This window comes from Nerophis ophidion, linkage group LG05, assembly GCF_033978795.1.
Source record: "Nerophis ophidion isolate RoL-2023_Sa linkage group LG05, RoL_Noph_v1.0, whole genome shotgun sequence".
NCBI classification, from domain to species: domain Eukaryota; kingdom Metazoa; phylum Chordata; class Actinopteri; order Syngnathiformes; family Syngnathidae; genus Nerophis; species Nerophis ophidion.
In genome coordinates this window covers 9,588,023-9,660,111 of record NC_084615.1, presented here as the reverse complement: position 1 = coordinate 9,660,111, position 72,089 = coordinate 9,588,023, and the positions used below count along the sequence as shown (strand labels likewise).

At 42.0% G+C, this 72,089-nt stretch overlaps 3 protein-coding genes across 6 annotated transcripts in view; 2 read left to right on the top strand and 1 right to left on the bottom strand.

Annotated features, from left to right (window-relative positions):
* Positions 1-474: 474 nt before the first annotated feature.
* Positions 475-13,302, bottom strand: slc25a51b (solute carrier family 25 member 51b). Of its 2 annotated transcripts, none has more exons than XM_061899906.1 (2): positions 13,145-13,302; positions 475-2,207 (listed from the first exon to the last, which is right to left on the bottom strand). In XM_061899906.1, exon 2 carries the CDS (start codon positions 2,127-2,129, stop codon positions 1,209-1,211), a length of 921 nt encoding a protein of 306 aa, XP_061755890.1. In that variant the 5' UTR covers positions 2,130-2,207; positions 13,145-13,302; the 3' UTR covers positions 475-1,208. The 2 variants fall into 2 exon arrangements, with proteins under 2 accessions (XP_061755890.1, XP_061755891.1); XM_061899907.1 differs by having other exon boundaries at positions 475-2,204; positions 13,145-13,297.
* A 15,858-nt stretch (positions 13,303-29,160) lies between these two features.
* ints10 (integrator complex subunit 10) lies at positions 29,161-63,952 on the top strand. Of its 3 annotated transcripts, none has more exons than XM_061899902.1 (18): positions 29,161-29,667; positions 34,883-34,950; positions 37,410-37,513; positions 37,590-37,729; positions 41,400-41,481; positions 41,560-41,700; positions 41,789-41,963; positions 49,066-49,235; positions 49,309-49,448; positions 52,911-53,064; positions 53,187-53,269; positions 54,671-54,826; positions 55,059-55,167; positions 56,570-56,649; positions 59,999-60,161; positions 61,021-61,114; positions 61,320-61,388; positions 61,734-63,952. In XM_061899902.1, exons 1-18 carry the CDS (start codon positions 29,539-29,541, stop codon positions 61,888-61,890), a joined length of 2,214 nt encoding a protein of 737 aa, XP_061755886.1. In that variant the 5' UTR covers positions 29,161-29,538; the 3' UTR covers positions 61,891-63,952. The 3 variants fall into 3 exon arrangements, with proteins under 3 accessions (XP_061755886.1, XP_061755888.1, XP_061755889.1); XM_061899905.1 differs by lacking the exon at positions 29,161-29,667 and adding an exon at positions 29,752-29,771; XM_061899904.1 differs by lacking the exon at positions 61,320-61,388.
* A 972-nt stretch (positions 63,953-64,924) lies between these two features.
* Positions 64,925-72,089, top strand: part of klb (klotho beta) — a 24,786-nt gene continuing 17,621 nt past the window's right edge. The window contains exons 1-2 of the mRNA XM_061899901.1: positions 64,925-65,745; positions 70,491-71,004. Of these exons, the coding sequence (XP_061755885.1) occupies positions 65,026-65,745; positions 70,491-71,004 (1,234 nt within the window). The 5' untranslated portion in view covers positions 64,925-65,025. The remainder of the gene's footprint in view (positions 65,746-70,490; positions 71,005-72,089) is intronic.

Sequence of the window (72,089 nt, the reverse complement as noted above, 5' to 3'; positions counted from 1 at the left end):
CATAATAGTGAGAGTCCAGTCCATAGTGGATCTAACATAATTGTAAGAGTTCAGTCCATAGTGGATCTAACATAATACTGAGAGTCCAGTCCATAGTGTTTTCATACCCAATCATGGCACCCACCTGTTCCCAATTAGCCTGCACACCTGTGGGATGTTTTAAATAAGTGTTTGATGAGGATTCCTCAACTTTATCAGTATTTATTGCCACATTTCCCAACTTTTTTGTCACGTCAAATTCTAAAGTTAATGTGTATTTGCAAAAAAAAATGTTTATGAGTTTGAACATCAAATATGTTGTCTTTGTAGCATATTCAACTGAATATGGGTTGCAAATCATTGTATTCTGTTTATATTTACATCTAACACAATTTCCCAACTCATATGGAAACGGGGCATATAACTGTGAGGATGTCGCAAGCAAGCACCTTGAAGGAAACGTCCACCTTCTTGAATATGTTATCCAACACAGGCAACCATTCAACGACCTTTTTATTTGGTTGTGCTTTAGGGTGGGGGGGAAGCATTTACTCTCACAGGGTATTTTCGCTCTTGTAAAAAAAAAAAAAAAAAATGGCAACACTTTACAAACTGTTGGAATGAAAAGAGCGGTGAAGAAGTAGGCCAAGTGGTGCATTTACATGGCAGCTTGAGCTTTTTGTGCCACTGAACATTTACCTCCGCCTTCCCTCCCTGCTCGTCCGGGGTGTGTGTGTGTGTGTGTGTGTGTGTGTGTGTGTCTACTCGCCCGTGAGATGTGAGCCCATTATGTCAACAGATGTTATGGACGGAGGAGGCATGAGGACGGAGTGGAGGGAGACCAAAATAAATGTCAGACAATTCCAGAAAAGCAAATAAAAAGGGCCTTTTTTTTTTTTTTTTTTACCTCATTATAAATACTGTCCCAGAAATAAATAGAGTAGTATTTAGTATGTTTGCAATCCTCATTCCTGTTAAGTGTGGCTGCAAAGTAGGAAACTCATATTTTATTCCTCTTTTCTTGACAATTCTTTGGGGAAATTCAGTGCGTCATAATGCTCAATTTTTTTTTTTTTCCTTGATACCGTAAAAAAGGCGCACGCACACGGAGCGAAAACCTTTCCTCGTCTGGACCCTGGCACAAGTTTAGTAGTTTCAATGTGGTTAGAGCGTGGTCAGCTCATGCCGACTGTGCAACGTCGGCGCCGACTGTGCAAGGTCCGAGTCTCTCACACGGTGTTCAGCAGCAGCTCGTAGGTGGCGTTGATGATGCCCCACGAGAGGAGCGAGCGGTGGTAGTTGAGGTGGGCGCCCCGGAAGAGCATGGCCACGCTCCCGCCGCGCTCCCGCCACACCGTGAGCAGCACGTGCCTGCACGGCTGGAAGGCGCCGCCCACCTGCGACTGCGCCCGCGACTTGACCACGTTCAAGGGGAAGAACATGATCCCCAGGGCCGCCCCCAGGACGCCGCCGCAGACGAAGTCGGCGACCAGGTGACCCGGTCTGCTTGTAGCTTCCGGGAGCTGCTCCTTTATGGGCCCGCGCAGGCCGAAGAAGAGCACGTTGCTGGGCCCGTTGCGGAGCAAGATGGGCACGAGGCCGCGGTAGCACTCCCTGACGCCGTACTCGCTCAGAAGTGTCCGGAAGGTGTGGGCCGTGTTGTTGAAGCGTCCGTGGTGCCGGTGGTCCTGCAGGAGTGTCTGCACACGCTCGAAGGGGGTCAGGAAGGCTTCGGCTGTTCCCGCCAGGGCGGCGGCGAAGCTCCGCGTGACCAGCTCCGGCACGCCGCTGCCTTCTGCCCGCTTCAGAAGGACTCTGGAGAAGTCCTCGTACAAGCCGAACATGATGGCCACCGTGGTGCTTTTCTGGAGCAGCGGGGGGAGCAGCCCCCGGTAGAGATTCCGCAGCCCGTCCCTCTGCAGCTGCTGCACGGCCTCCACGGCCAGCACGCCGTGCAACTGCTGGCGGAAGAGGACCTTCTGGATGGGGAAGGTCACCATGATGTTGGTGAACGCCGCAATGGAGCCGCAGACATAGTGCTTCCCTCGAGGCCCCAGTGCGGCGCTCAGCGGCCCGCTGGAAAGCAAGGGGTGACCCCCTTTGGCGAAAGAGGCCTGCGGTGGCGGGGTCTGAGCGGACGGAGAGTCCATGATTCCCACGGCCGAGAGAGGCTCAGTGCTCCGCAGGGGGCTCCTCAAGCATCACGTCGGCACAAGAAAACACACCTGCTTTGAAGGAGAAAGGAAGGAAATATTAGGGTGGCCCACCAGATCAGTCTGTTGGAGGGTTAGACCAGGAGTCAGTCCCTACAGGAAGTCACTATTGCGTAAGAGTGTAACGGTATGTGTATTTGTATTGAACCGTTTCGGTACCGGTTCAGAGGTCTACCGAACGAGTTTCCACACGAACATATGAAGTAGCCGCCTAATCTAAAGTCTTAACAAGCTGCTCTGCTCCGTTCTGCCTCTGAATCATTACTAATGTAGCAGTCTAGTTTTGAATAGCAGGGTCCCTGCTATCACATGTTGATAAAAATACAACATTTACATAATAAAAGTCAACTATAGGCTTCCCAAATGCTGTGATAAATTAAGCATGATGAGTTGGCATTAAACTTTTTATGTCGAAGAAAAGTTTTTTCATTTTATTTAATCAAAGCAACAACTTGAGGCAGTTTAATATGGATTAACGTGGGCAGAATTATGATAGTTTTCCCAATGTTAAAAGAATAAAGCCATTGTTTACAAATTTGGTAAATAAATAACCCCCAAAAAATTTATATTTTGTTGATGTCTTACTGTACCGAAAATGAACCGAACCGTGACCTCTAAACCGAGGTACGTACGAACCAAAATGTTTGTGTACCGTTACACTCCTAACGTTATATATTATTTTTATTGTTTATTGTGAGCGAACTGTGGTGCTGAATTTCCCCCAGGGATCAATAAAGTACTTTCTATTCGATTCTATTATTTTACCCTTTGCGTTCATATTTGGCTGTTTTGTTGCATTTCGCTTGATTATAAAATGTCGATGGAGAGGGGGTGTGAGGTTCATATGTTGTCAATATTCAGCGTTTTATCGGTCATAGTTAATATTGTAAATCCCACATTCTTTATTTTCATGTACATTCTGGGTGTCTCAGTAAAAACATTTAAAATTCGATTTCATTTTTAAGAGTCTGTCATAATGTTTTTAACATTCAATCGGACAATATTTTACTCTTCGGCTGTGTTGCATTTTGCTTGATTGTAAAATATGTCGATCAAGAGAGGGGGTGACGTTCATATGTAGAATAAAATAGAATAGACTTTATTGTCTTTATATTTGCATATAACGAGATTAAAGACTCCATGTTGTCAATATTCAGCGTTTTATCGTTCATAGTTAATATTGTAAATCCCACATTCTTTATTTTCATGTACATTCTGGGTGTCTCGTTCAGTAAAACATGAAAAAAATTCAATTTTGTTTTTAAGACTGTCATAACGATTTTAGCATTCTATCTGACATTATTTTTACCTTTCGCGTTCATATTTGGCTGTGTTGCATTTTGCTTGATAGTAAAATATGTCGATCAAGAGAAGGGGTGACGTTCATATGTAGAATAGACTTTATTGTCATTATAATTGCATATAAGGAGATTAAAGACTCCATGTTGTCAATATTCAGCGTTTTATCGGTCATAGTTAATATTGTAAATCCCACATTCTTTATTTTCATGTACATTCTGGGTGTCTCGTTCAGTATAACATGAAAAAAATTCAATTGTGTTTTTAAGACAGTCTGTCATAACGATTTTAGCATTCAATCTGACATTATTTTTACCCCTCGCGTTCAAATTTGGCTGTGTTGCATTTTGCTTGATTGCAAAATATGTCGATCAAGAGAAGGGGTGACGTTCATATGTAGAATAGACTTTATTGTCATTATAATTGCCTATAAGGAGATTAAAGACTCCATGTTGTCAATATTCAGCGTTTTATCGTTCATAGTTAATATTGTAAATCCCACATTCTTTATTTTCGTGTACATTCTGGGTGTCTCGTTCAGTAAAACATGAAAAAAATTCAATTTTGTTTTTAAGACTGTCATAACGATTTTAGCATTCAATCTGACATTATTTTTACCTTTCGCGTTCATATTTGGCTGTGTTGCATTTTGCTTGATTGTAAAATATGTCGATCAAGAGAAGGGGTGACGTTCATATGTAGAATAAAATAGAATAGACTTTATTGTTTTTATATTTGCATATAACGAGATTAAAGACTCCATGTTGTCAATATTCAGCGTTTTATCGGTCATAGTTAATATTGTAAATCCCACATTCTTTATTTTCATGTACATTCTGGGTGTCTCGTTCAGTATAACATGAAAAAAATTCAATTGTGTTTTTAAGACAGTCTGTCATAACGATTTTAGCATTCAATCTGACATTATTTTTACCCCTCGCATTCAAATTTGGCTGTGTTGCATTTTGCTTGATTGCAAAATATGTCGATCAAGAGAAGGGGTGACGTTCATATGTAGAATAGACTTTATTGTCATTATAATTGCCTATAAGGAGATTAAAGACTCCATGTTGTCAATATTCAGCGTTTTATCGTTCATAGTTAGTATTGTAAATCACACATTCTTTATTTTCATGTACATTCCGGGTGTCTCGTTCAGTAAAACATGAAAAAAATTCAATTTTGTTTTTAAGACAGTCTGTCATAACGATTTTAGCATTCAATCTGACATTATTTTTACCCCTCGCGTTCAAATTTGGCTGTTTGTAGCATTTTGCTTGATTTTAAAATATGTTGGTCGAGAGGGGGTGTGACGTCCATCCATCCATCCATTTTCTACCGCTTGTCCCTTTTTTGGGGTGGCAGGGGGTGCTTGAGCCTATCTCAGCTGCATTGTTGTCAATATTTAGTGTTTAATCGGTCATAGTTAATAGTGTAAATCCCACATTCTTTATTTTCATGTACAATCTGTGTGTCTCATTCAGTAAAACATGAAAAAAAAATCAATTTTGTTTTTAAGACAGTCTGTCATAACGATTTTAGCATTCAATCAGACATTATTTTTACCCCTCGCGTTCAAATTTGGCTGTTTGTTGCATTTTGCTCGATTTTAAAATATGTCGGTCGAGAGGGGGTGTGACGTCCATCCATCCATCCATCCATTTTCTACCGCTTGTCCCTTTTTTGGGGTGGCAGGGGTTGCTTGAGCCTATCTCAGCTACATTATGTTGTCAATATTTAGTGTTTAATCGGTCATAGTTAATATTGTAAATCCCACATTCTTTATTTTCATGTACATTCTGTGTTGGATCCGCTTTGGACTGGACTCTTGCAACTGTGTTGGATCCATTATGGATTGAACTTTCACAGTATCATGTTAGACCCGCTCGACATCCATTGCTTTCCTCCTCTCCAAGGTTTCTCATAGTCATCATTGTCACCGACGTCCCACTGGGTGTGAGTTTTCCTTGCCCTTATGTGGGCCTACCGAGGATGTCGTAGTGGTTTGTGCAGCCCTTTGAGACAATAGTGATTTAGGGCTATATAAGTAAACATTGATTGATTGATTGATTGATTGATAGCATTCAATCAGACACTATTGTGAGGTTTTGTGTTAGTTCTGTAAATTCCTCCTCCACCCCCCAGTCAAAAATTTGTGTCCAGGCCTGACTTACAGCAAATAAAGCAATGTTGACGTTTAGGAACTCTTCCACCATAAAGGGGCGGTATAGCTCGGTTGGTAGAACTTGAGGGTTCCAGGTTCGATCCCCGCTTCCGCCATCCTAGTCACTGCCGTTGTATCCTTGGGCAAGACACTTTACCCACCTGCTCCCAGTCCCACCCACACTGCTTTAAATGTAACTTAGATATTGGGTTTCACTATGTAAAAGCGCTTTGAGTCACTAGAGAAAAGCGCTATATAAATATAATTCACAGTAATGCCTTCGATCTAGGGCCACAATATGATATATAGCGGGTTTGTCTCTGTGCGATATAGAAAATGACTATATCGTAATATTCGAGGATACGTTCTCACGCAGTTTTGCTTTTAGCTACGGCCATTCAGGCTCTTCTCACTCTTTCCTGTCTCTCATTGGGGAGGGGGTACGGTCCGGTGGCCATGGATAAAGTACTGGCTGTCCAGAGTCGGGACCCAGGATGGACCGCTCGCCTGTGTATCGGTTAGGGACATTTCTGCGCTGCTGATCCGCCTCCGCTTGGTATGGTTTCTTGCTGGCTCCACTCTGGACGGGACTCTCGGTACTATATTGGATCCACTTTGGTCTGGACTCTAACGGCTATGTTAGATCCACCATGGATTGGACTTTCACAATATCATGTTAGATCCGCTCGACATCCATTGCTTTCGGTCCCCTGGGGGCGGGTGTTGCCCACATATGTGGTCCTCTCCAAGGTTTCTCATAGTCATCATTGTCGACGTCCCATTGGGGTGAGTTTTTCCTTGCCCATATGTGGGCTCTACCGAGGATGTCGTTGTGGTTTGTGCAGCCCTTTGAGACACTTGTGATTTAGGGCTATATAAATAAACATTGATTGATTGATTGATTCTCAGACAAGCAGGCGCACATTCTTACATACGTCGCATGCGTGTCCGCCCTCGCAGAGCAGAGAGGTAGCATACTAGGCTACGTTAGCTGCTAACGTAGCTGAATGAGAGAATGAAGGTGCGGATCTGGTAACAAATGAAGGGAGACTTAATTCCCAATAAAAACAGCAGGGTTTAGATCAGGGGCGCTCACACTTTTTCTGCAGGTGAGCTACTTTTCAATTGACCAAGTCGAGGAGATCTACCTCATTCCTATTTATAATTTATATTTATTTATTTATGAAAGAGACATTTTTGTTAACAAGTTAATGGTGTTTAATGATAATACAAGCATGTTTAACACACATAGATTCCTTTCTTTCATGAAGACAAGAATATAAGTTGGTGTATTACCTGATTCTGATGACTTGCATTGATTGGAATCAGACAGTGGTGCGGATAACGTCCGCATTTTCAAATGGAGGGAAAAAAAAGTCCTCCTTTCTGTCCAATACCACATGAAAGTGGTTGGATTTGGCATCTCATTTGTCCAACTTGCATACTCGTTTTTAAACACTTTGTTATGAGAGTAGCATATGTGTGTGTGGCCCTTTAATGTCTGGCAGCAGGTGAGTGACGTCAGTGACTGTGCGGGTGGGCAAGCAAGTGAGAAATACATTGGCATCAAACTCCGTAGCTTGCTAGCTTGTGCACGCTAGCTTTCTGAGACTCTTATTTTGTTAGCACAGGCAGGATGAAACAGGTCTTTTATGGTGAAGACAGGAACTGTGCAGTCAGTCTTTAGAGTTTTGACAGTAGGTACGGAGTCTCTAGAAATAAAATGTGTTTCTCTGCGTACGCCCTGTTAGTGATTTTTTTCTTAAATATGAGCTCGCAGCAGCCAGCGTCATCTCACAAGATCCTCGGGTGCCGAGAATGTCAAACAACTGACGAAAGTGAAGTCTTGGTATGATTGATGATTGTTCATTTTTATGTCTATTTTTTAATGCCTGGCTTGAGATCGACTGACACACCCTCCGAGATCGACCAGTCGATCGCGATCGACGTAATGGGCACCCCTGGTTTAGATCGTCTGGCGGTGGTTCGGCTTCAAGCGGGAATGTGTCGAACAGACAACCGTAATTTGTCAAGTGTGGGGGGGAAAAGCGTTGCTATAAAATGTAGCATTACTGCTAATATGTAGCATCATTTGAAAAGTCACTCGCTAGAGAATGAAGAGAATTTCATAACCTTAGTAACATACCACATAGTGAAGGACGAATACTATTTGATTTCCTGTTATGCAGCTCATTTTTATTTGACACTTAAAGGCCTACTGAAATGAGATTTTCTTATTCAAACGGGGATAGCAGGTCCATTCTATGTGTCATACTTGATCTTTTCGCGATATTGCCATATTTTTGCTGAAAGGATTTAGTAGAGAACATCCCCAATAAAGTTCGCAACTGTCGGTGCTAACAGAAAAGCCCTGACTGTACCGGAAGTCGCAGACGATGACGTCACATGTTGATGGCTCCTCACATATTCACATTGATTTTAATGGGAGCCTCCGACAAAAACAGCTATTCGGACCTAGAAAACGACAATTTCCCAATTAATTTGAGCGAGGATGAAAGATTTGTGTTTGAGAATATTGATAGCAGCGGACTAGGGAAAAAAAAAAAAATGCGATTGCATTGGGATGGATTCCGATGTTTTTAGACACATTTACTATGATAATTCTGGGAAATCCCTTATCTTTCTATTGTGTTGCTCGTGTTTTAGTGAGTTTAACAGTACCTGATAGTCGGAGGGGGTGTGTCCACGGGTGTGTTGACGCGCAGTGTCTCAGGGAAGTCGACGGCAGCTTTATGGGAGGCACAAGTTCAGCTGATATCCGGTAAGAAGCGACTTTTTACCACAATTTCCTCACCGAAACCATGTTCGCTGGGATCCATTGTAAGGTTTCACCTTCGTGAATTTTAAACAAGGAATCACCGTGTGTTTGTGTGGCTAAAGGCTAAAGCTTCCCAACTCCATCTTTCTGCTGTGACTTCTCCGTTATTAATTGAACAAATTGCAAAGGATTCAGCAACACAGATGACCAGAATACTGTGTAATTATGCGGCTAAAGCAGACGACTTTTAGCTGTGTGTGTGTGCAGCGCTCATATTTCCTAACAGCCCGTGACGTCAAGCGTACACGTCATCATTACGCGACGTTTTCAAGAAGAAACTCCCGGGAAATTTAAAATAGCAATTTAGTAAACTAAAAAGGCCGTATTGGCATGTGTTGCAATGTTAATATTTCATCATTGATATATAAACTATCAGACTGCGTGGTCGGTAGTAGTGGCTTTCAGTAGGACTTTAAAATGTCTCTGACAATCTTGCACTTTCTGTTTTGGAAATGACTTGAATGTTTGTGCCATTGCTTAATAACTTTGATAAATACACTTTTGGTTAATTGACTTAGTTGTGATTTCCCTCTCTGCTTGAAAGTTTAAAAGTAGCATATATTAATGCAGTATGAAGAAGAATGTTTTAATGTAGACACATAGAATCATCATACTGCTGTGATTATATCTATCAAGTGTTCATTCAAGGCCAAGGCAAAATATCGTAATATTTATCGTATATTGCAATATGGCCTAAAAATATTGCGATATTAACAAAAGCCAATATCGCCCAGCCCTAGTGCCATTGCTTAATAACTTTAATAAATACACTTTTGGTCAAACGACTTAGTTATGATTTCCCTCTCTGCATGAAAGTTTAAAAGTAGCATATATTAATGCAGTATGAAGAAGAATGTTTTAATGTAGACACATAGAATCACCATACTGCTGTGATTATATGTATCAAATTTTCATTCAAGGCCAAGGCAAAATATATCGTATATTGCAATATGGCATAAAATGATTGCGATACTAAAAAAAGGCAATATCGCCGTTCAAAACCGCTCTAAAACAACACCTCCAGGCAACTTCAACACTTTACTAATACCCTCCTCCATTCACATCCCATCTCTCCGGATTATAAACAACTCAAATGTACTTCTAATGTATATACTTGTTCTTATGCTATCTGAACTCACTATGTTCTCTGCTGGCTGTACATATCCTACTAAGACCTACACTGTTTCAATGTCCACATTTCTCTGTTGATGCAATTGTTGATGACTGAAGTACTGATATCAACCAAAGCTCCTCATTCCACCCCCCGGATTGTAAATAATTCAATGTACATACTATGCAGACGTGGGTAGTAACGCGCTACATTTACTTGAGTAACTTTTGGGATAAATTGTACTTCTACGAGTAGTTTTTATGCAACATACTTTTACTTTTACTTGAGTATATTTATAGAGAAGAAACGCTACTTTTACTCCGTTCCATTTATCTACATTCAGCTCGCTACTCGCTACTTTTTTTTAATCGATCTATTAATGTTTGTTTTGGTTAATGACAGAGCTTCAAAGTAGGAACTACGCATGCCTGCGTTTCACCAATCACATGCAGTCACTGGTGACGTTGGACCAATCAAACAGAGCCAGGCGGTCACATGACCCGACTTAAGCAAGTTAAAAAATGTATTCGGTTGTTACCATTTAGTGGTCAATTGTACGGATTATGTACTGTACTGTGCAATCTAATAATAAAAGTTTCAATCAATCAATCAAAAGTGTAAAGGAAAAAAGATACTTTTTATTTCAACCGTACTTCCCGTCAAAAGCCTAAAGACTGATCGCACAGTTCCTGTCTTCACAATAAAAGTGCCGCTCCATCGCGCCTGCGTTAACAAAATAAGAGTCTCCGAAAGCCAGCGCAAACAAGCTAGCAAGCTACGGAGTTTGCCGCCAATGTATTTCTTGTAAAGTGTATAAAAACGAATATAGAAGCTGGACAAATAAGATGCCAAAAACCAACGACTTTCATGTGGTATTAGACAGAAAAGAGAAACTTTTTTTCTCCTCCATTTGAAAACGTGAACGTCTGATTCCAATTAATGCAAGTCATCAGAATCAGGTAATACACCAACTTATATTCTTGTCTTCATGAAAGATGGGAATCTATATGTTAAACATGCATGTATATTCATTAAAACACCTTTAACATGTCAACAAAAACGGCAAAATAAATAAATTTAAATTATATACTGTATATATAAATGTATATATATATATATATATATGTAGGTGTGGGAAAAATCACAAGACTACTTCGCCTCTACAGAACTGTTTCATGAGGGGTTCCCTCAATCATCAGGAGATTTTCCTGAATCTCCTGATTTTCCTGAATCTCCTGATGATTGAGGGAACCCCTCATGAAACAGTTCTGTAGAGATGAAGTAGTCTTGTGATTTTTCCCACACCTACATATTGCGCTCTACCACGGTATTGAGCACTATTCTCTGGATAATCCAATCAAGACATATACATATATATATATGTATATATATATGATATGTGTGTGTATAAATGATTTGTGTGTGTATAAATGATATGTGTGTGTATGTATATGATGTGTGTGTATGTATATGTATATATGAGGTAGATCACCTCGACTTGGTCATTCACTAAGTAATTGATAAACGTTGAAAAACGTATTGGGGTGTTACCATTTAGTGGTCAATTGTACGGAATATTTACTGAACTGTGCAATCTACTAATACATGTTTTAATCAATCAATCAAATCAATGAATGCCTACTGAGGCTATGGTGCTGTTAAGTTATTGTGGCTCAATGTGCCATTTTTTTTCATTTTATTTGAATGTACTATTATTTAATATATATTATTGTTTTAGTTGCTCAAGAGATATTACTGGCTCTGAATTTGTTCATTGGTATTTTTATGTTTTTGTGCATTATTTTTTGCCGTAATCAGGTTACTCATCAGTTACTCAGTACTTGAGTAGTTTTTTCACAACACACTTTTTACTTTTACTCAAGTAAATATTTGGGTGACTACTCCTTACTTTTACTTGAGTAATAATTCCCTAAAGTAACAGTACTCTTACTTGAGTACAATTTCTGGCTACTCTACCCACCTCTGATACTATGATGATTAACTTGCGTGATGACTGTATTATGTTGATAGTATATATTTTTGTAACATGAATTGATAAACTCCGCCAAGGTTGCCCTTTGTCACCGATTCTGTTCATAACTTTTATGGACAGAATTTCTAGGCGCAGTCAAGGCATTGAGGGGTTCCGGTTTGGTGGCCACGGGATTAGGTCTCTGCTTTTTGCAGACGATGTGGTCCTGTTGGCTTCATCTGGCCGGGATCTTCAGCTCTCACTGGATCGGTTCGCAGCCGAGTGTGAAGCGGCCGGAATGAGAATCAGCACCTCCAAGTCCGAGTCCATGGTTCTCTCCCGGAAAAGGGTGGAGTGCCATCTCCGGGTTGGGGAGGAGACCCTGCCCCAAGTGGAGGAGTTCAAGTACCTAGGAGTCTTGTTCACGAGTGGGGGAAGAGTGGATCGTGAGATCGACAGGCGGATCGGTGCGGCGTCTTCAGTAATGCGGACGTTGTACCGATCTGTTGTGGTGAAGAAGGAGCTGAGCCGGAAGGCAAAGCTCTCAATTTACCGGTCGATCTACGTTCCCATCCTCACCTATGGTCATGAGCTTTGGGTCATGACCGAAAGGATAAGATCACGGGTACAAGCGGCCGAAATGAGTTTCCTCCGTCGTGTGGCGGGGCTCTCCCTTAGAGATAGGGTGAGAAGCTCTGCCATCCGGGAGGAACTCAAAGTAAAGCCGCTGCTCCTCCACATCGAGAGGAGCCAGATGAGGTGGTCAGGATGCCACCCGAACGCCTCCCGAGGGAGGTGTTTAGGGCACGTCCAACCGGTAGGAGGCCACGGGGAAGACCCAGGACACGTTCGGAAGACTATGTCTCCCGGCTGGCCTGGGAACGCCTCGGGATCCCCCGGGAAGAGCTAGACGAAGTGGCTGGGGAGAGGGAAGTCTGGGCTTCCCTGCTTAGGCTGCTGCCCCCGCGACCCAACCTCGGATAAGCGGAAGAAGATGGATGGAATTGATAAACGTGGACCCCGACTTAAACAAGTTGAAAAACTTATTGGGGTGTTACCATTTAGTGGTCAATTGTACGGAATATGTACTGTACTGTGCAATCTACTAATAAAAGTATCAATCAATCAAAAAACAAAACCCTACTTCGATCGATTTCAAACACGTCCTCTGCTTTCGTGAAGCTCGCCCCGTCTTCCCAGCACTTTTAAAAGACTTGTCCCCACACCCAACAGTCATATATCACGCCCGTGTTTTTACACATGAAGCCATTATGCGGCCACGGAGGTTAAAGTTCACACAAGCTAACATGCTAAACGCCCTCGCCCACACGCTACGGCCGGAGCTCGGACGACCGACGACGTGCGTTTATGTCAGCCACGAATAAACACGCGCACTTTAATAATATTTATAGGAAAGTAGACTATTATGCGAGCTACAACGCAGAGTTAGCATGCTAGCCTGTCAGTCAAAATGGAGAAGGCGCTGCTGCAGGTCGGGGGGATTGCATGGCGGGAAGCACACATCACAACATTACGCTCAAAGACAGTCTTAAGAAGGTGTATTTACCTGTGAGGCACACTAGTTGCCGTGACAGGCGGAGTGCAGCCGTCCATGCAGAGACTAAAAGGCCAGTTATTCTCTAGGTCGTGTCTGCAGCCATAGACATCTTCTAAGTAGACGCAGCATAGAGCGCGGCTGCCTACTGGCGCCGACGAGACGCGGGGCCGCCATCTTGGAGTGGTGATCTGCTCCACTCAGTGCTGTTCATTTGGCAGGAGCAATGTGACTGTCAGCGCAGTTAACATCTTCCATCCATCCATCTTCTACCGCTTATTCCCTTTTGGGGTCGCGGGGGGCGCTGGCGCCTATCTCTGCTACAATCGGGCGGAAGGCGGGGTACACCCTGGACAAGTCGCCATCTTAACTCACTCAATACCACTGATTTTCAAGTGCCATCCATCCATCCATTTTCTACCGCTTATTCCCTTTTGGGGTCGCGGGGGGCGCTGGCGCCTATCTCAGCTACAATCGGGCGGAAGGCGGGGTACACCCTGGACAAGTCGCTATCTTAACTCACTAAATACCACGGGTTTTCAAGTGCCATCCATCCATCCATTTTCTACCGCTTATTCCCTTTCGGGGTCGCGGGGGGCGCTGGCGCCTATCTCAGCTACAATCGGGCGGAAGGCGGGGTACACCCTGGACAAGTCGCTATCTTAACTCACTCAATACCACGGATTTTCAAGTGTTTTTTTTTTTGCCATACGTGTAGCTATGATGAAGGAAACATGTTTTGGTGTAATAGAGCAGTGGTTCTCTAATGGGGGTACTTGAAAGTATGCAAAGGGGTACGTGAGATTAAAAAAAAAATATTGTTAAAATAGCGACAATTAAAAACTAATTTACAAATATATTTATTGAATAATACGTCAACAAAATATAAATGTAAGTTCATAGTTTTTTTGTTTGTTTTTGTTTTGTTTTTTTATTTTATCCATCCATCCATCCATCCATCCATCCATCCATCATCTTCTGCTCATCTTAGGTCGGGTCGCGGGGGCAACAGCCTAAGCAGGGAAACCCAGACTTCCCTCTCCCCAGCCACTTCGTCTAGCTCTTCCCGGGGGATCCCGAGGCGTTCCCAGGCCAGCCGGGAGACATAGTCTTCCCAACGTGTCCTGGGTCTTCCCCGTGGCCTCCTACCGGTTGGACGTGCCCTAAACACCTCCCTAGGGAGGCGTTCGGGTGGCATCCTGACCAGATGCCCGAACCACCTCATCTGGCTCCTCTCGGTGTGGAGGAGCAGCGGCTTTACTTTGAGTTCCTCCCGGATGGCAGAGCTTCTCACCCTATCTCTAAGGGAGAGCCCCGCCACACGGCGGAGGAAACTCATTTCGGCCGCTTGTACCCGTGATCTTATCCTTTCGGTCATGACCCAAAGCTCATGACCATAGGTGAGGATGGGAACGTAGATCGACCGGTAAATTGAGAGCTTTGCCTTCCGGCTCAGCTCCTTCTTCACTACAACGGATCGGTACAACGTCCGCATTACTGAAGACGCTGCACCGATCCGCCTGTCGATCTCACGATCCACTCTTCCCCCACTCGTGAACAAGACTCCTAGGTACTTGAACTCCTCCACTTGGGGCAGGGTCTCCTCCCCAACCCGGAGATGGCACTCCACCCTTTTCCGGGCGAGAACCATGGACTCGGACATGGAGGTGCTGATTCTCATTCCGGTCGCTTCCCACTCGGCTGCGAACCGATCCAGCGAGAGCTGAAGATCCCGGTCAGATGAAGCCATCAGGACTACATCATCTGCCAAAAGCAGAGACCTAATCCTGCGGTCACCAAACCGGAACCCCTCAACGCCTTGACTGCGCCTAGAAATTCTGTCCATAAAAGTTATGAACAGAATCAGTGAAAAAGGACAGCCTTGGCGGAGTCCAACCCTCACTGGAAATGTGTTCGACTTACTGCCGGCAATGCGGACCAAGCTCTGGCACTGATCGTACAGGGAACGGACCGCCACAATAAGACATTAAGATTTTTTTTTTTTATTTTTTTTTCTCCCATTCCCCCCCACTTGTTTACCTGTATAAATGATAAATGGGTTGTACTTGTATAGCGCTTTTCTACCTTCAAGGTACTCAAAGCGCTTTGACACTACTTCCACATTTACCCATTCACACACACATTCACACACTGACGGAGGGAGCTGCCATGCAAGGCGCCAACCAGCACCCATCAGGAGCAAGGGTGAAGTGTCTTGCTCAGGACACAACGGACGTGACGAGGTTGGTACTAGGCGGGGATTTGAACCAGGGACCCTCGGGTTGCGCATGGCCACTCTTCCACTGCGCCACGCCGTATCCCACCTTTTTTGTAAGGGGAAGCCGGAAGTTGGCAGACCCGTCGGCGATCCTGTTCTGTCTCTGTACGGGAGCCTGTAAGGACTGTATTTTTTACCTTAGGGCATGGGTGTCAAACTCTGGCCCGCCGTGTAATTTCACTTGGCCCTTGAGGCAATATCAAATTAACAGTAGAGCTGTAACACCGCATTCACCGCTAACACTCTTACTTGCCAACCCTCTCGATTTTCCCGGGAGACTCCCGAAGCTCAGTGCCCCTCCCGAATTTCATCCTGGACAACAATATTTGCGGTGGGCTTTAAAGGCACCGCCTTTGGCGTTCTCTACAACCTGTCCCCACGTCCGCTTTTCATCCATACAAACAGCGTGTCGGCCCAGTCACATAATATATGCGGCTTATACACACACACACACAAGTGAATGCAATGCATACTTGGTCAACAGCCATACAGGTCACTTTGAGGGTGGCCGTATGAATAACTTTAACACTGTTACAAATATGCGCCACACTGTGAACCCACACCAAACAAGAATGACACATTTCGGGAGAACATCCGCACCGTAACACAACATAAACACAACAGGACAAATACCCAGAACTCCTTGCAGCACTAACTCTTCCGGGACGCTACAATACACACACCCCCTCTATCACCAAACCCTGTCCACCTCAACCCCACCGCTGAAAAGAGGCATTCAATTTTTATTTAAATTTTATTGGATATGCCATTGATATTTTTTAATTATTATTATTATTTGAAACTCGATTTTGCATGTCACTATAAAGTTATATAAGCCTTGCTTGTTCAATATTCAATGCAAAACTTGTTTGGGTCCCTATTAAAAGGTGACTTTGTTCAACCTCGGCCCGCGGCTTTGTTTGGTTTTAAATTTTGGCCCACTCTGTGTTTGAGTGTGACACCCCTGCCCTGGTGTGATGACTCAAATTATTCACTATTTATGCAAGAAGCTAATCTTAAAGGCCTACTGAGATGAGATTTTCTTATTTAAACGGGGATAGCAGGTCCATTCTATGTGTCATACTTGATCATTTCGCGATATTGCCATATTTTGGCTGAAAGGATTTAGTAGAGAACATCCCCGATAAAGTTCGCAACAAAGCCCTGCCTCTACCGGAAGTCGCAGACGATGACATCACATGTTGATGGCTCCTCACATATTGATTTTAATGGGAGCCTCCAACAAAAAAGGACAGAGAAAAACGACAATTTCCCCATTAATTTGAACGAGGATGAAAGATTCGTGTTTGAGGATATTGATAGCGACGGACTAGGAAAAAAAAAAAAAAAAGTTAGAGGTAGCCACTTGTCCCGGGTGTAAACTGCCTTCCGCCCGGTTGTAGCTGAGATAGGGGCCAGCGCCCCCCGCGACCCCAAAAGGGAATAAGCGGTAGGAAAGGGATGGATGGAAGTTAAAAGAGACGGGTTCCGATGTTTTTAGACACATTTACTAGGATAATTCTGCCCACATATGCGGTCCTCTCCAAGGTTTCTCATAGTCATCATTGTCACTGTAACCGACGTCCCACTGAAGTGATTTTTTTTCCCTTGCCCTTATGTGGGCTCTGCCAACGATTTCGTTGTGGTTTGTGCAGCCCTTTGAGACACTGGTGATTTAGGGCTATATAAATAAACATTGATTGACTGATGATGATTTTAGAGTGTAATAGGTCTCTTAATCTTTTTAATAACCCTGTTATTCTGAAGATAACCAATAATAAATAACATACTTCTTACCATTAATGCGACATCTTGAACAGGTGCGGTAGAAACCGGATGGATGGATTAAAATGCATGAGAATGTTTTATATTTTGAACGTTATTTTTAACACTGTGATTACCAGCGGAATTATTCATTACTTACCGTGTTTGGCAATGTCAGCTAAGATTTATCTGAGAGCCAGGTGCAGTTATCAAAAGAGCTACATCTGGCTCTAGAGCCATAGGTTCCCTACCCCTGCTATAAAAACTGGGAGTATAATCCCAAAGAAGCGGGGAAAAAAACAGTCAGCTATTTTTAAATTGAAGAAACAATATGATTAGGTTATATATACATGCGTATATCCTCGGTTGGGGACATCTCTGCGCTGCTGACCCATCTCTGCTCGGGATGGTCTCCTGCTGGCCCCACCATGGACTGGACTCTCACTATTATGTTAGATCCACTATGGACTGGACTCTCACTATTATGTTAGATCACTATGGACTGGACTCTCACTATTATGTTAGATCCACTATGGACTGGACTCTCACTATTATGTTGGATCCACTATGGACTGGACTCTCACTATTATGTTAGATTCACTATGGACTGGACTCTCACTATTATGTTAGATCCACTATGGACTGGACTCTCACTGATCCACTATGGACTGAACTCTCACTATTATGTTAGATCCACTATGGACTGGACTCTCACTATTATGTTACATCCACTATGGACTGGACTCTCACTATTATGTTAGATCCACTATGGACTGGACTCTCACTATTATGTTACATCCACTATGGACTGGACTCTCACTATTATGTTAGATCCACTATGGACTGGACTCTCACTATTATGTTAGATCCACTATGGACTGGTCTCTCACTATTATGTTGGATCCACTATGGACTGGACTCTCACTATTATGTTAGATCCATTATGGACTGGACTTTCACTATTATGTTAGATCCACTATGGACTGGACTCTAACTATTATGTTAGATCCACTATGGACTGGACTCTCACTATTATGTTGGATCCACTATGGACTGGACTCTCACTATTATGTTAGATCCACTATGGACTGAACTCTCACTATTATGTTAGATCCACTATGGACTGGACTCTCACTATTATGTTAGATCCACTATGGACTGGACTCTCACTATTATGTTAGATCCACTATGGACTGGACTCTCACTGATCCACTATGGACTGAACTCTCACTATTATGTTAGATCCACTATGGACTGGACTCTCACTATTATGTTAGATCCACTATGGACTGGACTCTCACTATTATGTTAGATCACTATGGACTGGACTCTCACTATTATGTTAGATCCACTATGGACTGGACTCTCACTATTATGTTGGATCCACTATGGACTGGACTCTCACTATTATGTTAGATTCACTATGGACTGGACTCTCACTATTATGTTAGATCCACTATGGACTGGACTCTCACTGATCCACTATGGACTGAACTCTCACTATTATGTTAGATCCACTATGGACTGGACTCTCACTATTATGTTACATCCACTATGGACTGGACTCTCACTATTATGTTAGATCCACTATGGACTGGACTCTCACTATTATGTTACATCCACTATGGACTGGACTCTCACTATTATGTTAGATCCACTATGGACTGGACTCTCACTATTATGTTAGATCCACTATGGACTGGTCTCTCACTATTATGTTGGATCCACTATGGACTGGACTCTCACTATTATGTTAGATCCATTATGGACTGGACTTTCACTATTATGTTAGATCCACTATGGACTGGACTCTAACTATTATGTTAGATCCACTATGGACTGGACTCTCACTATTATGTTGGATCCACTATGGACTGGACTCTCACTATTATGTTAGATCCACTATGGACTGAACTCTCACTATTATGTTAGATCCACTATGGACTGGACTCTCACTATTATGTTAGATCCACTATGGACTGGACTCTCACTATTATGTTAGATCCACTATGGACTGGACTCTCACTGATCCACTATGGACTGAACTCTCACTATTATGTTAGATCCACTATGGACTGGACTCTCACTATTATGTTAGATCCACTATGGACTGGACTCTCACTATTATGTTAGATCCACTATGGACTGGACTCTCACTATTATGTTACATCCACTATGGACTGGACTCTCACTATTATGTTAGATCCACTATGGACTGGACTCTCACTATTATGTTAGATCCACTATGGACTGGTCTCTCACTATTATGTTGGATCCACTATGGACTGGACTCTCACTATTATGTTAGATCCATTATGGACTGGACTTTCACTATTATGTTAGATCCACTATGGACTGGACTCTAACTATTATGTTAGATCCACTATGGACTGGACTCTCACTATTATGTTGGATCCACTATGGACTGGACTCTCACTATTATGTTAGATCCACTATGGACTGAACTCTCACTATTATGTTAGATCCACTATGGACTGGACTCTCACTATTATGTTAGATCCACTATGGACTGGACTCTCACTATTATGTTAGATCCACTATGGACTGGACTCTCACTATTATGTTGGATCCACTATGGACTAGACTCTCACTATTATGTTAGATCCACTATGGACTGGACTCTCACTGATCCACTATGGACTGGACTCTCACTATTATGTTGGATCCACTATGGACTGGACTCTCACTATTATGTTGGATCCACTATGGACTGGACTCTCACTATTATGTTAGATCCACAATGGACTGGACTCTCACTATTATGTTAGATCCACTATGGACTGGACGCTCACAATATTATGCTAGACCCACTCAACGTCCATTGCATCCAGTGTCCCATCCAGTCCTCTCCAAGGTTTCTCATGGTCATTCATATTGACATCCCACTGGGTTGTGAGTTTTTCCTTGCCCTTTTGTGGGCTCTGAACCGATGATGTCGTTGGGGCTCGTGCAGCCCTTTGAGACACTTGTGATTTAGGGCTATATAAATAAACATTGATTGATTGATTGATATGAATATGTTAGATATCTATATATCTTCTGGACATTAAGACAGTATCAATTTTGCTGCAGCAGCAGAGAGTTTTCTCTATCTTGACTATTTGTATCGATATTTTGTATTACATTCTTCCCTTAAAATGATAATGTTTACAAAGATTTTTTTAATTTTACAAAATTGGGTTGGAAAGCTAGACTAAATTTAGACTTTTATAATACTGTATAGCAGTGGTCCCCAACCACCGGGCCGCGGCTCGATTGGTACCGGGCCGCAGAAGAATTTTTTATTATTTTTTTAATTCATTTATTTTTTTATTTTTTATTTTATTTTTTTATTAAATCAACATAAAAAACACAAGATACACTTACACCAACCCCAAAAAACTCATTTTTTCATTAAAAAAAAAATTAAAAATAGAAATAAAAAATAATCTCCCCTCAACCCTCGCCGGGCCATGGGACAAATTTTCAAGCGTTGACCGGTCCGCAGCTACAAAAAGGTTGGGGACCACTGCTGTATAGCCACTGTCCATCTTGATTGTGTAGTTAGCCAACATATATTGCCCTCAGGCTCCTCATCACCACTTCAAGATGGCGGCCCAATTTCTCGCGTCACAGCAGCCAATGTTGTGTCTACTTGTAAGATGTCTATGGTCTGCTGCCCCAGCAACGTCTTCTTCTTCTTCTTCTCTATGCCGTTGACATAGAAAGCATGTCCGCCACCCTATGGACAGGAGTGGAATTCTACAAGTATTCAAAGATTAAAACATTCTTCACTTCACTTAATTCTTTTATCATGAAAAAATAGTGTCCAATAGTACTTAAGTATAAAATGTTAATTATAAATCTCGTCTTTATACCGAGGTGCATTTCCCAAAGAGGAAGTGCAACCTGCAATGATATATTTCTCCACTAGATGTCCTCTGCGCAACGTGATTTGAATCGTAAGTGTTCCTTTATCTTCTTTCGCTCTTATTTGGTTGTCCGTATAGGAATTAATGACTTAATTGTTAAACTGAAATATTTCACTAGCATAACAGTTAACACTACAATGATATTTTTTTGCAATTGTACCCTTTTAGGCAAGCCCGTCTACGTGGTGTGACTTTGTTAGACCTGATTCACGGCTATTTGACCAATCATTGGACGCCCTGCATATGACGTCACAAATACGGCACCAAACTCTTTCCGGGTTTGTGATGTTTTGTTCCATGGACGTAAACAAGGCACTTTTTAAATGTACTGTGCAGCATGCATATATTTTGAAGAGTGTTTTCTTTATCCATAGTCATTTTTAAAGCAGCTAATATTTTCCCATGTGTACTCTTTATGCTTGTATCTTATGTCCGCAAGTAAACTCTGTGCTTCACCATGCAGGCATTGGAATGTGGGACTATGACATACTTCTTTTTTACTTTATCAGTATCAGAACCAAGAGGTTGTATTCCTTTTTAGGCAGGTTGGAGGCTGTTTCCGTATTCAATGAGTTGTCTCTTTCCGTTTGGCTTTCAGACCGCTTCTGGATGTTGGTTTTAGCACATTGTAAGGGTGGTCTCCTAAAGCTTTAGTAAAACTTGAGGATATTCCTATTCCGTCTTGGTGGTCCTTCTTACTCAACATATATGTCATCTGAAAGAATTTGGGATTGACCAGTGACTTTTATTCCCTGAGAGGAAGACTGGTCAGACGCAACAATTTGGGGGCTCGTCCGGGATTCTAATTTATGTTCCCCACAATACCAAAATAAGTCAGCCTGTCCCCAAGGGCCAATTTTTCTGCCATCTAACAGTACCTATCCATCCATCCATCCATCCATCCATTTTCTACCGCTTAGTCCCTTTGGGGTCGCTGGTGCCTATCTCAGCTACAATCGGGCGGAAGGCGGTGTACACCCTGGACAAGTCGCCACCTTATCGCAGCAGTACCTATCCATTGTTCCTAAAGGTAAAGAAATACAATTCGCGATCAAACGCTTGTTGGTAGTGGTCACGAGCTTCCTAATTCCTTGACCCACCACCACCAATTTTAGAATGCGAGCATGCTAAAGTTAGCAAGGTAACAGTTAACATGTGTGAAATACTAGGTTATCTGATAAATAAAAGTTAGCAAATAACCAGTACCAAGTTATATGATTCTGAAGTGAACTTCTGTAAGAGTGGCTAGACAAGTTAGCATTTAACTCCCATCTTAAAACTCATTTGTAGTCTCTAGCATTTAAATAGACCCCCCTTTTAGACCAGTTGATCTGCCATATATTTTCTGCTCTGCCCCCTCTGCTGCGCGGAGAGGTTATTAAGGTGACAAAGTCGGGACTCGGAGTGGACCACTCATCTGTGCATCAGTTGGGGACGTCTCTGCACTGCTGACCTGTGTCCACTCAGGATGATCCCCTGCTGGCTCCACTATGGACTGGACTCTCACTATTATGTAAGATCCACTATGGACTGGACTCTCACTATTATGTTAGATCCACTATGGACTGGACTCTCACTATTATGTAAGATCCACTATGGACTGGACTCTCTCACTATTATGTTAGATCCACTATGGATTGGACTTTCACTATTATGTTAGATCCACTATGGACTGGACTCTCACTATTATGTAAGATCCACTATGGACTGGACTCTCTCACTATTATGTTAGATCCACTATGGACTGGACTCTTACTATTATGTTAGATCCGCTATGGACTGGACTCTTTCACTATTATGTTAGATCCACTATGGACTGGACTCTCACTATTATGTTAGATCCACTATGGACTGAACTCTCACTATTATGTTAGGTCCACTATGGACTGAACTCTCACTATTATGTTAGATCCACTATGGACTGGAATTTCAGTAATATGTTAGATCCACTATGGACCGGACTCTCAGTATTATGTTGGATCCACTATGGACTGGACTGTCACTATTATGTTAGATCCACTATGGACTGGACTCTCAGTATTATGTTAGATCCACTATGGACTGGACTCTCAGTATTACCTTAGATCCACTATGGACTGGACTCTCACTATTATGTTAGATCCACTATGGACTGGACTCTCACTATTATGTTAGATCCACTATGGACTGGACTCTCACTATTATGTTAGATCCACTATGGACTGGACTCTCACTATTATGTAAGATCCACTATGGACTGGACTCTCTCACTATTATGTTAGATCCACTATGGATTGGACTTTCACTATTATGTTAGATCCACTATGGACTGGACTCTCACTATTATGTAAGATCCACTATGGACTGGACTCTCTCACTATTATGTTAGATCCACTATGGACTGGACTCTTACTATTATGTTAGATCCGCTATGGACTGGACTCTTTCACTATTATGTTAGATCCACTGTGGACTGGACTCTCACTATTATGTTAGATCCACTATGGACTGAACTCTCACTATTATGTTAGGTCCACTATGGACTGAACTCTCACTATTATGTTAGATCCACTATGGACTGGAATTTCAGTAATATGTTAGATCCACTATGGACCGGACTCTCAGTATTATGTTAGATCCACTATGGACTGGACTGTCACTATTATGTTAGATCCACTATGGACTGGACTCTCAGTATTATGTTAGATCCACTATGGACTGGACTCTCAGTATTACCTTAGATCCACTATGGACTGGACTCTCACTATTATGTTAGATCCACTATGGACTGGACTCTCACTATTATGTTAGATCCACTATGGACTGGACTCTCACTATTATGTTAGATCCACTATGGACTGGACTCTCACTATTATCTTAGATCCACTATGGACTGGACTCTCACTATTATGTTAGATCCACTATGGACTGGACTCTCACTATTATGTTAGATCCGCTATGGACTGGACTCTTTCACTATTATGTTAGATCCACTATGGACTGGACTCTCACTATCATGTTAGATCCACTATGGACTGGACTCTCACTATTATGTTAGGTCCACTATGGACTGGACTCTCACTATTATGTTAGATCCACTATGGACTGGACTTTCAGTATTATGTTAGATCCACTATGGACTGGACTCTCAGTATTATGTTAGACCCACTATGGACTGGACTCTCACTATTATGTTAGATCCACTATGGACTGGACTTTCACTATTATGTTAGATCCACCATGGACTGGACTCTGACTGTTATGTTAGATCCACTATGGACTGGACTTTCAGTATAATGTTAGATCCACTATGGACTGGACTCTCAGTATTATGTTAGGTCCACTATGGACTGGACTCTCACTATTATGTTAGATCCACTATGGCCTGGACTCTCACTATTATGTTAGATCCGCTATGGACTGGACTCTTTCACTATTATGTTAGATCCACTATGGACTGGACTCTCACTATTATGTTAGATCCACTATGGACTGGACTCTCACTATTATGTTAGGTCCACTATGGACTGGACTCTCACTATTATGTTAAGATCCACTATGGACTGGACTTTCAGTATTATGTTAGATCCACTATGGACTGGACTCTCAGTATTATGTTAGATCCACTATGGACTGGACTTTCACACTATTAAGTAGATCCGGGCTGTATACCTCGGTTGTTAGAGTGGCCGTGCCAGCAACTAGAGGGTTCCAGGTTCGATCCCAGCTTCTGCCATCCTAGTAACTGCCGTTGTGTCCTTGGGCAAGACACTTTACCCACCTGCTCCCAGTGCCACCCACACTGGTTTAAATATAACTTAGATATTGGGTTTCACAATGTAAAGCGATTTGAGTCACTAGAGAAAAGCGCTATATAAATATAATTCACTTCACTTCACTCGACGTCCATTGCACCGTTCACCCAGTGGGGGTCCCCACATCTACGGTCCCCTCCAAGGTTTCTCATTGTATCCCATTGCGTTGAGTTTTTCCTTGCCCTGATGTGGGTTCTGAGGCGAGGATGTCATTGCGGCTCGTGCAGCCCTTTGAGACACTTGTGATTTAGGGCTATATAAATGAACTCTGATTGATTTTTTGATTGAGCATGCTATTGTTAGCGTGTTAGCATGTTCAAGTTAGCATTCTAACAGTTAGCATGTGTCAGGTACCACGTTATATGAATTTGAGGTGCCAAAGTTTAACAATAATGTTCAAGACAAAAATATTTTGGTATCAATGAAGTTACATTTTGCTCCCGAAAAAGGGTAGTGTTTTATTTTATTATACATTTTTTTTTTTTGTTTTTTTTGTTTGTATTGTCACATATTCTAATTAACATATTTTGTTTGTACAAAGATGTTGATTGGTCAACCTAATGTTTGAAATATTGTAAATATATAAGAAGGGCCTTAATTTGTCTGTATATTTTGTGTGTTGAGTTAAAAAAAATTAAAAAAGGTACGTTTAAATGCAACCAATAAATTACAAAACCTAAGTAGAGATAAATAATCTGCAACATTAGTCGTACACCTTATTTGTAACGTTGAAAGTGTATAATAATTGACAAATTGATGAGATGAATGAATACAAATAAAAAGAGATGATTACTTCCAAGCGTGTCGCTGTATTTCTTTTTATACCACGTGACCTGAGCCACTGCTATGATTACAGTTGCCATAGCAACAGGTCGCCCTTTACCCAATACGCATGCTCGATGTGAACGCATGCGCACTAATGCAAACGTGTAAAACTACACACTTTTGTCTTTACTGTCAATCTATTTTATAACTCTTCAAATTGCGGCACTTATATTTTTTTTTCGAAGGTGTATGTTGTGAACTAAATCTGACCGTTCGGGCATTGTTTTGTTGTTATTAATTAATTTATTTATGTATTTATTTATTTATCTATTTCATTTTATAAACTTTTATTTATGAACTTCAACATTTACAAACATCCATCCATCCATCCATTTTTCTACCACCTATTCCCTTCGGGGTCGCGGGGGGCGCTGGTGCCTATCTCAGCTGCAATTGGGCGGAAGGCGGTGTACACCCTGGACAAGTCATCTCCTCAGTTGAGAAATAATAATTAAACTAAGTACAAAGACAGTACAAAAACTTTACAAAACAGCGCCAGGGGGTTGTAAATTCAAAGTAACTAAAATAGAATGTAATGTATATATATGGCCCTGTGATGAGGTGGAAACTTGTCATATATATTTATACAAAAACAACATATATATATATATATATATATATATATAGCCCGTGTACCCTGCCTTCCGCCCCATTGTAGTTGAAATAGGTGCCAGCGCCCCCCGCGACCCCAAAAGGGAAGGAAATGGATGGATATGATGGCGTGGCGCAGTGGGGAGAGTGGCTGTGCGCAACCCGAGCGTCCCTGGTTCAATTCCCACCTAGTACCAACCTCGTCACGTCAGTTGTGTCCTGAGCAAGACACTTCACCCTTGCTCCTGATGGGTGCTGGTTGGCGCCTTGCATGGCAGCTCCTTCCATCAGTGTGTGAATGTGTGTGTGAATGGGTAAATGTGGAAGTAGTGTCAAAGCGCTTTGAGTACCTTGAAGGTAGAAAAGCGCTATACAAGTACAACCCGTTTATTTATTTTATATATATATATATATATATATATATATATCCATCCATCCATTTCCTGCCGCTTATTCCCGTTCGGGGTCGCGGGGGAGCTGGCGCCTATCTCAGCTACAATCGGGCGGAAGGCGGGGTACACCCTGGACAAGTCGCCACCTCATCGCAGGGCCAACACAGATAGACAGACAATATATAAATTTATATATATACATATATGTATATATATATATATATATATATATATATATATACACACACACATATATATATATATATATATATATATATATATACACATATATATGATATATATATATACACACACATATATATATATATACATGGAGCCTACTTCAGCTGCGTTTCGGGCGGAAGGCAGGGTACACCCTGGACAAGTCGCCACCTCATCACAGGGTCATATATATATATATATATATATATATATATATATATATCCATCCATCCATTTCCTACCACTTGTCCCTTTCGGGGTCGTGGGGGCATTTCGGGCAGAAATATAGTATACACCCTGGACAAGTCACCACCTCATATAAATACACATATATATACATATATATATATGTATGAATATATATATGTATATATATATACACACACACACACACATATATATATATATATATATGAATCCGAGGATAGTCGAACCTCGGATTCAGGAGGAACAGTGTGGTTTTCGTCCTGGTCGTGGAACTGTGGACCAGCTCTATACTCTCGGCAGGGTTCTTGAGGGTGCATGGGAGTTTGCCCAACCAGTCTACATGTGCTTTGTGGACTTGGAGAAGGCATTCGACCGTGTCCCTCGGGAAGTCCTGTGGGGAGTGCTCAGAGAGTATGGGGTATCGGAATGTTTTATTGTGGCAGTCCGCTCCCTGTATGATCAGTGTCAGAGCTTGGTCCGCATTGCTGGCAGTAAGTCGGACACGTTTCCAGTGAAGGTTGGACTCCGCCAAGGCTGTCCTTTGTCACCGATTCTGTTCATAACTTTTATGGACAGAATTTCTAGGCGCAGTCAAGGCGTTGAGGGGTTCCGGTTTGGTGGCCACGGGATTAGGTCTCTGCTTTTTGCAGATGATGTAGTCCTGATGGCTTCATCTGGCCGGGATCTTCAGCTCTCACTGGATCGGTTCGCAGCCGAGTGTGAAGCGACCGGAATGAGAATCAGCACCTCCAAGTCCGAGTCCATGGTTCTCGCCCGGAAAAGGGTGGAGTGCCATCTCCGGGTTGGGGAGGAGACCCTGCCCCAAGTGGAGGAGTTCAAGTACCTAGGAGTCTTGTTCACGAGTGGGGGAAGAGTGGATCGTGAGATCGACAGGCGGATCGGTGCGGCGTCTTCAGTAATGCGGACGTTGTATCGATCCGTTGTGGTGAAGAAGGAGCTGAGCCGGAAGGCAAAGCTCTCAATTTACCGGTCGATCTACGTTCCCATCCTCACCTATGGTCATGAGCTTTGGGTCATGACCGAAAGGATAAGATCACGGGTACAAGCGGCCGAAATGAGTTTCCTCCGCCGGGTGGCGGGGCTCTCCCTTAGAGATAGGGTGAGAAGCTCTGCCATCCGGGAGAAGCTCAACGTAAAGCCGCTGCTCCTCAACATCGAGAGGAGCCAGATGAGGTGGTTCGGGCATCTAGTCAGGATGCCACCCGAACGCCTCCCCAGGGATGTGTTTAGGGCACGTCCAGCTGGTAGGAGGCCATGGGGAAGACCCAGGACACGTTGGAAAGACTATGTCTCCCGGCTGGCCTGGGAACGCCTCGGGATCCCCCGGGAAGAGCTAGACGAAGTGGCTGGAGATAGGGAAGTCTGGGCTTCCCTGCTTAGGCTGCTGCCCCCGCGACCCGACCTCGGATAAGCGGAAGATGATGGATGGATGGATGGATATATATATATATATATATATATATATATATATATTTAAATATATATATATATATATATATATATATATATATATATATATACACACACACACACACACATATATATATATTTATATATATATATATACATATATAAATATATATATATATATATATATATATATATATATATATATATATATATATATATATATATATATATATATTTATATATGTATATATATAACAGAGTAACCCAAATACCAATAGTTCGGTTGTATGTCATGAATGCAGTTAAAATGAGGGTTAAATATCTAATAACAGTTTGTGGGAATAAAGCCAAAACCCAAAATAATTATTGTAGCAATTATGAACTCCTTAAATATGAGGTAGGTCCATTTATTAGAAAATATTGCAGTAATCTAGCTAAGAATACGCGTTCTGAGGAAATGAATGTGATTTCGATCATTACTGCATTATCCTCTATATGTCCAGATAATATGTCAGCAGAAGAAAAAGAAAGTGTCTTAGAAAGCCAAAATGTTTTGTAGTTATTTTGCTTTTTCTGCGTCGGCACTATTGGTCGTAAAGTCAAGCATTTTGCGACAGTTGATGACGTCATCATCAAGGTCCTGTGTCAATGGACATACACGCGATATTAGGATATATTTTATAGTTGTAATAATTTCTTCCACTGTTTTTGTAATACCTTTTTCATAACTGATGTATCGTGGACACATCCGTTTGATATATGCTGGTTTTAAAACGGGAAGACTAATGAAACATCCAAAGCTAACCCCAACTAGCTGGGTGATGCTAGCGTTATTATTCTTGTTTTAGTTCCTAACATCCTTTGATGATCTGCTGACGTCATCTGCAAGTTGGGCGTTTTATTGTTCTGTGTGCCGTTGGGAATATTTTGTTTTTGTCGCCCTCGACGTAGATAACGCGATTGATTACAAATGTCCGCACAAAAGGACTGCGAGTTTTTGGTGAAAAGAGCTCGGGAGCTGGTTCCTGATGACCCTTGTGCCGCTAAAGCCTGGCTCATTACCGCCAGGACCCTCTACCCTGCCGACTTTAACATCCAGGTAATGTCTGACACACATTCCATGCATTTACCCTGCCGACTTTAACATCCAGGTAATGTCTGACACACATTCCATACATTTACCCTGCCGACTTTAACATCCAGGTAATGTCTGACACACATTCCATCCATCCTTTTTCTACCGCTTGTCCCTTTCGGGCTCGCGGGGGGTCGCTGAAGCCTATCTCAGCTGCATTCGGGCGGAAGTCGGTGTACACCCTGGACAAGTCGCCACCTCATCGCAGGGCCAACACAGATAGACAGACAACATTCACTCTCACATTCACACACTAGGGCCATGCCAATCAACCCAACTCACCATCCATCCAACCATCCATTTTCTACCGCTTGTCCCTTTCGGGGTTGTGGGAACCTATCTCAGCTGCATTCGGGTGGAAGGTGGTGTACACCCTGGACAAGTTGCAACCTCATTGCAGGGCCAACACAGATAGACGGACAACATTCACACGCTAGGGGCATGCCAATTAACCTACCTCACCATCCATCCATCAATTTTCTACCGCTTGTCCCTTACGGGGTCGTAGAGGGTGCTGAAGCCTATCCCAGCTGCATTCGGGCGGAAGGCGGCGTACACCCTGGACAAGTCGCCCCCTCATCGCATGGCCAACATAGATAGACAGACAACATTCACACTCACATTCACATACTAGGGCCATGCCAATCAACCTAACTAACCATCCAGCCATCCATTTTCCTACCGCTTGTCCCTTTTGGGGTCGCGGGGGGTTGCTGGAGCCTATCTCAGCTGCATTCGGGCGGAAGGCGGTGTACACCCTGGACAAGTCACAACCTCATCGCAGGACCAACACAGATAGACAAGACAACATTCACACTCTAGAGCCATGCCAATCAACTTAACTAACCATCCATCCATTTCCCACTGCATGTCCCTTTCGGGGTCGCAGGGGATGCTGAAGCCTATCTCAGCTGCATTCGGGCGGAAGGCGGGAACACCCTGGACAAGTCGCCACCTCATTGCAGGGCCAACACAGATAGACAAGACAACTTTTACACACTAGGGCCATGCCAATCAACCTAACCATCCATCCATCCATCCATTTCCTACCGCTTGTCCCTTTCGGGGTCGCGGGGGGTTGCTGGAGCCTATCTCAGCTGCATTCGGGCGGAAGGCGGTGTACACCCTGGACAAGTCGCCACCTCATCGCAGGGCCAACACAGATAGACAAGACAACTTTCACACACTAGGGCCACGCCAATCAACCTAAGTAACCATCCATCCATTTTTCTACCGCTTGTCCCTTTCGGGCTCGTGGGGGGTCGCTGAAGCCTATGTCAGCTGCATTCGGGCGGAAGGCGGTGTACACCCTGGACAAGTCGCCTCCTCATCGCAGGACCAACACAGATAGACAAGACAACATTTACACACTAGGGCCATGCCAATCAACCTAACTAACCATCCATCCATTTTCCACTGCTTGTCCCTTTCGGGGTCGTGGGGGTTGCTGAAGCCTATCCCAGCTGCATTCGGGCGGAAGGCGGTGTACACCCTGGACAAGTCGCCTCCTCATCGCAGGGCCAACACAGATAGACAGACAACATTCACACTCACATTCACACACTAGGGCCATGCCAATCAACCCAACTCACCATCCATCCAACCATCCATTTTCTACCGCTTGTCCCTTTCGTGGTTGTGGAAGCCTATCTCACCTGCATTCGGGCGGAAGGCGGTGTACACCCTGGACAAGTTGCCGACTCTTCGCATGGCCAACACAGATAGACAAGACAACATTTACATACTAGGGCCATGCCAATCAACCTAACCATCCATCCATCCATTTTCTACCGCTTGTCCCTTTTGGGGTCGTGGAGGGTGCTGAAGCCTATCCCAGCTGCATTCGGGCGGAAGGCGGCATACACCCTGGACAAGTCGCCGACTCTTCGCATGGCCAACACAGATAGACAAGACAACATTTACATACTAGGGCCATGCCAATCAACCTAACCATCCATCCATCCATTTTCTACCTCTTGTCCCTTTTGGGGTCGCGGGGGTCGCTGAAACCTATCTCAGCTGCATTTGGGCGGAAGGCACCGTACACCCTGGACAAGTCGCCACCTCATCACAGGGCCAACACAGATAGACAAGACAACTTTCACACACTAGGGCCACGCCAATCAACCTAACTAACCATCCATCCATCCATTTTCTACCGCTTGTCCCTTTCGGGGTCGTGGAGGGTCACTGGAGCCTATCTCAGCTGCATTCGGGCGGGAGGCGCCGTACACCCTGGACAAGTCGCCTTCTCATCACAGGGCCAACAAAGATAGACAGACAACATTCACATTCACATTCACACACTAGGGCCATGCCAATCAACCTAACTAACCATCCATCCATCCATCCCTTTCCTACCGCTTGTCCTTTCGGTGTCGCGGGGGTCGCTGAAGCCTATCTCAGCTGCATTCGGGTGGAAGGCGGGGTACACACTGGACAAGTCGCCATCCATCGCAGGGCCAACACAGATAGACAAGACTACATTTACACACTAGGGCCATGCCAATCAACCTAACTAACCATCCATCCATTTTCCACTGCTTGTCCCTTTCGGGGTCGTGGGGGTTGCTGAAGCCTATCTCAGCTGCATTCGGGTGGAAGGCTGTGTACACCCTGGACAAGTCGCCCTCATCGTAGGGCCAACACAGATAGACAAGACAACATTTACACACTTGAGCCATGCTAATCAACTTAACTAACCATCCATCCATTTCCCACCGCTTGTCCCTTTCGGGGTCGCAGGGGGTGCTGAAGCCTATCTCAGCTCCATTCGGGCGGAAGGCGGGTTACACCCTGGACAAGTCGCTCTCATCGCAGGGCCAACACAGATAGACAGACAACATTCACACTCTCATTCACACACTAGGGCCATGCCAATCAACCTAACTAACCATCCATCCATCCATTTTCTACCGCTTGTCCCTTTCGGGGTCACGGGGGGTCGCTGGAGCCTATCTCAGCTGCATTTGGGCAGAAGGCGGCGTACACCCTGGACAAGTCTCCACCTCATCGCAGGGCCAACATAGATAGACAAGACAACATTCACACACTAGGGCCACGCCAATCAACCTAACTAACCATCCATCCATCCATTTCTACCGCTTGTCCCTTTCGGGTTTGTGGAGGGTCACTGGAGCCTATCTCATCTGCGTTCGGGCGGAAGGCGGGGCATACCCTGGACAAGTCACCACCTCATCGCAGGGCCAACACAGATAGACAAGACAACATTTACACACTAGGGCCATGCCAATCAACCTAACTAACCATCCATCCATTTTCCACTGCTTGTCCCTTTCAGGTTGCTGAAGCCTATCTCAGCTGCATTCGGGCGGAAGGCGGTATACACTCTGGACAAGTCGGCCCTCATCGCAGGGCCAACACAGATAGACAAGACAACATTTACACTCACATTCACACACTAGGGGCCATGCCAATCAACCTAACTAACCACCCATCCATCCATTTTCTACCACTTGTTCATTTTGGGGTCGCTGGTGCCTGTCTCAGCTGCATTCGGGCGGAAGGTGGCGTACACCCTGGACAAGTCGCCCTCATTGCAGGGCCAACACAGATAGACAGACAACATTCACACACCAGGGCCAATTTAGTGTTGCCAATCAACCTATCCCCAGGTGCATGTTTTTGGCGGTGCGAGGAAGCCGGAGTACCCGTAGAGACCCACACAACCCAGGACAACTCAGGACTTTAGTATTGTGAGGCACATGCACTAACTCCTGTCCCACCGTGCTGCACCTTATCTAACCAATAAAAGCTATTTATGTCAAATTATTAAATGCATTTTTTTTATTAAATGCAAGAAAAGGGCAACTTATATGGGTGTTGTGATGACACTTTCAGCTTGTTTAGTTTACAATTGTTCAAAATATGACAACAGGTACAAAATATAGGGCAGTATAAATTAACCTAGATGCCAAAAAACAGCAGTTTCAGGATTTAGAAAAAAATGTGGACTAAAAAAAAAGACAGATTTTTTTGTTTTTTAGTTACATTGTTTTAGTAGCCATTTTGTAGAAAATTACAATTTGTGGCTTGAACACTGACAACGATTGACACGAAGAGCGAAAGTACTGTAAGTCAGTTACGTTGATCACGAGCTACCGGTCAATCGCAGAGTGTGTCAGCCCAGCGCCAGCCAGGCATGAAAAAAATAGGCCTAAAAATTGCAATCATCGTTTTCCTATATCTCCCCTTTTTTGAAAGGGGCACTGGAAGTTAACAGACCCGTCAGCGATCCTGTTCTGTCTCCCCGTAATGTTTGATCCTGTTCTGTCTCCCTGTAATGTTTGATCCTGTTCTGTCTCCCTGTAATGTTTGATCCTGCTCTGTCTCCCTGTAATGTTTGACCCTGTTCTGTCTCCCTGTAATGTTTGATCCTGTTCTGTCTCCCTGTAATGTTTGATCCTGTTCTGTCTCCCTGTAATGTTTGATCCTGTTCTGTCTCCCTGTAATGTTTGATCCTGTTCTGTCTTCCTGTAATGTTTGACTCTGTTCTGTCTCCCTGTAATGTTTGACCCTGTTCTGTCTCCCTGTAATGTTTGATCCTGTTCTTTCTCCCTTTAATGTTTGATCCTGTTCTGTCTCCCTGTAATGTTTGATCCTGTTCTGTCTTCCTGCAATGTTTGATCCTGTTCTGTCTTCCTGTAATGTTTGATCCGGTTCTGTCTTCCTGTAATGTTTGACCCTGTTCTTTCTCCCTGTAATGTTTGATCCTGTTCTGTTTCCCTGTAATGTTTGACCCTGTTCTGTCTCCCTGTAATGTTTGATCCTGTTCTGTCTCCCTGTAATGTTTGATCCTGTTCTGTCTCGCTGTAATGTTTGTCTGATCTTGAATGGGATTGTGCTGAACATTTTAATTTCCCATCTGGGTTCAATAAACTATTTCCGATTCTGATTCTGATCAGCTACTGCTTCTACACATAACACATCTATGAAAGGTTTTGTTTACAAACTGTGGTGGCTCTACCATGAATTGATTAACATGGAACCCGACATAAACAAATTGAAAAACTTATTGGGGTGTTACCATTTAGTGGTCAATTGTGCGGAATATGTACTGTACTGTGCAATCTAGGCAATTTTCAATCAATCTGTGGTGCAAAACTTTTAAGTGATGTGTTTAATATATGCCAATTATTGTTTTTTTTTCTCTTTACAGTATGAAATGTACATCATTGAACGCAATGCAGAAAAGACATCTTGTGCAGGGAGACTGCTTTACGACATGTAAGTTTTAGTCCACCTTGTTATTAGTAGTTGTTATGCAGGTAGGGCTGGGCAATATGGCCTTTTTTTAGTATCTCGATATTTTTAGGCCATATCACGATACACGATATACAGTATATCTGGATATTTTGCCTTAGCCTTGAATGAACACTTAATGAATATAATCACAGCAGTATGATGATTCTATGTGTCTACATTAAAACATTTTTGTTCTTTGGGTGTACCCCGCCTTCCGCCCCATTGTAGCTGAGATAGGCACCAGCGACCCCAAAGGGAAAAAGCGGTAGAAAATGGATGGATCGATGGATGTTCATACTGCATTAATATATGCTCATTTTAAACTTTCATGCAGAGAGGGAAATCACAACTAAGTCAATCGACCAAAACTGTATTTACTAAACCGTTATTAAGCAGTGGCACAAACATTCATGTCATTTCAAAAAAGAAAGTGCAAGATTGTCAGGGACATTTTAAAATAAGATGTTAGTGCACTTTTGTGCATGATGTCACTAAGATGACATATCAAAACAATACTAAATTAAAGTGCACTTTTTGTACAGAACGCCACTACAATAGTTTAAAACCAATTTTAAAAAGGTGCACTTTTGTGCATGATGTCACACAAAATATTTCAACAACTGTTAAATAAAAATAAGCTGCATAATAGGAAATCAAATCACTATGTGGTAGGTTACTGCAGACGTTATCTCCTTATGTTGTTGACTATTTTTTTCATACGGTGTTGATGTGGAAATGGTTGCCTCTGCATTTTGTTTGTGTGGCATCGAATGGAGATGTTGACATGCGGAGTAAGCACTCTTCATTCTCTAGCAGGTGACTTTTCAAATGATGCTACATATTAGCAGTAATGCCACTTTTTGTAGCAACGCTTTTGCCCCACACTTGACACATTACGGTTGCCTGTTGGACAGCTTCCCACTTGAAGCCAAACCACCGCCAGACGATGGACCCCCTGCTGTTTTTCTTTGGGAATTAATTCTTCCTTCATTTGTTACCAGATTCGCACCTTCTTTCTCTCGTATTACCACTCGCACCAAAGCTAACCATACCCATGGTACTATCCCTCTGCTTCGCGAGGGCGTATACGTATGTGACGCATGTAAGAAGGTGCGCTTGCCGTCTGTAAAAAACAGAGGCAAGAAAGAGTGGAAAGAGCCTGTAGTGTAATGCCAGCAGCTAAAAGCAACTGCGTGAGAACGTATACGCGAATATCACAATATAGTCATTTTCTATAACGCACAGAGAAAAACCCACGATCGAGTATATCGATATATCGCCCAGCCCTATGTGCAGGTAACACAAACACATGTTGATTTCTCATATGATAAACTTGTGTGATGACTGAAATATGCTGATAGCAACCTAACCTAACCCCGTCCTCATCCTCAATGAATATACTCCGATGATTAACTTGTATGACGACTGTATTATGCTGATAGTATATATTTGTACCATGAATTAATTAACGCTTGAGATGGTTTCCTGTGGACGGGACTCTCGCTGCTGTCTTGGATTCGCTTGAACTGAACTCTCGCGGCTGTGTTGGAGCCACTATGGATTGAACTTTTACAGTATCATGTTAGACCCGCTCGACATCCATTGCTTTCGGTCCCCTAGGGGGGGGGTTGCCCACATCTGAGGTCCTCTCCAAGGTTTCTCATAGTCAGCATTGTCACTGGCGTCCCACTGGATGTGAATTCTCCCTGCCCACTGGGTGTGAGTTTTCCTTGCCCTTTTGTTGGTTCTTCCGAGGATGTTGTAGTCGTAATGATTTGTGCAGTCCTTTGAGACATTTGTGATTTGGGGCTATATAAATAAACATTGATTGATTGATAACGTGGACCCCGACTTAAACAAGTTGAAAAACTTATTCGGGTGTTGCCATTTAGTTATACTTTAAGAACAATGTCTTGGAAAAATATATCACTCTTGAATCAACACAGTTAGTTACAAACTAAATCTGGGAAATAAATATTAATGGAAGTATGTTTGTTTGTATATAGTATATAATTGGTACAAAGTTTTAACACATGTACAAGGATATTTCACATGCCTTCACTGTGTATATAATTGAACAGTGTTTATGTTGTGTACACGGTGTATTTATAATACATATAATGCAAAAGAAATTTCATAATTTTTGGAAACTCATCTGGTATTTGACATTGTGTATAGGGTTAGGTGCAATAAGTGTTCAACTTCAGCCTAAACCCTTTCGGTCTGCAACATTTTCAATTCATGAATGTACAACTGTTTATGTAAAACTATTTGTTTTTTTATTTTGTTGACCACTGATCAAAGAAATAATCAACTAAATGAAACTAAACTAGTGGTCAATTGTATGGAATATGTACTGTACTGTGTAGTCTACTAATAAACGTTTCAATCAATCAATCAATCAATCAATCATTTAATCAATATACTGTCTGTCCTTTTAGGTTCTTAAATTTTCCAGATCAGCCCATTGTGTGGCGCGAGATCAGTGTCATCACAGCTGCACTGCGGAGTGACTCCCAAGACAAACATTCACAGTTTCTTCGAGGTAAGAGAAACATTTGATATATTACTCCCCTTTTGGGTTCAACGAGCATTTCAGAAGCCAGGTTTGTTTCTACCAGGTCTTTTTGAAACACTGCCTGGTCGTATACAATGTGAGATGTTGCTGAAAGCCACCGAGCAGTGCTTCAACACTTTGGAGAAGGCGGAGATGCTGTTGCTGTTATTAAAGCGCTTTCCAGAGTCCGTTGTCCAACATGGGGTAAGTCACGGTAACAGTAACAGGATGTACACACTAGGGCAGTGCGATATGGCTGAAAATTGTATCATGATATAGATTTTATACTGGTTGATATCAATAATAATTGATATGCTTTATGACAAAGTATGGACCAAGAGAAAAATATATGAAATCTTATACAATTTAATTTAAAATGTAGCCTTCCTCTGATTATTATCCTCTCAGCTATCAAGGCAGAAAGAAAAGGAAATGCCAACACAACCATGGAAAACACTCATGCAATCAATTTAAACAACATTCTAAAATCACAAAAGCACTTAACAATAACTTCTTAAGGTGGGGGAGTATATAATAAATGCTTAATAAAGTGTAGCAAAATAGTACAACATGTGAAAATGTAAACATAGAGAAACTTGAGACAAACAATTTCTGCGAATTTACTGCCGGGGGCTGCAAGGTCTGTGTAACATTTATTTAGTCTGTTATTTTTATTCAAGCATTGAAATTCAATCACTCAATCAATCAATGATTATTTATATAGCCCTAAATCACTAGTGTCTCAAAGGGCTGCACAAACCACAACACAAACCACAACGACATCCTCGGTAGAGCCCACATAAGGGCAAGGAAAACTCACACCCAGTGGGACGTCGGTGACAATGATGACTTTGAGAAACCTTGGAGAGGACCGCATATGTGGGAACCCCCCCCCCTCTAGGGGAGTTTTTACACACTAATTTATATTATGCGAGCGCTTTTGTTTATGCATCCAACCATGCTCCTTCTCAACAAAAAATATACAGTTACATATAGCAAACATTTTATTATGGCATTTTTAATTGGTATCGATTAGGCGTGTATCACGATATAGGTTATATACTGGTTGATATCAATATTAATCGATTATTTTTTTTATGACATATAGAAATATGGACCAAGAGAAAAATATATGAAATATTAACATTTTTATTCTGATTATAATCCCCTGCGATGAGGTGGCGACTTGTCCAGGGTGTACCGCGCCTTCCGCCCGATTGTAGCTGAGATAGGCACCAGCGCCCCCCGCGAGCCCAAAGGGAATAAGCGGTAGGAAATGGATGGATGGATGAATGGGATTATAATCCCCTCAACTATCAAGATAGAAAGGAAACTAATTATCAACACATGGAAAACAATCAATGTAGACAAAATTCAAAAATCACAAAAACACTTAACAATAACCTCTTTAAATTAAGGTGTAAACAAAAGGAGTATATAAGAAATGCTTAATAAAGTGTAGTAAAATAAGTTCAAAGTGCTAAAATGTAAGCGTAGAGGAACCTGAGAAGAACACATTTTTTTGCAGGTTTACTGCCACGGAGTTACGTCGTCTTTGTAACATTTATTTGGTCTGTTATTATTATTTAAGTATGAAAATTAACCTACAGCACAGGCCAAAAGTTTGGACACATCTTCTCATTCAATGCATTTTCTTTATTTTCATGACTATTTACATTGTAGATTGTAACTGAAGGCATCAAAACTATGAATGAACACATTTGGAATTATGTACTTTAAAAAAAAGGTGAAATAACTGAAAACATGTTTTTTATTGTAGTTTTTTCAAAATAGCCACCCCCTTTGCTCTGATTACTGCTTTGCACACTCTTGGCATTCTCTCGAAGAGCTTCAAGAGGTAGTCACCTAATTGGGTTTTCACTTGTCATAATTTTGATTAGGGGTGTAACGGTACACAAAAATTTCAGTTCGGTACGTACTTCGGTTCAGAGGTCACGTTTCGGTTCATTTTCGGTACAGTAAGAAAACAACAAAATATACATTTTTGGGGTATTTATTTAACAAATTTGCTAAATCTTCCACCAAAAATATTTTTCTTAGTGGAATATATATGTGAAGTAATCGGAAACTTGAATAGGTCAATAATTCATAATAACATTGATTTTGATTCAGTATTATGTTTTGAGCAAAAGAAAAAAAAACAGCTTTGTTTTGTTAGTCAACGTTGCAACTTTTTCTAAATTACATTTAGCCTTTAAGCTTTTGTATTTCACTTTTATTTGTTTTTGTTTATTTTAATAGTATTTGTAGAATGTGTTATGGGCCTTTAAAACATTAGCTGTGGGCCGCAAATGGCCTCCGGGGCACACTTTTGACACCCCTGCTTTAGATAATAAAAAATTAAATCTGAAATCTTTGCTTAAAAAGCAGAGCCTGGCGACGCATCCGCATTTATCATAACTCTCTCGCTCTCTCTCTCTCCCCCTCCCTCATGAATGTTGCCAGCGCACACATTTATTATCATTTTTTAACCCCTTCTTAACCCTGAACGTACTTTGAAAATACACGCAATCCTAACTTAAAATGTCGGACATTTGAGGCATTTAAGAAACTCCACCTGTACAGCCCCGCAAAAGCGGACATGTCTGGTGAAAAGAGGAGGTGTGGTCAGTCTATCGTAGCCCGCGGTCCCTGTTAGCATGCCATGTGTTGTTTTTTTTAATTTTTTTGATTGATTGAAACTTTTATTAATAGATTGCACAGTGCAGTACATATTCCGTACAGTTGACCACTAAATGGTAACACCCGAATAAGATTTTCAACTTGTTTATAAGTCGGGGTCCACGTTATTCAATTCATGGTGCCTCGGTGTGCATTGTTTACAAAACGTGTGGTGCGCTACTTAATATGTCCGTGTGGAACTCGTCCGATACACCTCCGAACCGAACCAAAGCCCCCGTACCGAAACGGTTCAATACAAATACACGTACCGTTACACCCCTAGTTTTGATGCCTTCAATGACAATCTACATAGTCATTTTCATAGTTATGAAAATACAGAAAACGCATTGAAATGAAAAGGTGTGTCCAAACTTTTGGCCTATACTGTATGTTATTCGAACGTTTTTGTTTATGCAACCAACCATGTTTTTTCTCCAAGTGGGGTGGGAGGTCGCAGCTTACTGCGAGGTTTGTTCTCCCGGGATGCAAACGGACTATTCCGGACCAGGCGTGAAGGTAGGAACATATTAATTAATCCAACTCAAGAAATCTTGGCAGAGCATGAGGTAAACATTACGGCGTGGAACAAACAGAAAACATGTGGCATGAAACAAACAGCATAAACTGGCGTGGAACAAACAAAACTTACTGAGACACAGCATGAAGCGAACAACATGAACTATGGTATCGCGTGAAAACATGCAATGACGCCAGGCCGACTGACTGGCAAAGACAGGCTTAAATAAGGGTCTTTTGATTAGAGCAGGTGCGTGTCTCGAACACCAGAGGCAGGTGAAACTAATAGGTCGGCATGGTAACCAAACAAAACAAGGGAGTGCAAACAGGAAGTAAAAGAGTCCAAAATCTCACAAAAAATAACAATAACATAATCCAGACCACAGTGCCTTATTGCAGTGAAACTTGCCAAGCGACATGTAAGTAAATATTAACGTTGCTGTATGTATACTTTTGACCCAGCAGATTTGCTCACATTTTCAGTAGACCCATAACAAATTCATAAAAGAACCAAACATAATGAATGTTTTTTGTGACCAACAAGTATGTGCTCCAATTACTCTATCCCAAAAAAATAAGAGTTGTAGGAATGATTGGAAACTCAAGACAGCCATGACATTATGTTCTTTACAAGTGTACAGTATTAACTTTTGTTAACTTTTGATCTTGACTGTAGGTGAGTCTTGGCGAGACACTGTTGGAGGCAGAAGCATCTGAGAAAGTGGAGTCGCCTGTCAACTGCTTCAGAAAACTTTTCGGTGAGTGAAACGCGTGCGCGGATGTTGGTTGACTTCCAATTTATTGTACCTCACGTAGTTTCTCTCTTGGTGTTACAGTGTGTGACGTCCTCCCTCTGCTGATAAACAACATGGATATGCGTCTGCCCGCCAGCCTGATGCAGAAATACATTCTCAAAGCTGCTGAATTCTACATCGGCTATGTCGCCCGAGGACCTTCACCGGATGGACCGATGAATGGTAACCCAGAGCTCCCTCGTTATGTTTACATTTATCCTACAAGAAATAATCTTGGATGTTTTTTTATTTCCTCCCCTCTTTCTCTCAGTCTCTCAAGAAGGGGGTCCACTGAAGTCTCCCTCTGTCTCGCGGGGCTCTCAACGCTATGTGATTGACGGCTTGTCGGAGAAGTCATCGGTGGTAGCTGAACCTTGGGAGAGGCTGTTGGACCTTCTTGCTGTTGTCGGAGCTCGATGTGAATGGCAGGGAGACAAAGGACAGAGGTAGGCAAGCTACTGATGTTTACCTTTCTTGAAAACAAACAACACACAAAATATGCATTACTTTAAAGCTAAGTTATATTCTTTAACTAAAACCCCCCCCCAAAAAATCATATTAGCATCATTACGTATATCGGAACAGAAAGTATTCCTAAAGGAAATCGTACGTCTGCATGCTGTCTGTGAAGTGAAGTGAATTATATTTATATAGCGCTTTTCTCTAGTGACTCAAAGCGCTTTACATAGTGAAACCCAATATCTAAGTTACATTTAAACCAGTGTGGGTGGCACTGGGAGCAGGTGGGTAAAGTGTCTTGCCCAAGGACACAACGGCAGTGACTAGGATGGCGGAAGCGGGAATCGAGCCTGCAACCCTTTGAGTTGCTGGCACGGCCACTCTACCAACCGAGCTGTGCCTTATAATTACCATATTTTCCGGACCATATGGCGCACCGGATTATAATAATAAATGTTACTTATAAGGCGCCTTTCTGGGCACTCAAAGACACTGTACAGAATCAAAACAATAAAATCAATTGGATCGGCGGCGTCTTCAGTAATGCGGACGTTGTATCGATCCGTTGTGGTGAAGAAGGAGCTGAGCCGGAAGGCAAAGCTCTCAATTTACTGGTCGTTCTACATTCCCATCCTCACCTATGGTCATGAGCTTTGGGTCATGACCGAAAGGATAAGATCACGGGTACAAGCGGCCGAAATGAGTTTCCTCCGCCGGGTGGAGGGGCTCTCCCTTAGAGATAGGGTGAGAAGCTCTGCCATCCGGGAGGAACTCAAAGTAAAGCCGCTGCTCCTCCACATCGAAAGGAGCCAGATGAGGTGGTTCAGGCATCTGGTCAGGATGCCACCCGAACGCCTCCCTAGGGAGGTGTTTAGGGCACGTCCAACCGGTAGGAGGCCACGGGGAAGACCCAGGACACGTTGGGAAGACTATGTCTCCCGGCTGGCCTGGGAACGCCTCGGGATCCCCCGGGAGGAGCTAGACGAAATGGCTGGGGAGAGGGAAGTCTGGGCTTCCCTGCTTAGGCTGCTGCCCCCGCGACCCGACCTCGAATAAGCGGAAGATGATGGATGGATGGATGGCAATTGGATAAAAACAACAACCACAGAGATCAATAAGATTTACAGTGAATAAGCAGTTAAGAATAGGTGTTTTTTGAGTCTTGATTTGAAGAGGGATATTGAGTCTAAGTTACAGAAGTCTGGTGGTAATGAGTTCCAAAGATGAGGGGCAGTGCGGATGAAAGCTCGGGCACCAATGGTGGACAGTTTAAATAAGGGGACAGTGAGATGGATGGATGAAGAAGATCTTAGGGAACGTGAGGGTGTGGCGACATGGAGCAGGTCAGAGAGATATGACGGAGAGGTTATGGATAGTTTTGAAAGTGAGGAGAATTATTTGAAAGTGGATACAGTATTTGATGGGTAACCAGTGGAGTTGCTGCAGAACAGGGGAGATGTGTTGGATTGAAGGGGTTCTGGTGATTAGCCGGACTGCAGAGTTCTGGAGAAGCGGAAGTTTGTGAAGTGATTTGGGAGGGAGACCAAACAGGAGAGAGTTGCAATAGTCCAGGCAAGAGGTGACAAGGCTTTGGACTAGTATGGCAGCAGTATGTGGGGTAAGCCAAGGGATGGGCGAAGTCGATTAATGTTTTGTAGATGAAAGTAAGCAGACCGGGTAATGCTGTTTATGTGGGTTTGAAAGGAAAGTGTGCTGTCGAGGATGACACCCAGACTCTTGACTTGGGAGGAGGGGGAGACAAAAGAATTGCCGAGAGTAACGAACAAGCTGTTGGCTTTGGCGCAGTGTTAATTTTGACATCAAAATTTGATTTAGTTTTAGTCATAGTCTTTTGACTAAAATGTAATTTAGTTATTTAAATTGTTTTAGTTTTAGTCTAGTTTTAGTTGACGAAATATCGTAAGATTATAGTCGACGAAAACTACAGTAGATTTAGTCGACTAAAGGGTAATATGTAAACTTTCCCTTCAATTTCTGAAAGTCAAAGCAAAAAAGCGGAAAAATCACTGATGCAAGTCGTATTTTGATAAATAAATAAATAAATGGGTTGTACTTGTATAGCGCTTTTCTACCTTCAAGGTACTCAAAGCGCTTTGACACTACTTCCACATTTAACCATTCACACACACATTCACACACTGATGGAGGGAGCTGCCCTGCAAGGCGCCAACCAGCACCCATCAGGAGCAAGGGTGAAGTGTCTTGCTCAGGACACAACGGACGTGACGAGGTTGGTACTAGGTGGGATTTGAACCAGGGACCCTCGGGTTGCGCACGGCGACTCTCCCAATGCGCCACGCCACGCAAAATTATGTCTCAAATGTAGTATTTCACAAGTAAGCCGTGTAATAAAGAGGATAACGTCGAGTGAGTTGAATGTTGTGGAAAATGCTTACCTGTGTGTGGATTTCGGGGTGATTCGACTGTAAATGTCGCTTCAAGTTTGTTGTGTTTTTCCCCGTAATCCTCGCGCTGCATTTCTTACACGGCGTCTTGTTATCTTTGACGTCAAATATAAAATTTCCCCATATGTCCTCTCTCCTCTTCCTCCCCGGCGTTGACATGTTGTCTTCTGCAGCGCATTCCCGGGTCAGTCTCAAACGCAAACTATGTTTATGTAACTTCCTTCCCACGTCGCTCTGATTGGTTCTCTTCCCAACTCCTCCCGCCTCTTCCTAACGAAATGAGTTCCAATTGGATCTCGTCTCTGGCAGACATTTTCGTCTCGTTTTTATTCGTTGACGAATATGTCTATACACCTCGTCATCGTCTTAGTCCTTGTAAATTATTTTTTATTTAGTTATTGTCTCGTTTTAGTCAGAAAAAAAAGGTCGTTGACGATAACTATGACGAAAATTTTTCGTCAACAAAATTAACACTGCTTTGGCGAGAATGTTTTTTGTACCTACAAGTAAGATTTCGGTTTTATTACGATTGAGTTGAAGGAAGTTGGATGAGAACCACTGCTTGAGTTCACTGATGCAGTCTGTAAGGGAGGAAGGAGGAAGAGAAGCAGTTGGTTTGGTTGAGATGTACAGCTGGGTGTCATCCGCATAACAGTGAAATTGTATTTTTAATTTACGGAAAATATTGCCAAGGGGAATAATGTAAATGATAAAAACCAGGGGATCAAGAACAGAGCCCTGGGAGACACCAGAGGAAATGGGAGACAGAGGGGATTTGAATGAACGGAGTTGAAGAAATTGAGTGTGGACAGAGAGATATGATCTAAACCAGTAAAGGGGTGTGCTTGTGAATTGATGTTTGAAATGAACTTTTCTTCTATGCTCTTCATTCTCAGAAGTGATGACAAACATTTTTTGTAAATTTGCTGGTAATGTTTTACTTTTAGCGTTAAACATAACACATAATGTCTGTAACTTTACTAGCTCCTGTAGTTTCAATAAAGCAGAATTGATAAATAATATGTTGGTGTGTTCTAAATAATCTGCTTTATGAATAATCCTTATAGCTCTTTTCTGTAGTTGATACTACAGAAAAAGAGCTACGATCAACTACATTTTCTGTAGTTGATGGTACTCTTGTATGTGTTCCCTCACACTCCCACACAGGAGCTGATATATGGCACTATAAGTGCACAATACGATATATGCATTGCCCGATAATCTAAAACATATTTGACCTTATTTAATATAAAAATGCTTTTAGACATCTTTTTCCAAAAGTACATGCGCAATATGAGATTTCCATGTCATCCAGTATCACTCCTAAAAATCCAAGTTCAACCCTTACAATATCAATTCCATCTATCGACAGTTTGATAGTTACCTCCCTTTTCCTCTTACAAAAAATTATAAACTTTGTTTTTTTACATTTATTGATCATTTATTGACATTAAAGTATTTCTTAAGTTTAATCATTTCCTGTTCAATAATGTTAGATAACGCTTTTAAGTCATTTACCGAACTATAAAACTTGGTGTCGTCCACTAATACAAAATTAAATAACTTTGATACCTCACATATATCGTCCATCCATCCATTTTCTACCGCTTGTCCTTTCTGTGGTCGCGGGGGGTCGCTGGAGCCTATCTCAGCTGCATTCGGGCGGAAGGCGGGCTACACCCTGGAAAAGTCGCCGCCTCATCGCAGGGCCAACACAGTGTTGCCAATCAACCTATCCCCATTAATATATAAAATAAACAATTTTGGTCGCAAAACCGAACCTTGTTGAATCCCACATTCAATCCTCTTTTGCTCAGATGTATTACCCACAAAATCCACAAACTCTTGTCTATTATCTGAAAAACTTCTTAGCCAGTCTAAAACTACTCCTCTCACACCAAATGAATGCAACTTCGACAAAAATATAGAATGATCTATAGCAGTGGTTCTCAACGTTTTTTCAGTGATGTACCCCCTGTGAACATTTTTTTAATTCAAGTACTGTATTTTTTGGAGTATAAGTCGCACCTACCGAAAATGCATAACAAAGAAGGAAAAAAACATATATAAGTCGCACTGGAGTATAAGTCGCATTTTTTGGGGAAATTTATTTGATAAAACCCAAAACCAAGAATAGACATTTGAAAGGCAATTTAAAATAAATAAAGAATAGTAAACAACAGGCTGAATGAGTGAATGTTATATCAGGCATAAATAACCAACGTGCCTGGTATGTTTACCTAACATATTATGGTAAGAGTCATTCAAATAACTATAACATATAGAACATGCTATACCTTTACCAAACAATCTGTCGCTCCAAATTGCTAAATCCGATGAAATCTTAGACGTCTAGTCTCCTACGTGAATGAGCTAAATAATAATATTTGATATTTTACGGTAATGTGTTAATAATTTCACATATAAGTCGCTTCTGAGTATAAGTCACACCTCTGGCCAAACTATGAAAAAAAACTGCGACTTATAGTCCGAAAAATACAGTACCCCCTAATCAGACAAAGCATTTTTGTTTGAAAAAAAGAGATAAAGAAGTAAAATACAGCACTATGTCATCAGTTTCTGATTTATTCCATTGTATAACAGTGCACAATATTGCTCATTTGTTGTGGTCTTTGTTGAACTATTTTGAAAAAAAGATATAAAAATAACTAAAAACTTGTTGAAAAATAAACAAGTGATTCAATTATAAATAAAGATTTCCACTCATAGAAGTAATCATCAACTTAAATTGCCCTCTTTGGGGATTATAATAGAGATCCATCAGGATTCATGATTCTTTATGGAACATGTCCACAAAAAAATGTAGCTGTCAACACTGAATATTGCATTGTTATGTTAAAGTACCAATGATTGTCACACACATACTAGATGTGGTGAAATTATTCTTTGCATTTGACCCATTACCCTTGATCACCCCCCTGGGAGGTGAGGGGAGCAGTGAGCAGCAGCGGTGCCGCGCCCGGGAATCATTTATGGTGATTTAACCCCCAATTCCAACCTTTAATGCTGAGTGCCAAGCAGGGAGGTAATGGGTCCCATTTTTATAGTCTTTGGTATGGTTTGAAATCACAACCTACCGATCTCAGGGCGGACATTCTAACCACCACTGAGTAGGTGTGTTGCATTTATTTTCACAGTGTATGAACTTACATTCATATTTTGTTGAAGTATTATTCAATAAATATAGTTATAAAGGATTTTTGAATTGTTGCTATTTTTAGAATATTTAAAAAAAAATCTCACGTACCCCTTGGCAAACCTTCAAGTACCCCCAGGGGTACGCGTACCCCCATTTGAGAACCACTGATCTATAGTGTCAAATGCTTTTTTTAAGATCGAGAAACACCCCTATAGTGTATTTCTTATTATCAGTTGCTGTTGCTATATCCTCCATTATATTCATTACAGCTGAAGCAGTGGAGCTATTGGTCATTTTTCATGTCTACATTTTGATTTGATTTGATTTAGATTTAGATTTATTGGTCCCCTTTGGGGAAATTCCTTTTCACTGCCGTACATTACACATCACAAACAAAAATAACAAAAAGACATCGTACATGACCAACACATTTACAGGCTTGTCAGACAGGTCGGCCAGGGCCTGCTGTTTAGGGCGGCTATAGCTGCAGGGATAAGGTTTTTTCCGAGGCGGGCCCTCCGGAATTTGTTAGTTCTGTACCTGCGCCCTGATGGTAGTGGGATGATGTATAGGTGTAGTGGGTGAGTCATATCCTGGACTATTGTGTTTGCCATTCGAATGATGGACCTTTGGTTTGGATCTGAATTGTTGGGAGTGGGTTGGCCGATGATTTTAGCTGCTATGTTTGTACATTGTTTTCTTGTGGAAAAATGGCGTAGTGAGTAGAGCGGCCGTGCCAGAAACCTGAGGGTTGCAGGTTCGCTTCCCACCTATTGACATCCAAATCGCTGCCGTTGTGTCCTTGGGCAGGACACTTCACCCTTTGCCCCCGGTGCCGCTCACACTGGTGAATGAATGATGAATGAATGATTGGTGGTGGTCGGAGGCGCCGTAGGCGCAAACTGGCAGCCACGCTTCCGTCAGTCTACCCCAGGGCGGCTGTGGCTACAGATGTAGCTTACCACCACCAGGTGTAAATTAATGATGGGTTCCCACTTCTCTGTGAGCGCTTTGAGTATCTAACAATAGAAAAGCGTGACATAAATCTAATCCATTATTATTATTATTATGTTCTTTGATAGGCCTACTCAGTGGCCTAGTGGTTAATGTTCGCCCTGGGATCGGTAGGTTGTGAGTTAAAAACTCGGCCGAGTCATACCAAAGACTATAAAAATAGGAACCATTACCTCCCTGCTTGGCACTCAGCATCAAGGGTTAGAATTGGGGGTTAAATCACCAAAAATGATTCCCGGGCACGGCACCGCTGCTGCCCACTGCTCCCCTCACCTCCCACGGGGTGAACAAGGGGATGGGTCAAATGCAGAAGACAAATTTCACCACACCTAGTGTGTGTGTGACAATCATTGGTACATTAACATGTACAAACATTTTTATATAAGTTTGCAAATCAAGGTTCCACTGTTAGAATTTGTGGCTGAAATGAATGATCTTGTGTGAGTCAGTGGTAATGTGAGGTTTATGAAAGTGTATTTATTTTTGCAGGAGCTACACGGACTTGCTTCAGAGAGTAAAGGAGCTGTGTCGCTACTTACCCGGCCTTGAGGGGGACACCAGAGCCCGCTGCTGCAGTCAGGTGGTCATCTGCGCCGCCCTGGTCCTCTTCCGCAACGCCTTCCTCTACGTCTCGGCCGTACAGCCAGCGCTGTTCCAGGGTCAGCCTCTATCTTTGCTTCCAAGTCTTGTGTTCCCAACTGTGTTTAAACCGAATGAATCTTTTCTCGGCAGGTGTGAATACTCTAAACACGGGGCCGTGGATTTTAGTGGAGGATTTGAGCTCCGTGTACCATGATGTGGATTTGGAGAGAGGAACCGTCAAACACGCGCATAAGAAACGCAAAATGGCAGATGGCAGAGAGAAGACAATGGTGAGGATGAGGCAAGGGTGTCCAAATATTGTATTGACGAGCAGCACTTTTTAAAAATACAATTGGAAAAAGGGATAAAAAGGCAAAATGCGCGCTTAAAATCCGTTTTTTCCCCTCAAAGCTCGGCAGTGCGCCTTATAACCCGGTGCTCCTAATGTACGGAATAATTCTGCTTGTGCTTACCGACCTCAAAGCAATTTTATTTGGTACATGGTGTAATGATAAGTGTGACTAGTAGATGGCAGTCAAACATAAGAGATACGTGTAGACCAGGTGTCACCAACCTTTTTGAAACCAAGAGCTACTTCTTGGGTACTGATTAATGCGAAGGGCTACCAGTTTGATACACACTTCAATAAATTGCCAGAAATAGCCAATTTGCTCAATTTACCTTTAACTCTATGTTATTATTAATAAAACTAGCTAATTCGAATCTTTTTGAAAAAAATAATTAATGGAGCATCATTAGTATTTTTTCCTGATTAAGATTAATTTTAGAATTTTGATGACATGTTTTAAATAGTTTAATATCCAATCTGCACTTTGTTAGAATATATAACAAATAGGACCAAGCTATATTGCATATATACAAAGACAAATCATTATTTCTTCTAGATTTTCTAGAACAAAATTTTTTAAAGAAATTCAAAAGACTTTGAAATAAGATTTAAATTTGATTCTACAGATTTTGTAGATTTGCCAGAATAATTTTTTGGGAATTTTAATCATAGTAAGTTTGAAGAAATATTTCACAAATATTCATCGTCGAAAAAACAGAAGCTAAAATGAAGAATTGAATAAAAATGTATTTATTATTCTTTACAATAAAAAAATTAATTTACTTGTACATTGATTTAAATTGTCAGGAAAGAAGGGGAAGGAATTTAAAAGGTAAAAAGGTAAATGTGTGTAAAAATCCTAAAAATCATTTTTAAGGTTGTATTTTTTCTCTAAAATTGTCTTTCTGAAACTTATAAGAAGCAGAAGTAAAAAAAATAAGTTTAAGAAGCTTAAAATGTATTTTAACAAGTGAAGACCAAGTCTTTAAGATATTTTCTTGGATTTTCAAATTCTATTTGAGTTTTGTCTCTCTAAGAAATAAAAATGTTGAGCAAAGCGAGACTAGCTTGCTGGTAAATAAATACAATTCAAAAAATAGAGGCAGCTCTTTGGTAAGTGCTGCTATTTGAGCTATTTTTAGAACAGGCCAGCAAGCGACTCATCGGGTCCTTACGGGCGACGTGTTGCCCGCGAGCACAGATTTGATGACCCCTCCATTGAGAATATGTATTTCATTTCTGTAGGCAGACTCATCCCTCCCAGGAATGAGTACCACTACTGTGGTGTCATCTGCAAATTTAATAGTGGTATTGCTGGCATGAGTAGGGGTGTTTTCATGTCGTCCTCCCCATTCCCAGGTCTAAATTGGCTGTCAAAGTTGAAAAACTTGTCAGAATACGTCCCGTCATCCTTCTCCTATCCAGGTTAGAGGAATGATTTATGATCTACAATAAACTTCCACAAGAAAGGAAGCAGCTTAACACTTGATGATACCAATATCTATCTTATCTTATCTTATTATCTATCTTGTCTTTTAACAAAGAAACAAAAAAATCACGATCTTTGTCAATAAATGTTCTGCAATGTGTCGTCCACAAAGTAAAAACTGAACTGAGCAAGAACGCACTTAGGTTTTCACCACCGGAGGATTAGAATAACCTACAATCGAATCTTCAACTTTAAACCCTTGTTACTATGAATGAGTTTAAAGCTTCTGTGAAAGGTATAGCTCGGGTGGTAGAGTGGCCGTGCCAGCAACTTGAGGGTTGCAGGTTCGATTCCCGCTTCCGCCATCCTAGTCACTGCCGTTGTGTCCTTGGGCAAGACACTTTACCCACCTGCTCCCAGTGCCACCCACACTGGTTTAAATGTAACTTAGATATTGGGTTTCACTATGAGTCACTAGAGAAAAGCGCTATATAAATATAATTCACAAAGGATTGCCGTCTACCTTGTCTGTATGCACGTGTTATGTGAGCAAGTTTTAATGTGGTTAATTTGATGTTTTATGTGTTTTAACGTTTTTTAATGTAACCTCGCTGCTGCCGTCTTGGCCAGGTCTCCCTTGGAAACGTGATCTTTGATCTCAATGGAATTTTAACTGGTTAAATAAAGGCTAAATAAATAAATATAGGCACACAAGCTTGTGATCACAGCGCCGCTATAAATAGTCTGTCTGCGTTAGCGCTTATAATAACAATATCATTAATACTTGGTTAATAATCATGTCATGAAATGTAAATGGAGTATTTTTGGCAGTTTTTGGATGGTTATTTATTGTGTTTTATGGACGGAATAGAGGACCTCCCATCGGCTCCACTGTAAGTTGACTTTTATTTACGTTTATTTACGAGTTAAAATGCGTTAAAAATGCATCTGTTGTCATGTCTTTCATGATGATGTGAATGATAGGCAAAACTCCAAAACAAGTGCAGCTCCCCTTTGAGTTAAAACTGGGCTTTGAATGCTGAAACCACAGGTGTTTGTTTTCCTGCAAAAACTTGGTCAACAGTCATGGCTGCGATCATTAGCTTTGTTGTTACTTCTTAGCATTCTGTCTTGTTAGCATTTGTGGAGTATGTATTTTTATAGGGTTTGTCACTACAGTTAGTGTTAAGTTCCACTCTTCTACTCCGAAAGGACCCATGGACAACTCATGATTTCCAATTGATCAACTTTTTATTTTCCAACTTGAAGCATTGTTGGTTTCATTTCAGTTGATCTTCAATTTGGGGCGGTATAGCTCGGTTGGTAGAGCGGCCGTGCCAGCAACTTGAGGGTTCCGGGTTCGATCCCCGCTTCCGCCATCCTAGTCACTGCTGTTGTGTCCTTGGGCAAGACACTTTACCCACCTGCTCCCAGTGCCACCCACACTGGTTTAAATGTAACTTATATATTGGGTCTCACTGTATAAAAGCGCTTTGAGTCACTAGAGAAAACCACTATAGAAATATAATTCACTTCAATTAATCATCAGGTTGTAAACCTTCAAACCATAGAAACAGAGATGTTAACAATTTTATTACACAGGTATTTTCAAACAAAGTTCTACAAATGCTTTTAAACCTCTGAATAATGTTTTAAACTTTCTACATAATGTTTGAACTTTTTGCAAGAGTTAAACATGAATTAATCTTTTAACTCTGCATTAATCTTTTGCACTTTTAACTTTAAACATTAATCCATAAGCTTTGACTTTAAACCTTTTAACTTTAACCATTTGCCATTTTAACATAAGCCTAAACCATTTAAAAGTTATACTTAAGCTTTAAACTTTTATGTGTGCTTTAAACAACTTGCTTTTAACTGGTCAAACACAGTATATAATCAGTGGTCAAAGTGAAATGCAATAATGGAGTGGTTCAACTTGAACCCTGTGTGTGTTGTGTGTGTGTTTTCTAGAGCTCCGATGATGAGGAAGGCCTCGGGAAGATGCGTGGTCGACACATCCTGGTGAACAAAACCGAGATGCCCAGCTGGTCAGAGACTCTGGAGAGCTTTTACACAGCGAGAGAAAGCTGGGACCTCCTTCATTCCCACGACAGCCTTGAAACTGGTACACACCTCCTCTCTTCCTCTCATGTGTACCCTGGCACTATTCAGTAACTCTTTAAAATGGCAGTTTTAAATGATTGCCTGATTAATTTGACTGAATTTGCAAATGTGTGCTTTCTCAAGAGTTCAAAAAGATCTGTGCCACGTGGAAGACAGACAGCTGGCTTTGGTTACGAATATTCCTCACGGACATAATCATATACCAGGCAAGAGAAAACACTCCCATTAACTAACAAATTAGGTGAAGGGTAACCATACCGATTGGAAAAAACACAATAGTCATTTAGAAGCAATGCAATTGTAGCCCTGTTTTCCAATGATAGCTTTTAAACACATAAGATGCCAATTCACAGCTGTCATATGTTTCTCTATGACAGTGGTTCTCAACCTTTTTTCAGTGATGTACCCCCTGTGAACATTTTTTTAATTCAAGTACCCCCTAATCAGAACAAAGCATTTTTGGTTGGAAAAAAAAGAGATAAAGAGGTAAAATACAGCACTATGTCATCAGTTTCAGATTTATTCAATTGTATAACAGTGCAAAATATTGCTTATTTTTAGTGGTCTTTCTTGAACTATTTGGAAAAAAAGATATAAAAATACCAAAAAAGTTGTTGAAAAATAAACAAGTGATTCAATTATAAATAAAGATGTCTACACATAGAAGTAATCATCAACTTAAAGTGCCCTCTTTGGGGATTGTAATAGAGATCCATCTGGATTCATCAACTTCATTCTAAACATTTCTTCACAAAAAAATAAATCTTTAACATCAATATTTATGGAACATGTCCACAAAAAGTCTAGCTGTCAACACTGAATATTGCATTGTTGCATTTCTTTTCACAGTTTATGCACTTACATTCATATTTTGTTGACGTATTATTCAATAAATATATTTATAAAGGATTTTTTAAATTTTTGCTCTTTGTAGAATATTTTTTTTAAAATCTCACGTACCCCTTGGCATACCTTCAAGTACACCCAGGGGTACGCGTACCCCCATTTGAGAACCACTGCTCTACGACATATAAACAACCATTGTACTTACTTTTAACCTCTTAAGGCCCAAGCTGTTTGTTTACATGCTTTTTTTTGTAATTTATCTCTGCTATTTGGGCTTATCGAACCCAAACTAGAATAAAAACAAAACATTTGATTGATTGATTGAAACTTGATTAGTAGATTGCACAGTACAGTACATATTCCGTACAATTGACCACTAAATGATAACACCCGAATAGGTTTTTCAACTTGTTTAAGTCGGGATCTACGTTAATCTATTCAATCATCTTTTGATATGATGTACTTAGTCCATAAGTACACAAAAGTGTACTTAGTGTGTAGTGACATGCTAATTTTTATTTTTACACTTTTTTTTCCAAATTCCATTGTATGTTATACTCTTCGGACACCACCAAATAGCAGTATAAGTCTCCATATGTCGGCGTAAGAACCCAATTCAGTACTGTACACAATTTTGGAAATAAGAGCTAAAAGGTGCTGTCCACGCATGTGGCCACTAAGGCCTCAAAGCAAAAAAAACAACAATTCCAATTGGACTTGACGTGATTTATAACAAGAGCGTTCGCCACTTTGTCCTCAAGGGACAGTACCGTAAGGCCCTGTCGAGCCTGCAGCAGATGGCCGCCGTGCAGCAACTTCACCCAGGCCAGCAGAGCCCCTCGGGTCAGACCAGTCTGGAGCACCACAGGGCCCTCATACAGCAAGCTTCCTGCCACTACGGACTGGGAGAATACAGGGTATGCTCGTGTACTGGTTGCATATAAAGTGTGAGAGGGAAGAATGTGATTTTACATGTGAGCTGAGTTAGAAACAAAAACATTACTTGGCCATTTAACTAGTGAGGCCCAAGCAACTGCGAACTTTAGGCCTTTGTAGTTGTAATTCAATCATACACTCCATGTTACTTAGGATCACCATGTGTTTTGTCATGGACTTATTAGTTTTTCTTCCTTCTTACTTATTACTCAGATGGCCTGTGAGAAGCTCCTCGATGTTGTCAGTGGACTTGTAGCCCCGAACTACGAATCAACAAAGCCCTCTGAAGATCAGACAAGGGTCAAGACCAAATCCAAGAAAAGTATGTTCTCATTTGTCATTCTAAAATGTAATTCAACAGAAGAGAGACAAGCTCCGCCATCTGAGTGGAGCTCAAAGTAAAGCCGCTGTTCCTCCACATGGAGAGGAGCCAGAAGAGGTGGTTCGGTCTTCTGGTCAGGATGCCACCAGAACTCCTCCGTAGGGAGGTGTTCAGGGCACGTCTGACCGGTAGGAGGCCACGGGGAAGACCCGGGAAACGTTGGGAAGACTATGTCTCTCCCGGCTGGCCTGGGAACGCCTCGGGAAGAGCCGGACAAAGTGGCTAAAGAGGGGGAAGTCTGGGCTTCCCTGCTTAGGCTGCTGCCCCCGCGACCCGACCTCGGATAAGCGAAAGAAGATGGATGGGTGGATGGAAGAGAGACAAAATATTTAGTTGACTTTTTTTAATTTGTAATTTTTTGGTGGGATTTTTAAGACGGACCAAACATTAAACATAAATAAATGAAAATGTATCTAGGCCTAGATACATCCATCCATCCATTTTCTACCCCTTGTCCCTTATAGAGCTAAAATAAATAAATAAAATAACATACGGGCAGTACGGTGGGACAGGGGGTTAGTGCATGTGCCTCATAATACAAAGGTCCTGAGTAGTCCTGGGTTCAATCCCGGGCTCGGGATCTTTCTGTGTGGAGTTTGCATGTTCTCCCCGTGACTGCGTGGGTTCCCTCCGGGTACTCCGGCTTCCTCCCACTTCCAAAGACATGCACCTGGGGATAGGTTGATTGGCAACACTAAATTGGCCCTGTGATGAGGTGGCGACTTGTCCAGGGTGTACTCCGGCTTCCTCCCACTTCCAAAGACATGCACCTGGGGATAGGTTGATTGGCAACACTAAATTGGCCCTAGTGTGTGAATGTTGGCCCTGTGATGAGGTGGCGACTTGTCTAGGGTGTACTCCGGCTTCCGCCCAAATGCAGCTGAGATAGGCTCCAGCACCCCCCGCGACCTCAAAAGGGACAAGCGGTAAAAAATGGATGGATGGAAAATAACATTCAGAGAGTCATAGATTTGTTAAAATCCAAATTATGTGAAACAATCTCTTTTTTTCCCCAGTATTATTTTCCCCTTTATGCTGTTGTTGGCAGAGGCTGAAAGCCATTATCCATTGTTCTTGCATGATTAACATTTTGTATCAGGAAAGGTACTGATGGAAAAATTGGATAATATCTTATTTTTTGCAACCACACAAATGATCCAAATAGATATCCACATGCTTCCACCTGGAAGTATACCAAGAAACAAAGTTAAGAAGGGCAATTTCAATTCAATGCCTAAAACTGAATACAATATTTCTCTTACCTTCTTACAATGTATTGTTAGTTGCAAGATCAATAACATAATATCATAACAAATGATATTTTGTTACTTGTCCAAACTAGGTCATGACCTGAGATTGCTTCCATGCACCAGTAAGGCTGTGTTACCTTTCTGCCTCCAGCTGATGCTGTCCTGTTTTAAGGTATTGAGATGATGTCAATCATAGAGGAGTCCCGATCCAATGTTGGAAATTAGTGTGATATCAGCAACAAAACAACAACCAAGTATCGTATGATATTGGCTTGAATCTAAAAACTCTTAATACAGCTGGTTTACTTGTTCAAAGCCAGTGAACATCTAAAAGCACACAAGGTTGGGCTTTTCTTGTATTTTATTCAAGTCATTTACAAAAGGTAAATGCGGTAGGCTGGAGGCTACTATGAGCTAGCAACTACACAACAGCTAAGCACAAAATAGCACACAAGCTAGACACGTAATAAGTGTCCTTAATTGAACAATATTGCAGTTTAAAACACCACATTTGTCAGAATAAACAAGTACATCTTTAAAGCACTTTATGTTTTGAAGTAGCATGGAATGATATTGAGGATGATGACGAATTGTGGAGCTATTTTACTGTTTTTGAATTATTATATCATGTATAATTGTTTCTCACTGCGAGCCAAATTTACGTAATCTAATTGAATCTGCAAGTGTCAAATAATTATAGTTAAATATTACTTGTCCAGGGTGTACCCTGCCTTCCGCCCGATTGTAGCTGAGATAGGCGCCAGCGCCCCCCGCTACCCCGAAATGGAATAAGCGGTAGAAAATGGATGGATGGATTACTTACACATATCAAGTTATTAGAAAGTACCCACTAACAAACTTATCTGGATCAGTCAACTTACTGCATCGTGCTTTTAGTTGAATGAATTATTATGACCACTAGATGTCGCCAAAACACAAATTAACACAACACTTCAAAAGCATAAATCTGTTACAAGGTTAGTGTTTTTATTAGGGATGTCCGATAATGGCTTTTTTTGCCGATATCCCATATTCCGATACTGTCCAACTAGATTTTCCCTCCAATTTTTCATATGTGTGAGCAAACGCCAAAACTCCTTGAGCAGTGGCGCACATGTGACAATGGCAGACGTGCACACTGTTATGCGCTTATATTTTTATTTGATTTTGTGCGTGGCCTAGATTTGCAGAGGACGCATGAGCAGTGTGCAATTCCACAGGTGCGTACGTTAGAGGGAACGTTGGTCCAACTCTTAATTACAGATAACGATATATACAGTCGTGGAATGAACACATTATTATGCCTAATTTTGTTGTGATGCCCCGCTGGATGCATTAAACAATGTAAAAATGTTTTCTAAAACTAATTAACTCAAATTAAGGGGAAAAAAATGCCAACATGGCTCTGCCATATTTATTATTGAAGTCACAAAGTGCATTTTTTTTAACATGCCTGAAAACAGCAGCTTGGAATTTGGGACACGCTCTCCCTTAGAAAGCTTGAGGAGGTTGCGGTGGGCGGGGGTGTATATTGTAGCGTCTCAGAAGAGTTAGTGCTGCAAGGGGTTCCGGATATTTCTTCTGTTGTGTTACGGTGCGGATGTTCTCCCGAAATGTGTTTGTCATTCTTGTTTGGTGTGGGTTCACAGTGTGGCGCATATTTGTAACAGTGTTACAAATATGGGCACACCCTCAGGGTGACCTGTATGGCTGTTGACCAAGTATGCATTGCATTCACTTGAGTGTGTGAAGCCGTAGATATTATGTGATTGGGCCGGCACACAAAGGCAGTGCCTTTAAGGTTTATTGCACTCTTTACTTCACCCTACATTCGTGTGTACACAGCAGCGGTCTGATAAAATCAAAAATTGTACTTTTTGAAACCGATACCAATTATTTTGAAACCGCTACAGATTATTTCCAATACCACATTTTAAAGCATTTATCGGCCGATAATATAGGCCTGGGGTGCCCATTACGTCGATCGCGAGCCACCAGTCGACCGCGGGGGGTGTGTCAGTCGATCTCCAGCCAGGCTTTTAAAAAAAATAGACCTAAAAATTAGTGATCATCAATCTTCACCAAGACGTCACTTAAATGACATTCACGGTACCGGAGGGTCTTGTGAGATGACGCTGGCTGCTGCAAGATCATTATTATGAAAATATGAGCGAGAGGTAGGCGAGAAACACTTTTTATTTCAACAGACTCTCGCGCCGTACCTTCCGTCAAAACTCTAAAGGCCGACTGCACATTTCCTATCTTCACAATAAAAGCCCTGCTTCATGCTGCCTGCGCTAACTAAATACAGAGTCTCGGAAAACTGGCGTGCACAAGCGGTCCCTCAGAAAGCTGGCGTGCACATCACTTGTGCACGCCAGCTTTCTGAGACTCTTATTTTGTTAGCGCAGGCAGCATGAAGCAGGGCTTTTATTGTGAAGATAGGAAATGTGCAGTCGGCCTTTAGAGTTTTGACGGAAGGGACGGCGCGAAAGTCTGTTGAAATAAAAAGTGTTTCTCGCCTTCCTCTCTGTCATTTTTTCATAATAATGAACTGGCAGCAGCCAGCGTCATCTCACAAGACCCTCGGGTGCCGTGAATGTCAATCAAGCAAGCTACGGAATTTGCCGCCAATGTTTTTCTTGTAAAGTGTATGGAAGCTGGATGAATTAGATGCCAAAAACCAACCACTTTCATGTGGTATTGTACAGAAAGGACAACTTTTTTTCTCCTCCATTTGAAAATGTGGGCGTTATCATCATTACTGTCTGATTCCAATCAATGCAAGTCATCAGAATCAGGTAATACACCAACTTATATTCTTGTCTTTGTGAAAGAAAGACATCTATATGTGTTACACATGCTTGTATTATCATTAAACACATTTAAGTTGTTTACAAAAATGTCTCTTTCATAAATAAATAAATATAAATGATATATATAAATGAGGTAGATCCCCTCGAGTTGGTCAATTGAAAAGTAGCTCGCCTGCAGAAAAAGTGTGGGCACCCCTGATATAGGCAGTCCGATATTAGCGGACATCTCTATTTTTTATACTACTACTACTAATAATAATAATAACACATTTTATTTGGTATAGCGCTTTTACAGGGTACTCAAAACACTTTACTGGATAAAAATTTAAATATAAAACAGTTCAAAGTAATAATACATAATACAGGAAATATAAAAGCAGTACATGGTAAAATACATAATAACACTGGACATTACAAGACACAGAACGCTAATTACAGGATAGTTTATACCTATCATTGTTCTCCGAGTAATTTCATTTGATCAAACATTTTCTAACAATCCGCACTACAAAATGATAAAAGTGTGTGCTACGGTTCCTGATGATACTGAATTGATATCGGTGTCGGCCAACATCCATAAAAGTTGTATCGGGACACCTCTACTCATTTCTATGTTTTATCAATCAAATCCAAAGAAGACAAGAAATACTTTCTGCTGTTTTTGTTCACACGTCAACATAAATTCTGGGTATTTGTTTCATTCAGCTGCGCGCCTTCACAGACAACAGGGACGACCTGTCGCTGGGTCACGTGGTGGTGCTCCTGCAGTACGACTGGCCTCAGGGCGAGATGCTTTTTCTCAAGGCTGTGGACAAGATCTGCCAGCAAGGAAGCTTCCAGTATGAGAATTTCTTCAATTACGTCACCAGTATCCTGCCGTGGTTCTCTCTAAATCAGGGGTGTCAAACTCAAATACAGAGTGGGCCAAAATTCTAAACTGAACAAAGCCACGGGACAAAGTTAAACAACATAACATTTTAATAGGGACCCAAACAAGTTGTGCATTGAATATTGAACAAGCAAGGCTTGTATAACTTTATAGTGACATGCAAAATCGAGTTTTGTTGGTAGCGGGGGTGTATATTGTAGCGTCCCGGAAGAGTTAGTGCTGCAAGGGGTTCTGGGTATTTGTTCTGTTGTGTTTATGTTGTGTTACGGTGCGAATGTTCTCCCGAAATGTGTTTGTCATTCTTGTTGTGTGTGGGTTCACAGTGTTAAAGTTGTTTATACGGCCACCCTCAGTGTGACCTGTATGGCTGTTGACCAAGTATGCGATGCATTCACTTGTGTGTGTGTAGAAGCCGCATATATTACATAACGGGGCCGGCACGCTGTTTGCATGGAGGAAAAGCGGACGTGACGACAGGTTGTAGAGAATGCTAAAAGCAGTACCTTTAAGGCACACCAACAATATTGTTGTCCGGGTGGAAATTCGGGAGAATGGTTGCCCCGGGAGATTTTCGGGGGGGGGGGGGGGGCACTGAAATTTGGGATTGTCCTGGAAAAATCTGGAGGGTTGGCAAGTATGAAAATTATCGTTGAATACGGTGATACAGCTGCACCGCCACTGTACAATACCGACCGGCCAGCTCTAATGTTAATTTATTATTGCCTCAAGGGCCAAATGAAATGACACGACGGGCCAGAGTTTGACACCCATGCTCTAAATGCTCCAAGTCTTTTCTTGTCTTGAATGCTATATTTCTTGAGCTCACTTCCATTGTCAGACATCGACATGCTGGAGGAATTTGCATACCTGCGCACGCCAGACGGAGGGAGGATCCAGCTGGAGCTGCTGCCCAACCAGGGGATACTGATTAAGTAAGCCCCTCACGTCCGATCTGTCAGCATGGTGGCGGCTGAATACTTGGCCCGCGTGGCAACTTAGCTAATAAAGTACAAAACCTAAATAGGAGCGGGCTTTTGTGTTCTGTCAATGTAAAAACCCCTTCAGGCCTTGTTGCAGACTTTAAAACAGTTGAATGCACCCGCACTGACCGAGTCTTTGAATGTTGCTGTTCCTCAGGAACCCTAGCCCCGCCCTGGGGGCGGAGTTAAACACCCTTCTGCTACAAGGGGTTCACACGATGGACAGGTACCCCAGGCCCCCTCCCGCTACAGTGCCCATCCCTCCCGCCTCCCCCACACACAAGTCACCTTTCATTGCCAATTTCAAGGCCTGTCACCCCTCCCCAATTCTTGATTTGGGCCGATCATTTAAGGATAAGTCGTCGTCGCTGTTTGGTTTATTTGAGCCATCGCTCGTCTTTCTGTGGTCATCGCCGAGATGATATCGTTCCTTGTATAGTTAGTTTCTTTTTGCCTTTTCATAACACTTGGTCTCATTTCATTTGTGCTTTTGTTCCGTGTTTATCGTTGATTGTTCTGCCCAAAGAGGGTTGGTTCATGTGAGATTAAAACCCCCCCCCCCCTGTGTCAGACACCACACCGTGACGAGGGGGATCACTAAAGGAGTGAAGGAGGACTTCCGCCTGGCCATGGAGAGGCAAGTGTCTCGTTGCGGAGAGAACCTGCTGAGCGTGCTGCACCGTTTTTGTATCAACGAGAAAATCATCATCGTCCAGTCTCTCCCTTGACGCCCTAAAGCCTTCTCAAACTGAGGTTGGACTGATTCTTTGACCTCTCGTACCACAAGAGACACTGAAAACTTTTTTGTACAAAGGTGTAATTGTCTTTTCTTTGCTCATTCACAGCATTTTAAATGGTATCACTACTGTGGGATATTTTGTAGCTATCGATAAAAGAACTTGAATTTTGCTTACCTTTTGTGGGAATGTTTTTAGGAAACGATTTGACTTGACCTTTTAAATGAGAAATATGGTAACTGCCACTGTTGGACACAAGGTGGCAGCATTTAGTAAACCCAACCCAATAAGTGTGGCGCAGTGCAGTGCTTCACTGCAAACTAATATCGCCTGGAGAATGACATTCATTTCCATTTGAATTTTTATTTCATTAATAAATAGAATCATAAAAATGAATCATAATTTAAAAGGATCAGAAAGAAATATACATAGACAAAACCCATAACCAGTGAAGTTGGCACATTGTGTAAATAGTAAATAAAAACAAGAATACAATGATTTGGAAAACCTTTTCAACTTATATTAAATTGAATGGACTGCAAAGACAAGATATTTAAGGTCCGAACTGAGAAACGTTTTTTTTTGTGTGTGCAAATAATAGAATTTAATTGCAGCAACACATTGCAAAAAGTTGGAACGGGCATTTTTACCACTGTGTTACATGGCCTTTCCTTTTAACAAGACTTAGTAAAAGTTTGGGAACCTAGGAGACCAATTTTTTAAGCTTTTCAGGTGAAATTATTTCCCATTCTTGCTTGATGTACAGCTTAAGTTGTTCAACTCCGTTGTGGTATTTTACGCTTTACAATGCGCCACACATTTTCAATGGGAGACAGGTCTGGACTACGGGCAGGCCAGTCTAGTACCTGCAGTCTTTTACTACAAAGCCACGCTGTTGTAACACGTGCAGAATGTGGCTCGGCATTGTCTTGCATGAAATAGTCGTTGCTTGGATGGCAACATATGTTGTTCCAAAACCTGTATGTACTTTTCAGCATTAATGGTGCCTTCACAGATGTGTAAGTTACCCATACCTTGGGCACTATTACATCACAAATGCTGGCTTTTGAACTTTGCGCCTAGAACACACACGACGTCCACAGTTTCTAAAAACAATTTGAAGTGTGGACTATTCAGACCACAGAACACTTTTCCACTTTGCATCAGTCCATCTTAGATGATCTCGGGCCTAAAGAAGCCGGCGGCTTTTCTGGGTGTTGTTGATAAATGGCTTTCCCTTTGCACAGTAGAGCTTTAACTTGCACTTACAGATGTAGCGACGGACTGTAGTTACTGACATTTGTTTTCTGAAGTGTTCCTGAGCCCACGTGGTGATACCCTTTACACACTGATGTCACTTTTTGATGTAGTATCGCCTGGGGGATTGAACTTTACGGGCATTGCCGCTTGAACTTTACGGGCATTGCCGCTTACGTGCAGTGATTTCTCCAGATTCTCTGAATCTTTTGAGGATATTACGGACCGTAGATGGTGAAATCCCTAAATTCCTTGCAATAGCTTGTTGAGAAATGTTGTTCTTAAACTATCCGACAATTTGCTCACGCATTTGTTCACTAAGCGGTGACCCTCGCCCCATCCTTGTTTGTTAATGACTTAGCATTTCATGGGAGCTGCTTTTATACCCAATTATGGCACCCACTAGTTTCCAATTAGCCTGTTCACCTGTGGGATGTTCCAAATAAGTGTTTGCTGAGCATTCATCAACTTCCTCAGTCTTTTTTTGCCACTTGTGCCAGCTTTTTTTAAACATGTTGTAGGCATCAAATTCCAAATGAGGTAGTATTTGCAAAAAATAACCCAGTTTAGCAGTTTGAACGGTAAATATGTTGTCTTTGCAGTCTATTCAATTGAATATAGGTTGAAAAAGATTTGCAAATCATTGTATTCTGTTTTTATTTGTGATTTACACAACGTGCCAACTTCTCTGGTTTTGTATATCTGCTCCCCTATACAAGTAGAGTATTGGAAGATTATTAAAGCTATATTTCTATTTTATAACCTACAATAAAGATATCAGCTTACTAAAAGTCGACTCTTTGCATCATCATGATTTTTTTACACACAGAAAGAGCTTTACATTGTTTGGTTCCACCGTCAAGGCTGCTTCATAAACAAACACCTTTAAATAAAATGCTTCTATTGCACAATAGGCGCTAATATAATAGAGAATAGAGCCAAATAAAGGAAATGTTGCCACGCAGCTTTGGCACTGGATCGAATGTGCACGTTAAAGCTTAAAAGAAGAAGCCTGTGCACAATAAAAGCACCATTGTATGCACTATTTATAATAGCTATGCAATAATAGTGGCAGCTGTCCAATTCAATGTACCTGTCCACCTCTCGCCTTTGGGCACAGTGTTTCCTGAGCAACTCCACTGTTTACCCTTCACACACACACCGCCTTAATGAGAAAGCTGCTGACCTAAAGGCTTAATTAAAGACAATGACACACACACACACACACACACACACACACACTTCCCGGCAGTGTTTTTCTTTAAACCTGACGTTTCCCTGAGTCAGTGATTGAAAAACGACAGTAAAAATTGAATAAAGTTATACCAGCCGGTTAACCTTGTTCTCTCCTGTCACGGGTAGAACACTGCAGACATATTTAGAGCCCGCCGGCAATAAGATGTCAGAAAACGTTCCATTTTTCATCGTCTCGTGTGGGGGGGGAAAAAATGAATTTCCCCCGCCCTTTAATAAAAGCGCCGAAGGCATTACCGCTTAACGTGAATGGATGTCGCTCATATCAGAGATATTTTAGGCTACATTTAAACTCTAGTTAGGAGAGTTCAGTGCGGAGATTGACACAACAAAATGCATGTGCGATTTATCTGTGTGTTTTTATGTGCTGATAGTGATGCCTAAAACTACAATCTCATAGGTACTTGGTTATGAGTCAACCTTTGAATGTGCAACCATGAGGTGGGAGGGCGGGGCTAAGTGCAGTGCACATACTGGGAAGGTCTTAGCAGGTGACAGTGATCCAGCAGCACCACACGGCTTCACCTTGTGCTTCTGTATCGTTCCTCTGCCAGCATGGATCAGGTATTTTTTAAAAGAACCGATACCTAGCTCTGCGACAAGACTCCCATCACCATGCTGGAGCTGGACCACCCGCCCCATCACAGGGTTCAGTGGCTCTTGCTCCTATGCTTGGCCTGTTGTTGGCACCGAGGCTCGGCTGGCGATGGCAGACACATGTGGCAGAACCCCAAGCCGGTCCCTGTCACTCTAGAAGAGTCTTTTCTTCATGATACTTTTCCTTCAGGGTTCCTTTGGGGGTCCGGGACGTCTGCCTTCCAGACTGAAGGATCGCGGGACGGAAAGGCACCATCCGTATGGGATAACTTCACCCGATTTGAGACCGCCGATGTCGCAAGCGACGGCTACGCTCGGTGGGAAGAAGATGTGCAGGAGCTGGAGTATCTCGGGGTGAAGTCATACACCTTTTCACTCTCCTGGTCTAGACTGTTCCTGGATGGGATTCATCCCAACGAGCGTGCCGTGGAGCACTACAACCGCCTCATAAACAAGCTGGTGGAAAAGCGGATTGAGCCCGTCGTTACAGTCCATCACTGGGATCTGCCACTGGTCCTGCAGAAGGAACACGGAGGCTGGAAAAATGACACACTCATTCCACTGTTTGAGGACTACGCCGCATTTTGTTTCCGCACATTTGGGGACCGTGTCAAGTACTGGCTGACCATGCACAACCCATACCTGGTGGCCGTCCAGGGGTACGGTACGGGGGTGCACGCCCCTGGAGAAACAGGGGGGCTCGCTGGCTCTCTGACGGTGGCCCACAATCTGATCAGGGTAAGTCTTAAAGCAAATTAAGGCCTTTTTAGCTTTTCAATCTGGCCCGCCGGACATTCCCAATGTCATGTCTTCGTGATCATGTTCTTTTTTGTTTTTGACTCCATTAGTACCTGTTTTTGCGCCCCCTGGTTTGTTTTAGTTTCCATGACAACCATTAGTTTCACCTGGCTCATTTATTTGAACTCACGCACCTGTTTTCAAGCACCACAGCACTATTTGAGCCTGTAGTTGCCAGGCAGTCAGCCTTGCTCAATGCTGATGATCCATGCTCTTTTTCTCGTTCCCCGTAAGTTTTGTTATTCATGCCAGAGTTTTCAAGTTTTGTTTTATGTCAATCAATAAATCAATCAATCAATGTTTATTTATATAGCCCCAAATCACAAATGTCTCAAAGGACTGCACAAATCATTACGACTACAACATCCACGGAAGAACCCACAAAAGGGCAAGGAAAACTCACACCCAGTGGGCAGGGAGAATTCACATCCAGTGGGACGCCAGTGACAATGCTGACTATGAGAAACCTTGGAGAGGACCTCAGATGTGGGCAACCCCCCCCCCTCTAGGGGACCGAAAGCAATGGATGTCGAGCGGGTCTAACATGATACTGTGAAAGTTCAATCCATAGTGGCTCCAACACAGCCGCGAGAGTTCAGTTCAAGCGGATCCAAGACAGCAGCGAGAGTCCCGTCCACAGGAGACCATCTCAAGCGGAGGCGGATCAGCAGCGTAGAGATGTCCCCAACCGATACAGGCGAGTGGTCCATCCTGGGTCCCGACGAGCGGTCCATCCTGTACTTCATCCATGGTCATCGGACCGGACCCCCTCCACAAGGGAGGGGGGGACATAGGAGAAAGAAAAGAAGCGGCAGATCAACTGGTCTAAAAAGGAGGTCTATTTAAAGGCTAGAGTATACAGATGAGTTTTAAGGTGAGACTTAAATGCTCATGTCCATGGTTTATGTTTTAGTAATAGTTTTGTTTCATAGCCAAGTTTTTGTACCTTCTCAGTGAGCGCCTTTCGTTTGTTCTTTTTTAAAATATGTCGTTACCTTCACATCGTGTCCGATCCAGTCGCTTTGCACCTCAGGAAAACAAACCACACCATAATCCAAGTCATGACAGCCAAATAATTTTTTTAGATCTTTGAGATGGAAAGTGTAGCTGCCATTATGATGTGCAGTGAAGTTTTCAAATGACCGTAAGTCTTGAACTATACAAAGTGTTTCAATGGTCGGAATCAGCGCTTTTGCACAGTATACTAGTTACTATGGTAATCTAATTAGTTACTATGGTAATCTACGTCAGAGCAGCACAGACGAGGCACCAAGCAGTGTGGGTGGGGAGCGTTTCCACAGCATTTTTGTTGCGTTTCGCTTGATTGTAAAAAGAGGGTTTGACGTTCATATGTTGTCAATATTCGGTGTTTTATCGTTCGTAGTTAATATTGTAAATCCCACAGTCTTTATTTTCATGTACAAACCCCGTTTCCGTATGAGTTGGGAAATTGTGTTAGATGTAAAAATAAACGGAATACAATGCAAATCCTTTTCAACCCATATTCAGTTGAATATGCTACAAAGACAACATGTTTGATGATCAAATTGATAAACATTTTTTTTGTTGCAAATAATCAGGTGGCAATAAATACTGATAAAGTTGAGGAATGCTCATCAAACACTTATTTGGAAGATCCCAGAGGTGAGCAGGCTAATTGGGAACAGATGGTTGCCATGATTGGGTTTAAAAACAGCTTCCCCAAAAAAAATGCTCAGTCTTTCACAAGAAAGGATGGGGCGAGGTACACCCCTTTGTCCACAACTGCGTGAGCAAATAGTCAAACAGTTTAAGAACAACGTTTCTCAAAGTGCAATTGCAAGAAATTTAGGGATTTAAACATCTACGGTCCATAATATCATTTAAAGGTTCAAAGAATCTGGAGAAATCACTCCACGTAAGCAGCATGGCCGGATACCAACATTGAATGACTGTTACCTTCGATCCCTCAGACGGCACTGTATCAAAAACCGACATCAATCTCTAAATGATATCACCACATGGGCTTAGAACACTTCAGAAAACCACTGTCACTAAATACAGTTTGTCGCTACATCTTTAAGTGCAAGTTAAAGCTCTGGTATGCAAACCGAAAGCCATTTATCAACAACATCCAGAAACGCCGCCGGCTTCTCTGGGCCCGAGATCATCTAAGATGGACTGATGCAAAGTAGAAAAGTGTTCTGTGGTCTGACGAGTCCACATTTCAAATTGTTTTTGGAAATATTCGACATCGTGTCATCTGGACCAAAGGGGAAGCAAACCATCCGGACTGTTGTCGGCGCAAAGTTCAAAAGCCAGCATCTGTGATGGTATGGGGGTGCATTAGTGCCCAAGGCATGGGTAACTTACACATCTGTGAAGGCACCATTAATGCTGAAAGGTACATACAGGTTTTGGAACAACATATGCTGCCATCTAAGCGCCGTCTTTTTCATGGACGCCCCTGCTTATTTCAGCCAGACAATGCCAAGCCACATTCAGCACGTGTTACAACAGCGTGGCTTCATAAAAAAAAGAGTGTGGGTACTTTCCTGGCCCGCCTGTAGTCCAGACCTGTCTCCCATTGAAAATGTGTGGCGCATTATGAAGCCTAAAATACGACAGCGGAGACCCCGGACTGTTGAACGACTGAAACTCTACATCAGGGGTCACATACGCGGTGCCCGCGGGCACCAGGTCGCCCGTAAGGACCAGATGAGTCGCCCGCTGGCCTGTTCTAAAAATAGCTCAAATAGCAGCAGTTACCAGTGAGCTTCCTCTATTTTTAAATTGTATTTATTTACTAGCATGCTGGACTCGCTTTGCTCGACATTTTTAATTCTAAGAGAGACAAAACTCAAATAGAATTTGAAAATCCAAGAAAATATTTTAAAGACTTGGTCTTCCCTTGTTTAAATAAATTAATTTATTTTTTTACTTTGCTTCTTATAACTTTCAGAAAGACAATTTTAGAGAAAATATACAACCTTAAAAATTATTTTAGGATTTTTAAACACATATACCTTTTTAGCTTTTAAATTCCTTCCACTTCTTTCCTGACAATTTAAATCAATGTTCAAGTAAATTAGTTTTTTTATTGTAAAGAATAATAAATAGATTTTAGTTTTATTCTTCATTTTAGCTTCTGTTTTTTTCGACGAAGAATATTTGTGAAATATTTCTTCAAACTTATTATGATTAAAATAAAAAAAAAATATTCTGGCAAATCTAGAAAATCTGTAGAATCGAATTTAAATCTTATTTTAAAGTCTTTTGAATTTCTTTTAAAATTTTTGTTCTGGAATATCAAGAAGAAATAATGATTTGTCTAATTTGTTATATATTCTAACAAAGTGCAGATTGGATTTTAACCTATTTAAAACATGTCATCAAAATTCTAAAATTAATCTTAATCAGGAAAAGTTACTAATGATGTTCCATAAATTCTTTTTTGATTTTTTCAAAAAGATTCGTATTAGCTAGTTTTCCTCTTCATTTTTTTCGGTTGAATTTTGAATTTTAAAGAGTCGAAATTGAAGATAAACTATGTTTCAGAATTTAATTTTCATTTTTTCCCTGTTTTCTCCTCTTTTAAACCATTCAAATAAGTGTTTTTTTTCATCATTTATTCTCTGCAAAAGTTCTTCGGTAAAAGGAAAAAAAATGTACGACGGAATGTCAGACAGAAATACCCATTTTTTTATATGTAGATTTATTTATTAAAGGTAAATTGAGCAAATTGGCTATTTCTGGCAATTTATTTAAGTGCGTATCAAACTGGTAGCCCTTCGCATTAATCAGTACCCAAGAAGTAGCTCTTGGTTCCAAAAAGGTTGGTGACCCCTGCTCTACATAAAACAAGAATGGGAAAGAATTCCACTTTCAAAGCTTCCACATTATTGAGTGTTGTTAAAAGAAAAGGTGGTGAACATGCCCTTTCCCAACTACTTTGGCACGTGTTGCAGCCATGAAATTCAAAGTTGATTATTTGCAAAAAAAAAAAAAAAAAAAAGTTTATGAGTTTGAACATCAAATATTTTGTCTTTGTAGTGCATTCAACTGAATATGGGTTGAAAAGGATTTGCAAATCATTGTATTCCGTTTATATTTACATCTAACACAATTTCCCAACTCATATGGAAACGGGGTTTGTACATTCTGGGTGTCTCATTCAGTAAAAAAAATGTCAAATTCCATTGCGTTTTTTAAGGCGATCTGTCATGAAGTTTTTAGCTTTCAATCAGACATTATTGTGAGGTTTTGTATTAGTGTTCCTTACATGAGATATACCGGCCCCCAGACTAATTGTTTTCTCTAAATCTGGCCCCCTAAGGCCAAACAATTGCCCAGGCCTGTCTTAAAGCCACGTCTTGTTATGTTTCAATTGGTCGTTTTTTGCGTCAGTAAACAGGACACATAAGTTATTGAGGTCCAAAGTCCATCTTGTCAGCACAGTTTGTGACAGGAAGTCTTGGGAGATATGCCTCAATGATAATCACTCAGTGTTTTTTTTGGGGTTTTGCAGTGCAGAGCGTGTGATGACGCTTAGATGAGAAAAAGGTCATAATCAGGCACCGCCTGTGATTATCTGCTACTCAAGTTACGGCAGTTGTATATTTGTTGTTTACGCAGTCGATCGTTTTTTAAAAACAGCAATTTTTGTCAACTTTTGAATGTGATACTGTCTTTTCTCCGACTGCCAGGCACATGCCAAGGCCTGGCACGCCTACAACACCCACTTCCGTCCAACACAGAGGGGTAAAGTGTCCATCGTCCTGGGCTCCCATTGGGTCGAGCCTCAAAAAGGCCAGTCCTCAGCCGCCGATGTTGAGCTCTGTCAACAATCAATGGAGGCTGTGCTGGGTTGGTTCGCCGATCCCATCTTCGGTGACGGAGACTACCCGGCCTCCCTAAAAGCCCGCCACGGTTCCCTACTGCCCACGTTCTCGGCCCGGGAGAAGCTGTGGGTGCGGAAGACGGCCGACTTCTTCGCGCTGTCCTTTGGCCCGAACAACCTGCGGCTGGGGAGAGACCTGCCCCACTACGGCCAGGCCGTGACACCGGATATGAGGAGCGTCCTGGGCTGGATAAAACTCGAGTACGACGACCCACAAGTGCTGGTGGCCGAGGGCGGATGGTTCTCTGAAGCCAGCGTGGGAAGAGAGGACACGGTCGCCATTTACTTAATGAAGAGATTCATCAATCAGGTGTTACAAGGTAATAGTTATTTCATTGTTCCAATTCAGTTCTAGTTATTTCACTGGATTAGTGTACAAATCCTGTTTTCGTATGAGTTAGACGTAAATATAAACGGAATACAATGATTTGCAAATCATTTTCAACCCATATTCAGTTGAATATGCTACAAAGACAACATATTTGATGTTCAAACTGATAAACTTTTTTTTTGTCCAAATAATCATTAACTTTAGAATTTGATGCCAGCAACACGTGACAAAGAAGGTTGGGAAAGGTGGCAATACATACTGATAAAGTTGAGGAATGCTCATCAAACACTTATTTGGAACATCCCACAGGTGTGCAGGCTAATTGGGAACAGGTGGGTGCCATGATTGGGTATAAAAGCAGCTTCCATGAAATGCTAAGTAATTCACAAACAAGGATGGGGCGAGGGTCGCCACTTTGTAAGGAAATTGTCGAACAGTTTTAGAACAACATTTCTCAACGAGCTATTGCAAGGAATTTAGGGATTTTACCATCGAGGGTCCGTAAAATCATCAAAAGGTTCAGAGGATCTGGAGAATTCACTGCACGTAAGCGATGACATTACGGACCTTTGAGCCCTCAGGCGGTACTGCATCAAAAACCGACATCAATCTCTAAAGGATATCACCACATGGGCTCAGGAACACTTCATAAAACCACTGTCAGTAATAAAAGTTGGTCGCTACATCTGTAAGTGCAAGTTAAAGCTCTAATATGCAAAGCAAAAGCCATTTATCAACAACATCCAGAAACGCAAACTTCAAAAGCCAGCAGGTATGGGGGTGCATTAGTGCCCAAGGCATGGGTAACTTACACATCTGTGAAGGCACCATTAATGCTGAAAGGTACATACAGGTTTCGGAGCAACATATGCTGCCATCTAAGCGCCGTCTTTTTCATGGACGCCCCTGCTTATTTCAGCAAGACAATGCCAAGCCACATTCAGCACGTGTTACAACGGCATGGCATTTAAGTAAAAGAGTGCGGGTACTTTCCTGGCCCGCCTGCTGTCCAGACCTGTTTCCCATCGAAAATGTGTGGCGCATTATGAAGCGTAAAATACGACAGCGGAGACC

Excerpts from the sequence above, each read along its gene's own strand:
- slc25a51b (XM_061899906.1), bottom strand. The coding sequence starts at position 2,129 with ATGGACTCTCCGTCCGCTCAGACCCCGCCACCGCAGGCCTCTTTCGCC.
- ints10 (XM_061899902.1), top strand. The coding sequence starts at position 29,539 with ATGTCCGCACAAAAGGACTGCGAGTTTTTGGTGAAAAGAGCTCGGGAG. Across the intron at positions 37,730-41,399 it reads AGTCCGTTGTCCAACATGGG|GTGAGTCTTGGCGAGACACT; the intron begins GTAAGTCACGGT and ends TCTTGACTGTAG. Across the intron at positions 60,162-61,020 it reads TTTCTTCAATTACGTCACCA|ACATCGACATGCTGGAGGAA; the intron begins GTATCCTGCCGT and ends TTCCATTGTCAG.